The following is a 72,089-nucleotide window of genomic DNA, read 5'->3' as shown; positions in this document are numbered from 1 at the left end:
GATGCCGACCTCTATGTTACATAGACTCGGATGAAGGGAAAACACAAATATCAGTTTCATTTACAACTTTACTGATACCGGGGAAGTTTTTACTGATGAGAATCCGTTATTTCCTCTTGTGTGATCGGCATGAAATTTACTTTTGTATCAATTTTGAGCTCATTTTCTAAAATATATGGAAAAATGAAGGGTGGCATAAATAAAACACATACATTGTAGCTGCCCACCTAGCACCGTCTACTGCCAACTTGCTGCTGACAGCGTCAGTAGGCAATCTGCGTCCTCCTGACTCAGTTTGAAAATTACGTTTGGCAAATAGCAGCTGCGCATTAAATCCGCCAATTCAATGAGGAATCGACCGAATTCGAAAGCTAAGCCTCATGTACCAACTTGGAGGGCTCCACATGTCAATGTCTCTTATCCATGAATCATGCCAGTGTGGGTTACACATGAATGGTAGAAAATGACACATGAGGGAATTGACGTGTGGTCCCAACTTACAAGGTCACCAGCCTGACTTTTTGGCTGCAGCAAATGCGTGGTGGGACACACCCGAGTAAACGGTCGTGATCTCTGGTGCAACGTTGGCATGTGTGCCAACGACTATGATTCTATTACTCATGGTGGGTGGATCCCAAGGAGCTCTTTTCGTTTAAACTTGCACAGGAGATAACGAAGAGAACAAACACCATAAAAGCCGGGGGAGAGAGAGATTGATAATCAGATCTCTCGATTGTCTGTTGGCCCGACCTGATGGATGGGCTAAACGTGACGATAAGGGTTCCGTCGCTTTCAATGTCTCAAATAACAAAGTATACATGATATGTAGGAAAATGATATTTACAGACACCATCATTTTTATATATCCCATTTTCCTTTAATTTTAAGGAAAAAGTGAAATATAGATTAAATTATTCATTTTTCGCTTTTCTTGTCTAAACGATCTTGACCTTCCATATATAAGGGATATTGATTAGATGTTTAAAATTGTCATATTAGTGTGATGTTTTCATGTTAGCCCATGGAATGTGGGTTGGAACCAATAAACAATCTACATCAATGGATGAGATAGTCTAAATGTCCTAATGCAACCAGGCGCATTATAAGTACTCTAAGAGTATTAGAACATTTCTTTTATATATATAGAGGAAATGGTATTGTGAGGTCCACTCAAGGGAAGCTCCCATGAGGGTTGAGCTGTGTGGACCCCACCACATTGACGCTTTGTATTTGGTGGGTCTCCTCTATATTATGTGATATCTCCAAAATCGTATCCAGAACACAAGTGGACCACATCATTTGAAATGTGTTAAATCATGCCTAAAACATCTAAAAGCACTTGATGGGCCCACTTGAGTCCTGGATATGGTTGAAACTTGGTGCAACTCCTTATCCGGGTGGGATACACATGATGGATGGGTTGGATGTTGAACCACATCTTATTGAGTCCTATAAATAATCAAGAAGGTTTCAATGGGTGGGTATCCACTCTCAGTTGTTATATATGGTGTGCCCCATGTAAGTGATGGATTGACCTGATTTTTATAACCGTGACCCACCATAGAAGAGGGCATCTGATTGATGGGGTGGATGTCCAAAATAGATCATGGTGGGCCCAAATATATCGAACTGATGGGAAGCTTCCCATGAGATCTGGATCGAGAATATATACAGAGAGAGAGAGAGAGAGAGAGAGAGAGAGTCGTGCTCACCTGCTCACCTATGCACGTGCACACCTTTGCACACGTGTCATGAGTGTCTAATCCGAACGGTCCATGTCATGCAGAATCCCATGAAACCTTGGGGTACAAATTTTCACCCTAATCTAAAATTCTAGTGGGCCATAGGAAACAGAAATGCAAATCAAGGAAGAAAACTGTTTTCATTTTCCATGGCCTACCAAAGTTTTGAATCAAAGTAAAAATTGGGTCCAGAGGTTTCATGAGGTGCCGCTTCACGTGGACCGTTCAGATTTTGGAATCACATCACGTATGATGAGTTCTCAAAAACGCTTGCAAGTTCCATGCGAACTAGTGCAACTAAGCATTCGTGTGTGTATATATATATATATATATATATATATATATATATATATATATATATATATATATACACGTACTTTATATATATATACGTACTTTACCAAATGCTAATCTCACTAGTCCAGCCCTACTCCCTAATGACAACCACACATCAGGCCTGCTTCATCATAGATATGAAGTAGCCCAAAAACAGGCTGTCCAGACAACCTGAACCAAGAAATGTGAGCATTGACAGCAACCTTTTCCCAACTTGCTCTCTCCTTTTTTCCTCAAACCAGTGGTCAGGATGATCTGACGAACGTACGTACCATGGGGAACCCCTCTTCATGCCTTGCTCAATCTACACTCGTGCCTGCGAATCTACTCACATGTGTGAAGGACCACTAGTATCAGCAATGGCATTTTATTAGAATAAGTGGACATGAAATTTCAAAAAAGAAAAGAAGAGAAAATGAAATATGAGTGCTCCATCTTGCAAAAAGGACTTGGGGAATATTCAACCATTGTAGCACCATTCTTTAAAATCATTATGGGATCCAATTAATGGTGGAGAAAAGTGGTTAGTTGATTCCCCAATTTCCCGGGCATCTAGAAGATTGGAAGGCTGAGGATTGAGATGGCTTCTGTATCACTCATGGCCACACATTCATCGCAGGCGTCACAAGGTAAATTGACTCTTTTTTTTTTCTGTTTTTTGGCATACTGAAAAGTTTGTGTTTGGATGCACTGTTGAATTGCAATTACTGTAGTTTTTGAGGCGTATTTCATCGTTCTGATTACTAGGGAACATCATTAAGATATTGTCATCTCTTCTTGATTGAACTGATTGTTCACGTTCATCCAAACGCAGCTAGAATGTGAAATTGCTCTACAAATGTAGAGGATGCAAGAATTGGGGCGCCGCGGGGAGTAGATCCCGATGGGGCCCATGGTGATGATTGTTCCTTACATCCACGCCGTCCATCTATTTTAACAGCTCATTTTAGGACATCCCAAAAATGAAACTGATCCAAAACTTAGGTGGATCAGACCGTAAGAACCAGTGGTGATTGACTACCCACCATTTAAAAACTTCTTGAGTGCTATTGAAATGTTTATGTGCCATCCAACTTGTTGATAATGTTAGTAAGGCCTGGATGAAAGGACCAAATAAATATCAGCTTTATCTAAAACTTTTGTGACCCATAAGAAATTTTTATTAGTCGATAACCATTGATCTGCCTAAGATGTGGACCTACTTCATTTTTAAAACCAAGACCTAAAATAATCTGTCAAAACGGATAGACGGTGCGGATTTAAGGCGCATACATCATAGTGGGCCCGAGAGTCAAGCCAACCAAGCTGCGCCCCAAGAATTGAATCCTACACGGAGGTAGCTAATCCCACTCAATTGATTTCCCAAATCTGAGCCTTGTAGGATACCTCAATGTGGAATGTAGCCAAGTTGACTTGACTCAGCTGAGTTCCAAGTCATGTTACCTACTTTATAAGTACGGACCATACTGTATCATTTGATGAAATTAGAAGTTTTGTCCTTTAACACCCTACCCTTTTGGCTCAAACAAAATACAACATTCCCTCGTGCACTTTTCCAAATAACACCTCCTGATTTTCATTTATATTCGGGTAAAAACCTGTCCTTGGTTAACATTCGTGGGCAAAACATGACAAAATCGCATGTCAGTGACATTGTAATTGACCGCCTGTCATTGGAAAAGACCTTTTCTCCCGTTGTTTGAAAGAGGGTAGGAATGGCGTTTGGCTTTTTGGGAGAAGAAAATGGGGTTAGGTTGGGAGGGGATTAGGTGCAGCCCTAACACAGCACAGCCCTTGGCATGAGACCGACCTTGATGCATGTGTAGTATATTCATGCCAAGCTTCCATTTTTCCTGATCAGTTTAGGATCTCAGCTGGACCCTATAAATGTTTTGAATCAACGTCATTTTTTTATCTCCATCCACACATATATGACCTAATCAACAGGTTGGATGGCAAATAAACATTACTCGGCCAGCTCTAAGAAGCTTTTAATGGTGGGCTTTCAATCACTAGTGTTTCCCATGGTGTGATCCACCTGAGATTTGGGTTCGCTTCATTTTTAAGCTCATGCCTTAAAATGATTAGGAAAAACGGATGGATGGCGTAGATATACTACACATACATCAAGGGGGGACCCCATGGTCACAGTCACACTATGTTGGATGAGGCCCGATCTACCTAATCCGCTCCAGTTAGGTTTGGAGTGATGGGGATTTTGCATAGGAGTAATATTGTCATTTTCAAAAATATTTTATTAGCCTGACCATGTTCAATTTTTCCATCCAAAAATTAAATGGCAAAGCCATTTTTGTCCTTAACTACATTTAAAAACAAAGGTGTTAGTTGAGAAACAAGAGAGTATTATTTATTTTTGGGCCAAAAGGATGGTGTTATATGTCACAATCCCGTGAATTTATTCTGACATATTTCCTATAGATTCATACGTTTGGAAACAGGAAACCAGAAGAATAAGTGCACCATTTAGCCGGCAAGGGACCCATGTTTACATGATGGTGTTGGGCTATGGCTTAAACAAGACGTGGTCCACTAATTGGATGGTATGGATCCATTGCCACTCTTGATGTAGTTGTTGTGCCTAGATATGATATGGGCCTGACTCTTGATCCCAGCCAATTCAAAACTTTGATTTTTCTTGCCTAGGCCCAGCCCATTGTCTGTCTTAATGAGGATCGTACCATATTCTCCGTATCATGCCATGTCATTTGTAGTGTACTGGCGTGCATGTACTTCAAACCAAACCGTCCAAACATCAGGACGCTGGGTGGGACCCAACCCAGACGATGGCTTTCGTGAAACCGTGGGTCTATCCCAGTACACCATTGGTGAATTTCATAAACCTTCACCGTCCTTCGCAGACATTCATTGGCAAATGTGCTCGATGATCCAAAATGGCCACAGACTCAACCTGAGTTGTATGATACGTGGCCACATCCTTCCAAAGTACACACGGGTTTTCAATTTCAACAAGTGGGGTCCACCTTTCCATCATCTAGACCATCGGTTAGTCGAGTCCCACCGTGGATGGAACGTGCCTCAACAAGCTCCAAGGTTGCAAGATCACAGTAACCAATACTTGGATATTTTTTCATTTGAAGACCACAAGACCAACATTCCTACCTTTTTTCCATTAAAGATCCGTAGCTTTTTCGGCTGTAGTTCTCTCTAACTAGTCTCTTTGTTGGCTACAGATCGAATGGTTAATAATGATCGATTAAGGGGATTTTGAGGAATAGTCCATCCACAGTGCAGCCTAACAGACCAAATGTCCGGATTACCCAAACATGGACCCCACTTACTAGAGCTAGAAATCCCTGTACTTCTGCAAAGATACAGGCAGGTAACACTGTCCAATGCCCATCTGGATTTGATGGTTCAACCAAGTTAAACAGTAGCCCAAAAATACACTAATTGTACTGTAAATACAATTTCGCAGCCTCGAAAGTAAGGCTGTAACTGATGGTCATTTATCTCCATTTACTCCCAATTCCCCATTTACCTTCATTTACTCTCTGGACAGTTCCTTAGGTGTGGTGGGATGTGTCGATTCTGTTATCCAATGATAATTTTCATGGCTATCATTGGTAGATAGGATTTCAAACATGAAGTGTATGTTTGGAGGTTAAGCAGAATTTTTTAATTAATCAGACAATGATCTCCTCATCTCTTATGCTAGAGAATTCCATCCTTGGATATAAATAATAATAATTATCCATGACTTTAATTAGGGTGTGTTTGGCTGCACCAAAAATCATGATAATTTGTGCAAGCAATCACACCATTGACATTCAGAAATAATCTATCAGTAAAAAAATACCATTTCGAGACAAACCACCTTCCAGCACCTTACCGTCGTGCCAACATGCCCCACGTGTATGGGACGTGTGGGGATGCAAGATGTCCATCCCAAGATCTTCTATCTGCATTTGTTGTATGTTTTGTCGTATGTTAAAAAACATGACAAGCACATTCATAGGAACGATGGTAAATAGATAAAATTTCAACACTGAAGCAATGGGTGTGAGTGGGGTCCTTACTCTTGCTCCGGTGGTAGAATCCAGGAGTTTCAACAGCCGGTCAAGGGTTCGAGTGCCCACAGGTGGTGAAATCCCACTAAGGCGTGAGTGTGTGAGGGTGTGTGCACGTTTAAAAAAAAAAAAAAAAAAAAAAAAAACACCATCGGTCATTCTTCTCACTGCCCTTTTGTTCTCATGTGTGGACCCACTTGATAAACGAACCAACTGGGTTTTGGATTGAAAAACATTCACAGGAACCAACCCAAAGACTTGGATACCGCACAACAGGTCACAAATAGTCACTTGTAGTGCGTTTGTATTTTGCCATTCCAGGAGAAAAGATATTTAATGGCCCACCCAATCAAGCGGCCGAGGCTCTTGTTCATCGATTGGTGAGCAGAGGGCAAGAGATAGACAGGTGCCTTAAAGTCCGGATCCTACCCAAATAAAAACAAGTATCATGGGTCCGTGAAATTGGGCTTTTACAACTTGTACGTGATCTGACCACATACATAATTCATGTACGTGTTCTGATCAACATGTATGGGTGTGATGTCATTTTATTGAAAAGGTGCTGATCCAGTGCCCCTAGAGGCCATGTATACTTCGCTTACCTCCATCCCATTTGCTACCCAAATGGCATATACGGACAAGATCAGAACCATTCATTCTGTAGGCCCAATAGTAAATTTCGGGTGGCCCAAAAATTATATAGGTTTGATTACCCAATAGCCTTTTAAATGGTCGTCCAAAAAATGTACATTATTAGACAAATGTCAACAATGGTTGACGTCCACATGGAAAAGTTCATTCCATAGATGGCCAGGATGGTCCAATCAAGTTAAGTTTAGGTTAGTGGTCAATCAATGTCGGCCCCCATCGGATGTATGGTTGGATAATAAAATATAGGTGTCATGTTTACAGTAACACTAAATAGATGTACAAAAGATGAGGGAGGGCCTTAATGTCATGGTTGGACTATGGATGGGACTCGACATGTCCCCCAAGTTCCACGGTCGGGTAGCTTATTTCTTCCATTTGACGTGATACGTTACATTCTTTGAAGGGAATGACTGCAGGGGCTCATCTCTCTGTTAAATTTCTTCATTGCCCCCTCTTTTCTTCTATGTAAGAAATAACTCCTCGTCTTCTTTTCTTCTTCTTTTTTTGTTATAAAGAACTCTATATTTTTCCAATGTTTATGCAAAATACCCCTATTGCAAGACGACAAGTGACAAATATCCCTGGGGTTTTTTAATTTTCATGATGCTATTGCAGAATTTTGATTAAACGATCATCCAGATGGTTTTAAAATCTGCGTAGTTTTTTAATTTTCTTAATTGTATGATGAAGTTATTCCAATTTTAACTGAGGTTGTAACTTCAATTCAGGTAAATCTGAATCTGATTGACCCAACCTGAGTAATAGTCGAGTTGCGCCAGGTTGTCAAGGTCCTTGGGTGGGGTTTGTGTTGGAAAATAATAAGCCAGTTTCAAATCAGGTTCAATTCATGTTAGGTATGTAATTTGGGTTTAGCAAATTTGGTCTAGTTAGGTTGGGTTACGAACAATCACATGTGTTTGAGTCAGGTTGGGTCAATTTTGGTCAGGATGAGTCAAGTACAAAAGAAATCAGGTTGGGTTTAGGTTGGACACCTTGGGTATGAATTTAGGCCGGTTGCGATTTACTGTAGGACGAGTCATAGAAACATTGCTAGCATGGTGGACCAAAAGAAGGCCAAAAGGAAATCGCCCATAACCTTTTATCCAGGTATCATTACAAGACACACAACATATCAATCTTTATTGTAACGGGACATATGGGTTGAATCGACTCACAAAGTGGGTTGCATCAGTCCGTTTCACAAGAAAATATGTGCTTTCTGGTCAAAAAAGAAATTTTAGAAAAAAAAAATACTCTTTTTAATAATTCTGATTTTTGTAGTATTTTCTTATTTTTAGATTTTTCATCTTTTTAAAAATTACTTGTAATTATGCTAAGCCTCTTTTAACAAAAATTTATTTAGAATGTTTATTTCTAGAAATTATGCTTTATAAGCGTTTTGCTAGAATTAATAGGACTTTTATTAAGGTTAGAATTTTGCTATTTTTGGTAATTATGAATTTTGATTTTTTTTTTCTTTATTAATTGTGTAATTGAGAAAAAATTGACATAGACATTATTCAATAAAATTATATAAGTTTTATCTCTTTTTTTCCTGTCGATTTAAGAAATTATCTTATAGATTCAAGGTTTTAATCAATTGAGGAAGAAGTTGATCTTTCCCATCACCTCATCACACTCTTTCTTATATTAGTTTGTCAATTACTGTCTTAAAAGGTTGGATCATATTAGGTTTGACCCTCAATCTAACTCAATCCACCTGAGGTACATCCTTAATTTTAACCAAAAAAAAAAAATTTTAAAGTAAAGACAATTCACTTTATATTTCTAAATTTGAGGAATTTTACTCAAGGAATTGAATTCTAATAAATTGTGCCTCCAATAATAGATACTCTTGGCATTGCTTTTAAGAGGAGAAAGTACATTATTATCCTCCACTTTTTCTTTACAACAAATTGAAAAATCAAAAGTTGCAAGCCCCACATGACATGTATCTCACATCCAACCTATCCAACATATGCCACCAACATTAGTATTAGATGAACCATAAGTATGGTAAATCCAATTGCAAAGTGGGTCAGTTCATAAAATAATAATAATAATGTGCACCATTCAAGAGTACCCTACACTCTTGCTATCACTAGTGTAGTGCATACGTTTAATAATTTGGTATGCTTACAAGTTGAAGAATGTATGCATACCATGTGGGCCCCACAAGTATTGAGTTACACTACTTTTTAAGTAAATAAAAATTAAATGAGATTTTTTATAATTTCATCCCTCGAAAAGTACCTCCATGTAATTTCTAATCGTTGAGGCACTATTTGGTAATATATAAATTTCTTGATTTTTTGTGGTGAAAATCCTTAAATTTAAAATTATTTAATAACTTATAATAAATGTTTTAAAACATTTTTAGTGAGATTTTCTCAATATCGTGAGAAAAACTTCAAAAATTTGAAAATCTCCAAAGAAATTCTAGAGCTGAGAAATTGCGGAGTACAAGAACGGTCACTATGATCACCACCGTCCATTTTAAACTAAACAATGAAGAAAAGACAATTTTACCCCTCACTTAAGAAAAATAACCATAACCTTCTCAACTCCCGAAATATCTTTGAGTCAAGCGCCAACAGTTGGGACAGAGACATGTGCCCCTTACAACATGTGGACTAATGCATGCTAACAATATATCAACTTCAATAGCATCGAAGCCTGCTCGATGACATCGAACTTGTGATTGACAAACTATTGAATTTACAGATTTAAGATATCTATTCAACAATCTCCACCATGTCTTCAATCATCAAATGTGTAGTTTCTTGTCCTCTTCTCTATCTTTGTCTTGCATCATAATTCCATCATCGCTTCTCGTGCACACTCTGTCCTCCTTTTACGTCGTCGTCTGCAAGACCACCTTGGTAAGCATATCCATCGGATTCACACTGGTTTAAATCTTTTCCTGAGTCATGCATCCTTCCTCAAACACCTGTTGGATAAAATAGTGATGAATATCATTGTGTTTATACTTTAATGATAAAATAGAGTTTTTAGCCAAATTAATAGTGCTCTCACTATCACAATTAACCAGCACGATCTCCTACTGAAGCCCCAATTGATTTATCATGCCTCTCAAACAAACACCTTCTTTGAAAGCCTTTGTCACCGCCATATACTCATCTTCAGTTGTGGAAAGAGCTACCACAAACTGAAGCTTCGACATCCAACTGATTGTTCTACCCGCTAGTACAAACGAGTAACCTGAAGTCGACTAACTTGAATCAACATGCCCAACTAATTTGACCCATGTCTTTTCAAAAGTTAAGACGTAATGCTTTGTACCTTGAATATATCGAAGTAGTCATTTCATCGCTTCCTAATGTTGCTTGCCGGGGTTTGACATGTTTCTACTCATAACACCAACTTCTTGTAAAATTCTGATTTTATACAGACCATGATGTACATTAAACTGCCCTTAACATTCAAATAAGGCACACAAGACATATCCTACTTTTCTTCATTTAATTACGACATTGTTCTGAGGAAAGATTGAAGTGAGCCGGGTAGGGAACGTTAACCAACTTTGCCTTGTCAAGATGTTCTGCTTGAGATAATCAAAGCCTGCTCATCTTCATGTCTCTATAAATATCTATGCCGAGAACCCTCTTTACAGCCCCCAGATCTTTCATCTCGAATGTCCCTAATAATTGTTTCTTCAGTACATCGATTTCTGACATATTGTGACTAGCAATCAATATGTCATCAATATACAATATTAGGATGATGAACTTGTCATCACTCAGTGTCTTGTAATAGACACAGTGATCGTATTTACGCCTAATAAATTTCTGACTCAACATGAAAGAATCAAATTTTTAATACAACTGCCTAGGTGATTATTTCAGGCCGTATAATGACTTATTTAACCTGCAAACATTATTCTTTGCCCCTTGTACTTCGTAACCCTCTAGTTGTTTCATGTAGATTTGCACTTTCAATTTCCTATGCAGGAATGCAGTCTTCACGTCCATCTATTCTAGCTTGAGATTGTATCGGGTAACTAGCGCAAACATGAATCTAATAGATACTTGTTTTATAACCGGCACGAATATCTCTGTGAAGTTAATTCCTTCTCTTTGAGCGTAACCATTCGCCACCAATCTTGTTTTGTATTTATCATGTTTCTTCTTAAAGATTCACTTGCACTCGATCGTTTTTCGTCCCACTAGAAGCTCCACCATCTCTCATGTGTTGTTCTTATACAAAGAGTCCATCTCATCGTCCATTATCGCCTTCCACTTTTCTTCATAAGGCTCATCAAGAGCCTCCTAAATAGTAGACGGATCCCCTCATGTATAATGAGGGCATATGCGATATTTGAGTCATTCTTGTATCTCGCCGATAACATGCGATCCCGCGGTGGATTTATTCTCACAAATGGCTGATATACTTGCTTATGTACCTCTGTTTGCACATTTGTCTTAACCTGAGTGTCACATGTGTCAACCTGATCGTCCACGACCAACCTTTCATGTTCTTTTTGCTTCTCTTGATCATTCTCACATAATAGGGAGCCTTCGTTGAATCTGACGTCCCTATTAATGATGATCTTCTATGTAACCTGATCATACAGCTTGTAGCCCTTCACACTACCACCATATCCAACAAAGATATGCTTTTAGCTCTTTAGTCTAACTTATCTCTCTCAATTGATGGTAAATGAGAATAAGCATCCAACTAAATATACACAAATCTGAGTAGTCAACCTTATAACCACTACATTCTTCCTCTAAAATCTTACAATCAATCACCGTAGAAGGGGGTCTATTCACCAAATAGCAAGTCATGTTAACGACCTCAGTCCAAAAGTTCTTGCCCTACTCAGCATAACTAATCATGCATCGGGCCCTCTCTAAGAGAATCTAATTCATCCGTTCAGCCACACCATTTTGCTCCGGCATGTGACGCACTGTGTTGTGCTTTATGATCCCTTAATTCTTACAAAATTGATTAAATTCAATGGAAGTAAATTCACCACTATTATCAGTCCTTAAAACTTTCACCCTTAGCTCTGTCTGGTTTTTCATCATGGCTTTCCATTATTTGAAATTGGTGAAAATATCAAATTTATTTTTCACGAAATAAACCCAAAACTTTCGAGAGTAGTCATCAATGAATGTGACAAACGATGAGGACCCTTCAACAGAAACAAGGGGCGACGGCCCCCATATGTCAGAATGCACATAATCAAGAACTCATTTACATACATATTTTTCATATTTAAAAGATAACATAAATTGTTTACTATATATACAATGCTCACATATATTTAAATCAATACTTTTTAAACTTGAAATTAAGCATAGGTCAGCTCGCTCGCTCATATGTTCTAGATGTGCATGCCACATATGTGTAGACGTGGAATCCGCTACCACAGCTGTAGCCCCACCTGTTGAAGTGTTTTCGATCAACGTGTAAAGATTATACTGCCTCTATGCTTTTAGAACCACGAGTGCCCCCTTAGAAATCTTAAGAATACCATTGAAAACGATGAATTTGCACCCAATCACCTTGAGTGCATCAAGAGATATTAAACTTTTCTTTATATCAAGGACGTGCCTCACCTCAGTTTAGGTACACTTCATTCCATCAAACATCTTAATGCGGATAGTACCAACACCAACAACATTACAGGCATTGTCATTGCTCATAAATACCTGGCCACCATGGTACTCCCTATAGCTGGCGAACCAACTCCGACGAAGAGTCATGTGATATGAAGCCCCAGTGTCCAAAATTCACCCATCCCCATGATTATCATGTAAGTGTCCGATCATAGACACAGATAACACATTACCTCCGCTCGTTCCTTCATCAGATGTGGTAATGTTGGCATCCCTGGAGGAAGCCTCTAACTTCTCTTTCTTTACTTTAGGATTTGTACAATCCTTTTTATCATGTGACCTGACATCCCATAAATCAGCACTTTAACTTACCTTTGCCATTGCCCTTGGATTTGGATCTTGATCAAGAAGATCCTATGTCTCGCTTAGAATTACAACCCCCTGTAAATAATGCATCGGTAGAAGCCCTCATGCTACCATTTTTCTTTCTCACGACCTTTCTCTGTAGGGCTGAGATAACGGTATCAACACTAAGGGTTATATTAACAATGCATAAGGTGTCTTTAAAATACTCATACGAAGCTAGGAGTGAATTCAACAAGATACACGCCTGATCTTCATCATTGATCACTACCTCCACATCCAGCAATTTGCAAATCATCTTATTAAAATTGTTAATATGGGCTTCAACATCTCCTCCCTCAGCCATCTTAAAGTTGAATAACTATAACTTCAAGTGTAGGCGATTTAAAAGGGACTTCTTCGCATAGATGTCTTCTAACTTCGTCCAGTTTTCTCCCTCATGACATTGTAAAGAACGTCATCTGTTAAGCACAATTAGATAGAGGTTTTGGCTTTCTTATCCAGTTTCTTCCATTCATCATCTTTCGTAGTTTCAGGTTGCTTCTCAACAACGTCATCTAATCCTTGTTGAACTAATAGGCTAATCATCTTGACCTTCCATAATTCAAAATTATTTTTTTCGGAGTACTTCTTAACATCGAACTTAGGATTGATAGTCATTGATACTCACTTTCAGATTCAAGCCTGCGCCGCAATGATAGTTCTGATATCACTTGTTAGGAGACCGCAGAAGCACACAGAGATGAATCAAAATCCAATCGCACTAAGCAAGCACAACGCAAAACACCTGGCTTTAACAACGGCACAAACCAACAGTAAGCACTTTAAAAGTAGAAAATGATAAGAGAAAAGAGATTACCCGATCCGAACAACCTCGAATCAATCCCCAAACTATACCCTTGAAACCCTTAGAATGAATTTGAAAGCCCTAGAAACCTCCCAATCCCGATTACACCCAAATATATAGTCTTTAAAAGAATCACAATCAAAATAGGAAACATATCCCGCAAATTCGCAAATCCGTACATACGTTCGATGACACCTTCGATGGGACTCTGATGTCATTGAACTTAACATTCAATAGCATCGAACCCACTTTGATGTCATCGAAATAACATCAGAATTATCCAGAGACAAAACACGGAATTCTGAAAATTCTCGATTGCATAGAACCATCTTCGATGGCATCGAACTTGACCTTCGATGTCATCGTAATGACACCCAATATGTCCAGCAACTAACTGAAGAAAATTCAAAAAATATCAATGGCATCAAAGCCTGCTAGATGACATCAAAACCTGTCATCGACTATTAAATTTACATATTTAACACATCTTGTATATCAGCAACAAAAATTTCTCATCAAAACCATATTTCTCTCATTCCAATAGAAACATTCCAAGTCTTTATTAAATCGCACTCTCGCTCTGTTCGTTCATCTCAAAAGATGAAACAATTCATGATGATAAAAGGAATATATAATTTTTATTGTTTCAATTTTATGACATTATTACTCCTTAATTCAAAATAATCCAAAGATAGATATACTTATTTACAGTGTTTCTCATCTCTGACAGTGTTAGCAGGAGCCTCAGGTACACCATTTTATCACGAGCTTATCCACTAAAACTTGGCATTTCCACATCGATTCTTTTAATCAGCATGTGAAGACAGAAACATATATGGCTATTAACCAATTAGATGTCTTCACAGCTCCTTATATGTCGCACCCACATGTCTGACACACATGACATGTTGGAAGCAGACTACTGTGAGTGTCCACTTCAAGTACACCATGGAGTCCATATCTTAAACTAACAATCGAGTGGGGCACCACCCAATAGAACAAAATCATGCCAAAAACCGTTGGATTTGCTTCGTGTGGCCCACCTAAGTGTTCAATTTGCCTGTCTTTTGCTCCATGGCCTAACATAAAACATTGCACCACACATGTGAGGTGTATTTGATGCACAGATAACAGTAGACTCATATTGCTAGATTTAGATATACACTACTATTAAAAGGCCAAATAACATCTCTGTTTTGAAACTTTTGTAGATCAATAATACATATCCGGGCTCAAGTCTTCAAGCTATTCACTTACTTGTAAATAGTCAATAATTCACATTCATTCATTTGCGTATTTACCTGCTTATTCTCATGCTTAAAAAAACTCTGCCTATGTGGGGCCATCAAGACGTGTATGAATTTGACGCAGGGATGAACATGATGAGGTCGATCACTGTCTTCCTCAAGGATAACTACTCCGAATCCATGGAGCTTCCCTGGACTCCCCGCAGAGACTTCTCGAATCCACAAGGAAAAAAACAAGAAAATAGAAAATAAATTCTATAAAATTTGTAATTTGATTGATGAATGAAATAAATGAGTTCACAACACTTTAAATAGAGATACTAAGCAATAGGAGAAATTTCATAATCAAACTACAACTAAAACTCCTAGAATTGGTAACTTGTTATAAATAGTAAATTTTCTATTTATAGTAATTGTCCTACATGGCTTAACCACTTTATTCTCCTAATTTTTCTAAACATTTTTCATGTTGGACACAACTCCTAAAGCCCAATGGATGAAGAGTTATAATCAAACTAAAATTTACTAAAAACATTAAAAATAAAAATAAACATGGAATTTGACCGTTATGATTGAAACTCACAAATTCGGCATGGGAAATTAGGCAAAGCCGGGTTGGTTGACTAAAGTAGCTCATCCTACCCCAAAATCATATATGGCACGTCAAGTAACTCATTCTAGTTTGCGAGATGTCTATTTTAAGGTTCTGACGGTCTTGATGACTTATGCTTCTGATCGGGCCTTCTCTGATCCATCTTGGAAATGAAAGTGTCCGCGACCCACACTACATCAGATTCCAACACTAGCTTTAAGTGGACCCCACTAATATAATGGGACGCCTCAAAAATAAGTCTCATCCCATATTTATGTGAGTGACACTAAAAAACAATGAACAGCCACCCGGGAACTTCATTATGGTTGGATTTGGATGATTTTTGGGGCAACCAGCTTTCATCATAGACAACCCAATTGAATAGGCTGGATGTTATGGATACACACCTTGGTCCAAAAGTTCATCATGGGGCAGCCCTTCTGGACAAATTGACCCTCACTGATGCTTATATATGCTATCTAAACCTTCAAGGTAATTCCACCAAGATGAATGGAAAACACAAATAACAACCTGTGGACTCAAAGGGCTTCGATGTGATGTAGAGCGAGTCGTCGACAGTTTCATGTCCAAGATGGATTAGAAAAGGCTCGGTCGACGACAGAAGTGATCCAGACCGTCAAAACTTAAAACGGACATATCTCGCAAACTGGAATGAGCCATTGGATGTACTAATATGATTTTGGGGTAGGGCGAGCTACTTTAGCCACCCAACTTAGCATGCCGGTTTGCCCACACTGAATTTGCAAAATACTATTAGATCAATGGTCAAAATCATGTTTTAATTTCATTTTTACTATTCATATTAAGTTCTAATTTGAGTATAACTCTTTATCCATTGGGCTTTAGAAGTTGTGTCGAATAATTACGAGAAGAGCATGGTGAAGCCAAATAGTACACTTACTATTTTTGGCCGAAAACCATGTGCACTGGTAGGAATTATGACCGTCTATAAATAGTAAATTTACTATTTATAGTAGGTAAGTAAATTACATGAGTTTTAGTTGTAGTTTGATTCCAAAACTTCTTCCATGGCTTAATATCTCTATTTAAAGGTGTGTGATATCATTTTTCATCATCAATAAAATTATTTCAAATTTCTTAAAATTAATTTTATTTTCTTCTCATTGTGGATTCGAGGTATCTCCGTGAAGAGTCCAACCTCTTGCCCTTCCCTACGTCAGAATGGTGGCCGTTCAATCCCCCACTGTTTCGTCCTAGCATCTGCTGGTGAAACTGACGGATGAACTGGATGTCACATAGATACCACGGTGTGCCCCCATACATGGACTATCTGCACGAGGGGGTTACGGAAAATTGCTGTACATAGACAGGCCGTGTATTTGGTAGGGGAGCTATTATCTTTCTCTTCTAGGAGCTGCAGAATCTTCTGCAAAAAGTGTTTAAAGGATGCTGATCGTGTGGTGGACCTGCTACTGTATATGTACGTGTGACCAGACATGGCAGAACTTGCGCACGTGCCACTGTAAGAGATGGGCCCGATCGAGTATTGACCAGACCTAACAACTTACAAAGATCCTTTGCCTGGCCCATCTCTAACAGTCGGATCGGACGAGACCCAATCAAATCCAACCATATTGAATTACAACACAACTCATGTCAGCGTATAAAAGACCCCTAGCTTTTAAGCCGTAATTTTTTGTTATTCCCATTAGTATAGCCCATTTGAATTGACGCAAGGATGAATGTAATGAGGTCGATCGCCAACTTCCTCAAGTATAACTATAAATTCAGGAAGCTCCTTTGAACTCCTCACAGAGACTTCTCAAATTCATCAGGAAAAATAAGCAAATAAAAATAAATACATAAAATAGAAATAATATTTTAAAAAATTTATAAATTGATTGATAATTGAAATAAAGAAGCCTTTTAAATAGGGCTACTAAGCCTTAGAATAAGTTTCGGAATTAAACTACAACTAAAACTCTTAGAAATCGTGACTTACTATAAATAATAAACTTATTATTTATATACGGAAACTTATTATTTATATTGCCGGTGGTTTTCAGGCAAAACTAGTAAGTGTCCTATTTGGCTTTACCATACTATTCTCTGCAACTCCTAGAGCAAAATGGAAGAAGATTTATAACCAAACTAAAACTTACTATAAATAGTAAAAACAAAATTAAAAGAAGTATAACCTTCGACACGATGGTATTTCGCAAATTCGGCATGAGCAACCTAGTGTAGCGGGTTGTGTGGCTAAAGTAGGTCGTCCTACCCTAAAATCTTATATGGCACGTCTGATTGCTTATTCCGGTTCATGAGATACTTCTGTTTTAAGTTCTAATAGTCCAGATCACCTCCATCTCCGATCGGGTCGATCTTAACCATAAAACTGTCCGCGACCTACATCATGAATCCGCCTGATTTTTTTAATCCACATGTACAGCACGGTAGGCCCCAGCAAGCTGCGTAAAACAGGTGTTTATACAATTCTGGTCCCTTTAGGTCCAACTCTCTCTCTCTCTCTCTCCCTCTCTCTCTAAAATTGAAAAGTTAGGAGTTGCCACGTGTCACCAGTTCAAAAATTGTGGGAGAGGGTATCTTTAAGGAGATATGTAGGCGATCCAACTCGAGCAGAGCACCACACGATTCCTTCATCATCGTTCCATCATCCAATAAGAAGCATAACCCGAGGATGAGAAAAATGCAACATTCTTCAAGAACAAGGCCATCCATGTTCATGCACACGTGGCATATTTGTACATCATCCAAACCTTTGGAATCGTGGGCCACACATCAGTTTGATTGAACTATCATCGCGTCGTTAATGGACGTTTGTTCTTTGAATTTGATCGGTTGATATGTTTTTCATTTCAACCGTCTATTTGATGGCCATCAATCTGACTGCTAGCTACCACCATCCGTTCTTAGTGGATTTTAGGTTAATTGAACTGGATCGGGTCCAACCAAATATCAGACCTCAAGTGCATTCCTGGAGTCCCAGTTCAGAGGAAGCGGATTGTGTACTGAGTAAACTCTGTAGGGCCCACCATAATTTATGTATTTCATCCACTCCGTCCATCCATTTTACCAGTTAATTTCATGTTTTGAGACCAAAATTGAAGCATATCCAAATCTCAATTGGACCACACTACAGGAAATAGTGTGAATTGAACGTCTGCCACTAAAAATTTCTTGGGGGCCACAGAAGTTTTAGATCAAGTTGATGTTTTTGTTTTCTCTTCATCCATGTCTTTGTGATCTTATGAACAGGTTGGATGATAAATAAACATCACTGTGGGCCCTAGCAAGGTTTAAACGGTGAAAACCATTATTCCCACTGTTTCCTGTGGTGTGGTCCATTTGAGCTTTGGATATGCTTCGATTTTGGGTTCAACCCTTAATATGATCTTTAAAAACGGATGGACGTTGTGGATAAACCGTATACATTCACGGTGGGCCCAACTGAATTTACTCAGCACGATAAAAGCGTAGGATTAATCTGGGACAAGCCTAGCCCGCTTTCACTATTAATGTGTGTACGAAGGGAGAAATATGTGGGTTGCAAATGGGTCAGTTTCGCTCAGACGGGAGTATTAGACCCAATATTTTTAATAATCGGGTCTGGATTTGGGACCCGATCCATTATTAGTGTATGTGTCGGGTTAGACATTTTAAATTCCAAACAAGCTGGTTTTGGGTCGGGTCTGGGTGGGGTTTGAGTCAGGTCCCTGCTGAGAGGATATTTATTTGTGGGTGCAGTTTTTTTTTTTTTTTTGGGTCCCATGAAATAGGAATTTAAGCCTATTCCTGATTTTGGTTGCCCCATACTCCATGTCGGATTCAACGCATTACAGTTATGTGGAGGAAAATGCAAGTTTAGCACAGTGAATTTAATAGGGAGGTCAAGAACCAGCTAAAATTGAGATTAGACTTAATGTGGATTATGCAGAATCCGCTGCCGTAATGGATGCCAAGTTGGATTACTCTAATTTCCAATGCCTAAATATGAGAAATGCTCCAGTGCTAACACGGCATTATAAGATATAGTGCTCCTAATTGTATTTCAATTGGACAGCTCAATTAATTAATCCGAACAGTCCATTTGTTAAAGTCCCTTGATATATATTGATAGGCTGTTCTCTAATACTTGTACTTTTAGATTAAGTGATAATTTAACATGGTATCAGAGAAAAAGGTTGTATGTTTGAACCCTGGAGAAGCAAATATGCATCCGTAATATATTCTGCTAGCTATGGTCCAATCTGTCCTTGATTTGACCTTAATTTTTATATCTATCCCTTTTCCAAGCAATGAATGGAATGGTCCTGATTGCCTAACAAAAGCAGCAATCTATGATGATCTCTAACAAATAGATGGATCAAATTGTTGATTAGATAGAATCTATCTTGACTCCGCCATATCAAAGGCCAATGATCAAATGGTTAATATTTGGCAAGTCACTTTGATTCTTTCATGATAGGCCATGAAATATGTGTTTGACCTAATGAACAGTCTAGATCAATCGATTAGACTGTCTAACTAGATCAATGAGTTTGGATCTACTTTAATCAAATTCATTGAGAGTTACCCAGGTCGATTTGGAATTTCGACTGAGATTAAACCCAATGACTCCAATTTCACATCCAAACCTGTTTATTTGTTGGTTAGGACAACCTGACCCATTTGCACCTTTTAGAAAAGAGGTGAGTAGAATTTTGTTTATAGGGGTTAGTTGTTAGCATTTTGACGGAATGGACGGCTCTCATCATAGCTAGCGAGGCCTGGTTCCCACCAAGCACCCATGTCAGAGATAAGGACCATTCACTGAGCATGCTCCGCTGTCAACATGTCTTTTTAACTGAAGAGAAAAACTACACCATTACATCTCCTCGGACGAATGGTGGCAAAGGACCCATCAGTTTGCTCGGACCAAGTGTGACAAGGGACTTAGGTGGTCCTTGCTGGGATATGGCCTAGCACCTCCATTTCTGCTGGGGTCTTAGTCGACCCTGGTGGCCCATGGATTGGGCCTCAAGAATTTTTAGACCCAGCAAGAAGTGGGCCGGACCTGGACTTTAGACCACATTGTTAGTCAGCTCACGTATCGCCCACTCACTTAACTCCAATATCTGTTGGGGTGTGGCTGCCTAGTGGGGCTAACCCCAGTCAAACTCAGTTCTTAACTTGCATGCTGGGCTAGGTGTGGACTCAGGTTAGCTAATTGGTCCTGCATGAAGATGCCCGAGCCCATCCCAACCTGATATTTCTTGGGCCTGTGATCCACTTCGGTCCAAATTCTGAACTGGTTGGACCGGTCCTAATTAAAAGTTAGATCCGAACCACTCAAACCCCTTAAGTCGCTTGATATAAGCCCTTGTCTGTAGCGACATTTCTACAAGTAGAGGCAGTACCCAATTATTTTTTTTACACACACTCAACCCTACCCCCACACACTCATGCACTCACACCCCCACACACAGCCATCACACTCTTGCGCACTAGAACCACAAGGGGTGCTCGAACCCATGACCTCATGTTGAAAGTCCGGGCAGTACCCAGTCTGCTCACTCCTTTCCCCTTTCCATTTGGATGCAGATTGGGCACAACGATCAAAGACTAGGCTTATGCAAAGCATGTGTGAAAGTTGTTCTCTCAAGTACATACTGGAGGGCTCCTTTGACAGGCCTATTGTTCAATCAAATTTCACAAGTTTTGCTTGTACTGATGTCGGTGCAGGAATGGACAGTAATCAATCCTATCAATGTGGATTAGGACTACCCCTACCTAAACTGAGCTTAACATGGCAGGATTTGATTGGATGGCACACCACTTTCAAAGATTTGCCCCATCAAATATGGACCCATCTTTGATAGCAGCTCACCGTTCCACGAAATCCTGCACATAGAGGGAGCTCGGTCTGGGCACTCAATCTCCGTTTTCACTGCATTCCTTGGTATGAAGTGTGGTGTATGCAACTTCTAATTAATTTTTTTTTTTTTTTAAATTTACTTAATAATTGATCATAAACCAAACTTACTTTTCTCAAATAAGTTACTTATCTACTGCTGTAAGTAGAAAAAAGTAAATAGAAAAGATTTTGCCAATCCAACCATAGTTTTCCCGTCCAAAAAAATTAACAGCACAGGGGTTGTCTACTAGGAAAGGTGTTGTTTGGTAAAACGTAAAAAGGTGTATTCATCTTTGGGCCAAAAGGCAAGGGTGCTGTATGTCAAAAGGCTCTGAAATTTTTGTATGGGCCCCACTAGCCATTGCACAAAGCAAGGTGTGAGACCACAATAAGGCTAGAATCCTCCCAGTTTCTGCATGGAGGAGAATCTTCAATCAACAGAATCGCAGCGGCTGATAATTTTCATAAAAGCACGGAGAATGCTCCAAGCCGCTGAGCTAAAGAGAGGCCGCAGGTAAAAGAATTACACGATCTGAATGGGAATTACTGGCAAATTTGTAATCAAAATCCTTGGAATACAACAAAAACAGTAAGCATGTATATACATTTTAATTTCCTATCAAAACATCTGCTACTCAAATCTCCAACTTTATGAAATGAAATGCCAACTGCAATGCTAGAGCCATAAACATTAATTGATACATTGTACTTATCAGATCTATCATGTTAAAGATTTTATGGTTACAAAGGAATCGGACAGATCAATGCCTGTAAAACTGTTAATAACAGATGGCATCTTTGCCAACTGGCCTGAAAGACACTCTGCTCTTCTTGTCTGATCCAAAGTCAAACTTCGGAATTGAAGAAGCATCAGCGACACCGGTGCTGGCAGTTGGGGCAAAGGAGAAAACAGGGCCCCGGGCAGCAGCAGTCGAGGATCCAAACTTGAATGATGGAACTGCATTTTCTTCTTCAGGCGGTGGCACTCTGCTAGTAAAAAATGGCCCGATGGTCGGTGTTGGTGGTTCACTAGGTGCCGTAAAAGCCCCCGAAACGGGAAAGGTAAACCCAGAGTAATTATCGGTTGAAATGGCATGTTTTCCATTGGGCTTGGTGATAGAGATCGAAGTCAAAGCTGGTTTGCTCCCAGAAGAAAGAGGCTGTTGCATCTGAAGGGCAATAGGCCCAGCAGCACCACCTAACCCTGAAATGCCCTGCTCGCCAGTTTGATTATGAAGAGGCCACAGCCGGTTCTTTCTACTGTTTTTACTCTCAAGTGGTTCAGCACAAACCTTCATCTAAAAAAAAAAAGTCAACACTTAATATACTTGTTTTGTGTTTCAAATTGATGCAATTACATATCAAACAGATTACCAGCCATAACTTGCAATATTGTGAGCAATGTTGAAAACATGAAACTTGACTTGAAACCCAATCATTTTGACTTTTGAGTTGGAGAATAATAAAGTCCTTTTATTTAAAATGTTGGATTGCAGAAATCTCAGTTGAGTTTTTGAGCTACAACACTAATTTTTACAAGTATTCATCTGGATTTAGATCTCAATGAGTCTCTTAACGAGTTGATTTTGTATAGTACCCAATCCATTTTTGCTGCTGGTCAGTGCTTCCACTGCGAGATCTTTGAAAAGAACTACCAAAATTTCCCAACAACCTTGACATGGCAAGAAACAACCAAAAAAATAGTTGGGAGGGGTAAGGGTGGGGGGGGAATGAACTACTACAGTTATTCTACCTTGCCTGTTAATTTCAAAATTGCATGCTTGGCGTAGCTATTACATAATTGCATCAGACAACTTGAGCACAATCAAACATTAGCCGCCTTGCTGGGTCCTGCACTGCCTCTTGCATAGGCTGACTCATACCAGGGAACACCAACACGTCAACTCAGCTGCGTCAGAGTAACTGGGACAAGATTTCAAAGCACGACTGCCAGTGCAGATTGTGTTGTAAGAGCATTGTACTTTCATGGCAACAGGAATAAAAATCAGGTTGGAGTAAAACCAAATTTATCAAATACAAACACAAGGAAAGAGAATGAATGCATGCAGATATGCATGATACCCTCAAGCCCACACATACCAACATATATGCACGTGAGGTCTCCCTCCCATATCCCGGTGAACTTGAGTCTGGGTAACAGTATACATGCCTTAGGCAACGAAGTGTAATGCGGTTGTTCCCATAACATATTTTGTGAAGTTGAGTGATTTATCACATTAACATGAGTACGAATGTATTTATTAACATTAACATAGTTCCTATACTTGATCAAGAAAATATGGGCGATGCCAGAGATAAATCTGCTGAGTGAACAATTCATGTTCCATTGAAAGTATCAAATGCTGCATCCATGTTCATGCAACATTCATTCAAGGCCAAACAAAGCACAAGCAGTGTATACATAAGCAGGTGCATCAAAAGTATGGTGTGCCGTAAAGGCCGTTACATAAAGGTAACAGTGGCAACCATTACACCTTACGGGGTCATAACGGCAGTAACAGCCGTTATGGAAAAAATGACCTGTAATTGCCATTAATAGCACATTACATCTGCTATAAAGACCATAATAGCCCCGTAATGGTCTATCATGGGACATATACAGGTTTTTCATACTTTTTAATCAACATTAAGGGGGCATATACAGGTTTTTCGGGGGGGTTTTTTCAATACATAAAAAAATAAAAAAGAGAGACCGTAACGGCCGAAACAGCCGTTATGCCCCATATCATAAAGGTAACAGTGGTAGCCGTTACGGCCACCGTTACTGTTACAGAACACGATTCAAAACACATGTGATATATGGGAAAGGAATCATACCTCTTGCGTCTTGGAAAACATATTAGAAGCCAAAACACTTGCGTTCATTGAATGCACAGCTTCATCAGCCTTTTTATTTTCAACTTGGTTATGAAAGAGATCTTTCCCTCTCTCTCCATATCTTTGAGAAGACGGGTCCCGGACAAGTAAACTACTACTCTGAGAATCAGGACCAACATCAAATCGGCCCAGCTGCCCATTTGACATGTCAGCAGTAATTTCAGGAGAGGGTCTGTTCCTTTCAACAGCCAGCTTTATCTCAGCTGCTTTTTCTTTTGGGGACGGAACAGTTCTATCAAGGTGTTCCAATATTCTCCTAGCCATCTCACTAGACTGGGGGTGAACGGTTGAAGAACCAACATATCTGATTGTCTTGTTATCCACGTGATGGAACTTTTCCAAACTACTTTTTGATGTTCCAGGTTCCATCTCCTGAGCAGAAGACAAGAAGCCCATAAAAGCGTTAGAACTTGATGGCTGCAAAAGACTAGAACTGCCAGGACGAGATGAAGATGCTCCTTTAGAAATAGTACTCTCCATAGTCTTCTGACGTAGCCTACGAATTGGCCCAACTGTTCCGAAGCCATCATCCGAAATAGAATTCCTCTTCGTTACCTTGTACACATTCAGCAAATGAGAAACGATGTTGTCAGATATTCCCAGAAACATTTTAGAAATTCTAAGAAACATCTAGGAAAAAATCAGGGTTAACATTTAGTACAAGCAAGAAAGTCAAGAAGGGATTTTAGAGCAGCACTACTCAAGAAATCAGCATTCACCAAATCAAAGGGCTCGTTTGAATTTTCAATTCGGTGGTAAATACCCTGTAAATGGGTAATAATTATTTCATCTGGTATTTACAGCACTATTCCCGGTGCTTGGTTTGACCGGCTGCTCTTTAGACGCAAAAACTGAGAAGAGCACAAAATATTTGTGGGTCCCACCGTGATGCATATTGCTTATCCACACCGTTCATCCATTATGCCAGCTGAATTTATGGCATGAGCCAAAAAATGAGGCATATCCAAAGTTCAAGTGGACCACGCCATGGGAAAAAGGAAATCGAACACTTACCGTAAAAAACCTCTTAGGGCAACTGTTTCTTTTGGTCTGGGCCACTTGAGTGTTGGATCTGCCTCATTTTTTGGATCATGCCTCAAAATATTGTGGTAAAACGGGTGGACGGAATCGATATATAATACACATTACATGGGGTTCCACAAATTTAAACCAACTCTTTTGAACTGGTTTCCTAGGCAGAAATTCGTTTGATTTTCAAACAAGGTGAAATGGTGATAATTACCCATTTACAGGGGTAATTACACAAGCTTTCAGAAATCAAACAAGCCCTAAATGTTTTTGAGGGAGTGAAATGAAGAAAATGCCGTCTTTTTTTATTATTATTATTATGAATGCCCTCATTTATTTATTTTCTTCTAGAAAGTGAAGTTGACCATTATGGCACCCATGTCATGCGGATATGACATCCAACCCATACAAATAGTTGCAATCCACCATGATGATTAGACAAACCAAAAATCAGGCTGATCCAATCATCAGGCACAGGGCCACACACAAGCTTGAAGGGTTTTGAGTGGTGTACATTGATTTTTATGGTGTGGCCCACCTGATAATTCAATTGTCCTTATTTTTTACCATCTGATCATCATGGCAGGTTTCAACTGTTGGATGGGTTGGATGTCATACACACAATGTGGCCCACAAAATACCTGATTTCACCGCTTTCTAGAGGAACAAAATAGTTGAGGACATTTCAGAAATTACTCCGCAGAAAGCACTTTGGGAGTTTTCAATTACTCTATGCATTGTTTGGCAAACTCACTGCAAGTAAAAATCCATATAAGAACCAACAAAAGAAAATACATAAACCCAAATCACAACTCAAGTTCCATTCATAATTTCGAATTGGGGTGAACAATGGTTTGTTGGTAGTTATTACAATAAACAAACAAACAAACACACATTCACGCAGAAGCACACGCGCACATGCACAATATAGTATTTATCAACCATACATAAAAAACAAAGTGCAAATATTAGATAACGCTTGATTGAAATCAACTTATTGATGCGGACATCAGTGGTGCACCCTTTAGAGTGTGTACCAGAGGAGGAGGCATCGCCGACAGAGTACCAGAACGGAGGAGTTGATGCGGATGGACGCCGGGTCCATCGGACCCATTTTCTGATGCACTATGAGTACAAGAGCAGCATGACCGCGCCCTGACCGCAAGGTGTCTTTTGTTTTTTTCCTTGTTTTTAGGGGCTTTAGAGCACTTTCTATTTTTTTTTTCGTAGCTTATATATACACTATGAGAAACCCTATTTTATTATTGAATGAATGAGAATTCATATGATTTCTTCCTCTTTTACCAAAGCGATTCGGGTTTCGGGCCCTTGGGTGTTGAGAATTCTACCCCGATTTCAGATTTTCCTTCTTTTTAGATCTTTGAGGTGCATAAAAAGGTAAGAATCAGCCATCTTCTGTTATGTAATGCCCTAGAATCCGTACTCTCTTTCATCTCGAACTCATCTCTTCTTCATCTCTTTCGTTCTTCTCTGGATATTCTCTTTTGGTTTGAATGGAAAAGTGGGACGACTAGTCGGGAGAATCGGATCCAAACTTGACTGTGGACTGGCTTATGCTAGATCTGGGATATCCTCATATCCCTAGGTCCTCTCTTTTTTTACTGTTTACGTGATTTTGTGTTAAGAGGCATAATCTTGATGGAATGATTTCATCTCTGTGTTGAGATTCGCTTAATCCCCTTGTTAAATTCAAATAGAGAATGGCCGATACTCAACTTGAGAATAGAGGATTGAATCTGTAGCGTTTAGGATTTTGTTGTCTATAAAATCATATATCCCTAGATTCTTCCTGGTTGTGCATACATTGGTCCATCTTCATCTAAGAAAAGAAAGGATCGATGCATCTACTGAAGCTTCATCTTCAAAGGCTTCATCGATATCTTTGCTTCGACTCCTGTCTTCAAGAAGATAAGTTTTCATCTAGTAAATTACTTTTACTTCAGGTTGATCGAGATTGCCCAGAAAATCTCATCAGGTTGAGGAATGATAAGCCCATTAAAATCACTTGAAGTTAGTTGTGATATCCTGTGAAAATCACAAACTGTAAGAGGTTGTTGAGGTTAGCCTATGAAAACCTTAAATATAGTGGAAAACCAAAATTACATGGAAAAGTAAGTTTTGGAGTGGAGTAGGGGTATGTTAACACATAACCACTATAACTATGTTTGTCTTGTAGGTATTGATAATCTTTTCCTTGTATTTATTATCTTGAAATACTAAAATCAATGAAGTTATGAAATAATGTCATACCTAAGATATTAGGTGAAGGTTGTCCTACGACTCCCACCGTTACCTATATGGATATAGGGGCGTAACGGCTCATAACGGTACAATTTTTATTTTTATTTTTTACCAAAAAAATATGAAAAAATATGGATTAAATCCGGAATATTCTAAGTATTCCAAATATACATTCATTTATAAATTGGAACATGTTTATGGTGGTGTAACAGTCCACTCTTTGGTGAGAATTGTATCCAACTGTCTGATGAATTTATGAACCAGACAACCTGAATTTGACTGCAAAACTCATATATTTAATTTTCTAACTATCTACTATCAATGATAGATATATTAGAATGAATGTAATATCAAAATATCTTATGTGCAGGTGTTTGCAATTATTTTTCATAATTTATTCTATATTAAGTTATTAACGATTTAACATACTTGAGGAAGAGTGAGGTCTCTACTCTAGAGTCTATGACTCTATACTAGAGTGAGTCCAGAGACTCCAGACTTGCATAAATTACAATGTTCATTCTATTTTAAAGTCTTCATTCTTCAACACGTTAGAGACTTCCCCTCCTATCCTGTTCATGTGGTTGTGACTGTGATTCCTGTCCTGTGGCCTATCATCCTCAAGTCAAGAATATTAAAATAAAATAAAATTAGTAGTGTTTGATATACTCCCCTGCAACTTGATTAAAGATTACTTGATTGGTTGTCAGGAGAGCCATTTTAAATACAAGTTCGGCAGTGTCAAGTGTGTGCTTGCAATGCCAATAATACCGCTACAAATACTTACCTTAATACAAATATATACTTACAATTACCGTAATAAAATTCACAAGTCACCACCAAAATGAAAATCTGCTTTTTTTGTGGTTACTCGACCTCCACATTATCATCATCATCATCGCCGTCATCAGGCTGAGGCTGTCCAATAGGTGGAGGTGCTGAATATCCATAATATCCAGTGCCAAAAGGAAATACTAGATCAATGAAACTAGAGGATGACTGATCCTAACTAGGTAATGACTCCGACCCCAAGTAAGGATATCCACCAGTGCCCGCCGAATAGCCATACTGGTGCCCGTACTCAGGCTGTTGAGAATCTGGAGATTGAGAGTGTGTCTGTGATGAGTAACTTAGATTTAGATTTGGACATCTATGACTATAATCATATGGATATGGATTAGGAAGACTACTCCAACATGAATGTGATGAAACAGGCTCCGTATAACTATAATCATAATCCAATAGGCCATAAGAATATCCATCATAATAACCAGGACCATAAGCCTGCTGATGCTCTGGACCCAGTGCACCACTAAACCTACCATCCTGTTGGCTGTATCATGACTCAGTACATAAGTTGATACTCCTATACATTTGGATGAAGAAGTAAATGAGCCTATACTTTTGAATGAAGAAGTAAATGAGCCTAGGAGACCCTCTGTTGATCCAATCTTGTTTAGGAAAAAATCAACTAAACAAAAGAAGATAAAACAAATGTGGAGTAGAACTTCCGTTGAGAAGCTAGGTAGGGCAGTAGTAAAGTTATTTATACATGCCAACATACCTCCTAACGCAGCCAATTCTCCGTATTAGCAGGTGGTACTTGATGATGCAGCAGAAGCAGGTGAATGAATTAAAGCTCTCACAGCTAGGGATATTAGGGGGAAATGGACAAATCAGATTATGCGGATGTGAGAGCATACGTGGCTACCTTTAAACCTATATAGCAGGCCAGAGGATGCACGATCATGTGCGATGGTTAGACTGGCCCAACCAGATGCAACATGATCAACTTCATGGTGTACTGCCACTTGGGAATATATATACCACAAGTCAATTGATGCCTCAGCCGTAACAAAAAATTCTAATTATATTACTGGACTAATAGATAAAGTTGTGGATAAGATTGGAGACGAGAATGTAGTGCAAATTGTGACAAGTAATGAAGCATCATATAAGTTTGCAGGACACAAGCTGATGAAAAAAAGACCACATATTTTTTGGTCACCATGTGTTGCCCATTGTATTGATCTTATATTGGAAGATATTGAGAAGAAAAAGAATGTTAAGAAAATAGTCGAAAGGGCAAGAAAAGTGACGACGTTTATTTACAACCATAATCAAGTAGTCACAATAATAAGGAAGTTCATGAAAGGACGAGAGTTGTTGAGGCCTGCGGCGACTGAATTCGCAACAAACTTTATAGCATTAAAGAGTTTATACCAGCATAAGGGAGAATTGAGTGAGATGTTCACTTCTCAAGATTGGCTCAATACAAAACATAGGCAAAAGACATCAGGGACACCAGTTGAAGTTGCGAACACCATACGTGACAATAAATATTAGAAGTGGGTCAAGTCGATCCTAAAGGTGATAGAGCCATTAATGAGGGTATTTCGTATTATTGAAACCGACGAAGCACCTACCATGGGCTTCTTATACGATGTCATAGATTAGGCAAAGTTGGCAATTCAACGTGATTGTAGAAGCTGGGAGTCTTATTGGAGGATGATCGACAAGAGATGGACAAGACAACTCTATCACGATCTTCATGCAGCAGGTTACTACCTAAATCCTAAGTACAGATATGTCCAATCATTTGTTGCGGATAATGAAGTTCGTATTGGGCTAAAGAATGTCATAAAAAGATTAGAACCTGACTTAGATATGCAAATAATGGCATTGAATGAATTAGATACATTTGGAAATCATCTGGGTAGCTTTGGATATACTCTTGCACAACATACAGTATCTAAGTTGCAATCGACCGAATGGTGGATGAATTTCAGAGAGTACGAAGGCTCTCCAAAAAATTGTAGTAAAAGTTTTGAGTTAGACAACATCTTCTTCTAGCTACGAAAGGAATTGGAGTTGTTTTGCACTTATTCATTCAAAGAATAGGAATAGATTGCAGACTACGACGTTGGATAGACTTGTCTTCATGCACTACAATATGAAGCTAAGAATGCGACGACATCATAGGAGCATTACAGCCGCCGATGACACAGACTACTATCCAATAAACTTGGACAATATTTATGATGAGGACAACCTGTGTCTACCTTAGCTGGAAACAAGGGAAAAGCAAATTAAAGAGGATAGTGAAGAATTGAAAATTGATAACCCACTAATACGCACAACGCAACAAGAGAGTCATGCAGCTGTGTTGAACCCAGAAAAAGCGACAGCTTTTATGCCAAGTACGGCTCAAGATCAACAGAAGAATACGAGCAGTGGTAGCGTGACCGTGTCGGATGATGGTGATGATGACGCCCCTGCCCCTGGTGTTGGCACTTCTGGTGTTGCTCAGCACACTATAAGTCGTCTACAGATCGCAATGTCAATGAACATCGACAAGGTAGTACACGAGATCAGACTTATGCGTGTACTGAATCACGATACAGCAAGCAAGAGGGTAGGTCTAGTGGTGCATTGGGTCCGGGAGGTCCGGAACATCAGCAAGCTCATGGTCTTGGTTATTATGATGGATATTCTTATGGCCAATTAGATTATGATTATAATTATACTGAGCCCACTCCAATACATTCATATTGGAGTACTCCCGATCCATATCCATATGATTATAGTTATAGATATCCAAATCCAAATCCAAGTTACTTATCACAGACACTCTCAATCTCGAGATTCTCAACAGCTTGAGTACGAGCACCAGTATGGCTATTCGACGGGCACATGTGGATATCCTTACTCGGGGTTGGAGACGTTGCCTAGTCAAGATCAGTCATCCTCTGGTTTCGTTGATCTAGTATTTCCTTCTGGCACTAGATATTATGGATATGCAACACCTCCACCTATTGGATAGCCTCAGGCTGATGATGACGATGACGATGATGAGGAGGTCTAGCAATCACAAAAAAAAACAGATTTTCATTTTGGTGATGACTTGTGAATTTTATTACAGTAATTGTAAGTAAATATTTGTATTAAGGTAAGTATTTGCAGCAATATTATTGGCATTGCAAGCACACACTTGACACTGCCGAACTTGTATTTAAAATAGCTCCCCTAACAACAAATCAAGTAATCCTTAATCAAGTTGCAGGGGAGTAAATCAGACACTACTACTTTTTTTAAAATATTCTTGACTTGAGGATAAGAGGTCAGAGGACAGGAATCACAGTCACAGCCATATGAACAAGATAGGAGGAGAAGTCTCTAACATGTTGAAGAATAAAGACTTTAAAATAGAATGAACTTTGTAATTTATGCAAGTCTAGAGTCTCTAGACTAACTCTAGTACAGAGTTATAAACTCTAGAGTAGAGACCTCACTCCTCCTCAGGTATGTTAAATTGTTAATAACTTAATATAGAATAAATTATGAAAAATAATTGCAAGCACCTACACATGTAAGATATTTTGACATTATATTCATTCTAATATACCTATCATTAATAGTAGATAGTTAGAAAATTAAATATATGAGTTTTGCAATCAAATCCAGGTTGTATGGTTCATAAATTCATTAGACAGTCCGATACAACTTCTCACCAAAGAGTGGACTGTTACACCACCATAAACATGTTCCAATTTATAAATGAATGCATATTTGGAATACTTAGAATATTCCGGATTTAATCCATATTTTTTTATATTGTTTTAGCAACAAAAAAAAAAAATTTTGCACTGTTACAGGCCGTTACGCCCCCGTATCCGTATCGGTAATGGTGGGCACTGTTACGCCCACTGATACCGATACACGATACCTTGATCAAGATATGACTGGACCAACAGTGCAGACTGTAGAGCCGCACCTTTTGTCAGGCCTTTCATCAAAAAAGTAGATTCAAATGCATTGGCAGCTAAATATTGGTTTAGAAGGAACAGCAGCCAGATGACGGGCTAGAGATAGTTTTAGAAAGGTTTTATAATGCCAAGATAGTCTATGACTCTTCCAGAACCTCTCATTAATGGAACATTTCTAGAAAAATCGTTACGTTACACGGATTGTGCATAATAAATTATACAAAGCACATGATTGTAAAAAGTGCATGATTTGATGAATTAAAAGATGTTTTTCTTCCTTGTTTCTTCAAAGTATCTGTACATTAATTGTTATAATGGAATGGAATGAGCGACATCCTAGAGACCTCGTTTGGAGGACACCTAGGTAAGCCTCCCTTTGCTTTTTGCCCAAGAATAGTATTTATGGAAATAATTTGGCAAATCCTGGTTGCTCGTGACAAACACAGAAACATGATTACTTGCCTTTTGAGCCCCTTTTGGAGTCACGAACGTCGAATGCTGTTAAAGTGGAAGAGTAAGTGTTTGGAAAGGGTGCTCATGTTATGCAGATGGCAATTTTTCCTACCCTATTCCGGATATTGAGAAGAATTAATAAAATCTGGGTATTTAGACCATAAGCAAATCCCCCTCTATAGACTCTTCCACTCTTCTACGGACATTTTCACCTGCAGCAGGAATTTGGTGTGGTTACAGTTTCCACTGAGACGTGCAAACTAGGCAGAGTGGTGTTTGAGAGGACTTACCTACATTTCAGCTCTCCTAGACAATATATGTATGCATGTATCATGTAACATTTACATAATGTTTTCATTAAAATATAATAATAATATAAAAGAAGAAAAGCATATTGTATGTATCTATGAGTAGGGGAGTCAATGGGTTGGTTTCAGGCCGGGTACAAGGGTACCCACACCCACTAATGGATCATGCGCCCCTACCTCTACCCGTACGCATACCCATGTCAGGCCTGCAATGGCACCCATACCTGTACCCTTTAGGGTGTTGGGGTGCCCATTAGGGTATCGGGTACCCATTTATGATTTAATACTTTTAAAATGGAACACATACACAAACAATTAACTCAAAAGGATTAAATTTTATTACAAAAAAAAAAAAATGATGAAGACATCGTGCACACGCACGCCCGCACACCACCACCCCTACGCACGTACGTAGAAGGTCCCCACCATCGATCTGGCTCGATGACAACGTCTAGGGAGGGCCTCCTAACTAGAAGACAAGTTTTTGTTCAGAAAAGTGGGCCCGATAGTCAAGAAAAGCCCATCATGGGATCTCATGATTGTGGCCCACTCGTCGGATTGATTTCATATTTTAGGATTTGCTTATTGTTATTATTTAGAACATTGTGAACACTTTAGATTTCTCTGTTTGGTTTTTATTTTAGTTTACTTTATCGCCAAGTAATAGGTTGCACACATGGTGCGAGTTTTGGGGTATAGGATTTGCACACATGGTGCGAGTTTTGGGGTATAGGATTTTCCCTATAAATAGGCACCCCTTGTAGTTCTTTTGATTCATTGAAGTTAATAAAAAATTCATACTTTATTTTTCTGCTCTCTTCGTGAGTTGTGGAAGAATTCAAAAGTGGGTGCGAAGCCCTCCCTTTTCGAAGGGCTAACTATTGTGGTGCGAAGCCACATCGATCCCAATTCACCCCCCATCTTCCATCATCTTTTTTTTCCATCTTCCCCCACCATTCATACTTCGAATTTGTCCTTTTGTTGCATCAGATTTTTTCATTACAGCAGGTTTACAGATTTCGGCCCGCAGGCGAGCTGAAACTTCGACGGAGCACCACGCACAAACCGTACATCGGATCGAGCTGAGATTTGTGGGTTTTGGAGTCCATCCCTGGCTGACCAAGGCCAAGGTGGCCTTTTTCTGAATAGTGGACCTCACACACGTGCGGCCGGGATCACACGCACGTCCATCTGGGCCATTATTGTTGTCCACACGCGGGATCATCTTTTGGCTCAGGTTTTTATCCTCTCATAGCCGTTTTTCATGAATCCTAACCCTAGATTACATGATCCCTAATTGATTTACACATTTTTATCACCTTAGGGTTCCTTGAATTGAAATTAGGGAATCCCTTGGATTAGGGACTGATTTTTATGCATGAGTAGTTGATTTTATTTCCCTTTGACATCGTTTGGTTTATAATTTTTATTGGTCCAGTCCTAGCCTGTGTCGGCTTGAATCCGCATAGATTCCCCTTTTTAATTGTTTGTTTGGATTTTCATGTGGGACATGGAATTTGTGTGATTGTTTCTGAATTGGTAGGATCTAAGCTTGAAATCTTGCATATCATATTTAATTTTCCATGTCCTGCATCAAAAACCCTGATTGGTCTTTAAAAAAGCATAAAATATTGCATGATAGCATGCTACTTTGAACTGAATAACTAAAAAACAATCCTTCTTCAAGTTGTTTTTAATCCATTGCATAATTAAAAGCTAAAAACTATCACAATTAAATTGCATACTTGATGTAAAGTGATTAAAATATGAGCCATCCAAATTGTGCGCCTCAGATTAGATGTAGAATGAACCAAACATTAAGTTTGTTTGATTATCCATCTATCAGATTGTTGAATAATTTTCTGATGGTTAAAAGTGAAAAATATCATATTGTCCGATTTCAACAAACAAGTGTCTATGTTAGACGTTATGATTGTTCGACCGAATGTGATTTTGGGAACTTATCAACAATTATTTCCATAATTTAGTTAGTTTAATAGATATATTGTTTGCCATGTGTACAATTTCTGAGAGCCTGCATATCAATTGTCATACATACCCTTTTTTTTGTAACCGGGTGAGAACGATCCTCTACAGCCTTGATCTTCAGGAGATATCAGCCGTGAATCATGCTCTGATCTAATGGTCCTCATTCCACAACGAGACTTTTGATTTGGTATATAAATTCTACACAGGTCCTAGATGCTGGCAATTATACCACAGGCCATTTTACACCTCCAACAGGCCACGTCTATGTCAAAATAGATAGTTGATAGGTTTGATCTAGAAGGTTCACTATTTTTATAATAGAATATAAATATACTATTTATTCATAATAATCGGGTTAGGGTGGGATTCGGGCAGTGATTGCAGTATCAATAGTATCGGCCAATACTCGATATTAGACAGTGCCAATACGAAACTGGGTTGTAATTGGAAAACCTCCCAATATCAGTCAATATATCGCAATATATTGACAACATATCGATACATGCAATATTCTGAAAATGTCGTGTCTGCAAGTTCCTCGATATCATATCGTCGATACGTATCGCACGCATTGATGATATCGCAATTGAGTAGGCCCCCCTTCGAAAAATTTGAAAAGTTCGCCGAATATCCACACACACAAAAATTGCTGTTCTCTATATTTTTTTTTATTTTTTTTTATTTTTTTTTGTTGGGATTACGTTGTTAAGAGGATTTTGACCAATCCTTTTCATTTATTTGAAGAGAAAAGGGGATTTGGATGCAGAAATTAAGATAGCATGTGGTACCAAAAACCCATTCGGTGAGTTTTAGCTAATTTAAACTGCTTCCTCTTGTTTAAATTACTTGAAATCTGCATAATGAAGTTAGTAATCCATGATTTTGCATATTTTATACAATCAATAGTGGATATTGACCTCCAATTTTCAAATTTGGGAAAAAATCAAAAGTTTTCCAATTTCACCCATTTAACTTGTACGAGTGCAGAAAAATCATGTGACAGTGCTTGGAGGCTAATCTACAATTGACAAAACTTTTTGAAATTTCTGGAAAAAAAAAAAAGTTAATTAAAATATTTATAAATAAATAAAAATAAAAAATTTGTGCTGACCAGATGTTATTTTTACCTTATATTTATGAATTTATGAGTGTATGATAATCTCAACATCAACCACACTCATTTATTTTCAAAAATAAATTTAATTAATAAATTTGATTTTAAAATTTTAAAGAAAATAACTTTAAATATATTTTTTCAATAAACGCATTGGACATTGTAGGACGAATTTGGCTTTCGAATGTATTGGTTGTGTTTTCACAAATGTCTTCTATAATTTAAATTATATGAACTGATTTTAAATATAGTTGCATCACTTCTGCTAGACAACGCATAGTTTAGGACCCTATATAAAGGAAACTTATCATGTGCACCTATCTTGTATGCTCTTTTGTGTTCCAAGTGTGTATTAATGTCTTTTTTAACAACCCCCAAGTTTCATTGAAAAATTCGACCAATGTTTCCCAAAAATGGAGATACATTATGCAATACATGCGATATTTCCCATGTGATGCCCGATATGTTTCCGTATTTCCAAGGGTGTGATGCATGTATTGATATTGATACTAATACTGATACTGAAACATTGGATTCAGGTATGGGTTGGGGTATACCCACACCCAACCCATTTATTAATTGGGCTATAAAAATTAAAAATTATAAAAATTAAAAATTACAAATAAAAATTAAAAATTTAAATAAATAAATAAATAACCAAACCCACACCCACACCGGTTGAACTACAGCATACCCAAGTCATGTTGGGCTAGGCTCGGGTGCCCATTGGGTGCACCTAGCCCATTGACACCAGTGTTCGAAATATCGGAATCACGCAATGTATCGCACCCTTGGGATACAGATACGTATCGTTTATCGCATGGGATATATCATTTGTATCACATAATTTATCGCACTTTTTGGGAAACATTGGGAAAATGGTAGAATTTTTCAATGAAACTCCAGGGATTATTAAAAAAGACCTTAACACACACTTTTAAATCATAAAATCTCAAAAAAGAAGTGCACATAATAGGTTTCCTTTGTATAGGGTCTAAGCTATGCGCTGTCCTATTGAACTAAGACAACTATATTCAGTATCCGCCCCCTCCATCTGTTTTTCCATATCATTTTATGACATTATCCAAAAATTGAAGCAGATCCAGTAATTAGGTAGTCCATACCATAGGTAACAATGGTGATTGACCATTAGTGGGCCACAAAAGTTTTGGATCAAGTTGATAATTGTTTTTTCTCTTCATTCAAATTTAATGGTATGGTGTTCAACTAACAATGTTTCCTTGAGTATAGTCCACCTAATAATTGGATCTTCTTAATTATTGGGATCATTTTGTAAAATGATCTGAAAAAACGGATGGATGGAGTGGACACAAAATACACACGTCAAGTTGGGCCACGAATGGTTGTATGGTCTTGGGTGAGGCAAGGTCTCACTTAATCCGCTCCATGCACCTCGTATAGTACTGAGTAAACTCTATTGGGCCCACCATGAATGTGCATGGTTTATCCATGCTGTCCATCCGTTTTTCCAACTCATTTTAGGGGTTGAGCAAAAATTTGAAACATATCCAAAGCTCATCCAACCTGTTCATAAGATCACAAAGATATGGATGAAGGAAAAGAACAAATATCAGCCTAATCCAAAACTTCTTTGGCCCCCAAGGATTTTTTAACGGTAGATGTTCAATTCACACTATTTTTTGTGGTGTGGTCCACTTGAGCTTTGGATATGCTTCATTTTTTGGGCTAAAACCATAAAATTATATGGTAAAATGGATGGACAAAGTGGATAAAATACATGAATTACAGTGGGCCCCACAAAGTTTATGTAGTGCACTACTCACTACGCTATCCGCTTCCCACCACACTACGAAGACAGGCAGTGATGCTCTTGTAAATCGAGTTGGACAAACAGTTCAAAGTTACATGGCCCCACAATAATGTATTTATTATATCTACATGGTTCATGCATTTGGAGAGATCATTTTAAATCATGAGCCCAAAAATGAGCCATATTCAAAGCTCGAGTGGACCACACCACAAATAGTAGTGGGGCTGATTCTCACCGTTAAAACATTCGTAGGGCCCACCATAATGTTTATTTTCCATCCAATCTGTTCATTAGGTCACACAGACCTGGATGAAGAGGAAAAACAAATATCATATTGATCCAAAACTCCTGTGACCCCAAAAGGGTTTCAATGCTAAAGGTTCAATGTCCCACTGCCGTTACCAGTGTGGTCCACTTGATCTTTGGATCTGTCTTATTTTTCGAATCAAGTATTACGACGAGCTCGCCAAATGGACGAACAGTTTGGATATAACACATACCTCATGATGGGACCCACAGAACTTGGTGATGTCAACACACCAGTCAACTAGATGGTGTGCGGTACACCAGCCAACTCGATTTCCATAAAAAGGACTCAGACGCCCTTTTTTTCCAAGCAAAGAGGCCGGAACCCTAAAATCTCTCCCAAAATCTCACATATCTTCGGATTTCGGCGAGGATTTCTCCGGATTTCAGCAAAGATTTCTTCAAATTTTGCGTAAATACTCGGATTTCTCTAGATTTCGACAAACGACGCTTTGATTCGAATGGCCCACCAAAGGGAAGCTTCCTATCATGGCGATCTCTTGCACAGGTATCGAAATCCACCTGTTGAAAGCTTCTCTATATATTTTTTTTAATTTTTCCGATTTTTTTTTGGATAATGACGTTGTCTCGAACAATACTTGGTGGTTTGTTTTTTTTTTTTACTTGGTATCTTTCAAAGGTTTTGTGTCGCCGGACCGCAATACCGATAAAATCGGCCGATAGTATCGATATTACGAACACTGATTGACACCCCTATCTATGAGTCAATTCTAATATGTTTATTGAGTTCTTTGAATGACACATTAAATTTACAGGGATGGATTTTGTACTTATACAGGTCATGATTTAGAGGGAAAGCAGCTGCTGAAGCTGAAAAAGAGTTTACCAATGAGCAGAAACTATTGGGTGTACCAATTCTAAACGGGACTATTGGGTGTACCAATTCTAAACGGGACGTGACAATATTTCACCCTAAAAAAGGAAAATGGAAAAATGGAAAGAAAATACATATAGTCCCATGTTCTACTTTGATGGACTGTAATAACCTCCTTTGTGAACCAAAGTTCAAAGGGATCATTTGGTTGCAAGCAAAGATTCTGTCCAGACAGGCTGACCCGGTTTTTCCTAGTTTGGCAACCCAGTTTTTGCCCAGGAACAAAGGAAAAGTTGGATAACCTGTTGATAACTGTTAACATTTTCTTCAGATAGCTCGTTCCAACAAAAAGGGCATAGAAGTTGTGTCCTGTTTCGGTGTCTGCTGGAACAAGAGATTCTGAGCACATGCACCACATGCTGCATGTGCCATAGTCATCTTCAAATGCCCCACATGTGCCCATGTGCCAATGTGCACATGCCACTTGTGCTACCTTTGCGAAAATACATCTTCAAGTTCCCCAGATGTGCCACGTGTTAACATCCATTTTATCTTTCTTGATCTAGGTGTTTGACAAACAAGGCCCCAGACAGACTGTCCAGGATAGCCTATCTGGGACAAGTATTGCTGCATCTAAACAGGCCCCAAAGATAAAGGGAATCTTGCTCAGCACGGAGTCATTAAAAGAAGAATAAACCTCAATCTTTTACATGTTTTATTTCAATGAGGATCTGAAGTATGAAATGGTACCTGGCTACCGCCAAAAACAGGAGTGTATGGTTGCCTCCGGCGCATTGATGATAGGTTGACCGACCGTTCCCCACCACTCTGGAACTGACAGCACGAGGTTCAAAGTGATTATCATCCCAGTTACAGAGATTCTACAAGATTTGACTAACATCAAACATATAATAAGGAAAAAAAAAAAAAAAGGATACTTGCAAAAACCTTAGAAATGGATCTTGAATGAACTGCCCCATGATAAGGTGTTCGAGGAAAGTTATGAATCTCAGTCCTGCCTCTTTGAGTTTGAGGGGTAAGAAAGCCAGGTGCATCCTGTACCATAGCACCTGGCCAGCATGTGGGCGACTTCAGTACAGGTGACGGAATGGATGCTGATGCAAAATCATCGCTACACGGTGGAAATCTTTTGTCCTTTAGTGTTGGACTCTGAGAGTTGAGGCTTAATGCTGATGTTCTGGCCCCCATGAAAGCTTTTGCAATTTCTACTGGTGAACTACCAACTTCATCATACATCTATAAAATAAAGGAAAAAATTAGCAGAATGCCTCTGCCTAGAGAAACATGCATGACATCAACCGGTAGTTTCATGACAGAAAAGACCCATCACATACGTTTCAAAAATTAAATGACCCACAACCCAGGTACAAATGGATCCCAGGTTATCAATTTGTAGAAGTGGAAACATGGCTTTGTTGAATGTGCACCCGAGAATCTTTGGCCCCTTTTTTCAGCTGAATGTGGACCATTGCATCTCTCTTCATGACAGCCTATTTGCAAGTAACCAGTTGGAACACTAGGGTTGCCACATGGACTAGACATTATGGGCATGGTCCTCAGAGGGTCCCACCAGATCAATAATTTGGATTATGAATCATGGGCCACTTTAAATAAAATGGAAACCCAAGGAGGCTATGCATATCATCAGTTTAATGTTCCTTATAATTCCTTGCATGTTTATTCCAATGAAAGATGAAAAGTGTGTACAAGAGTTTGCAGAAAGAAGATTTAATAAGCATGAGTGGTGAGTCAAAATGCTTCTGTACAGTGCGTTAGTGTTTGCTTACATTTGATTGGACAGGAGGCTTTGGGATCCTCCCAATCACTTGATTCTCCAGTTTGCATGCCTGCCTTACTTCAACTGATTTTCTTAATTCTTCCTTTGCAGCTTCAGCTACTGCAACCATATTTGGATTTCTGTTCCCAGGCATATCAACATCAGAAACTTCAGAAGTCCTTGAACGTAAAATCCCCATCAGGCGGTCGAATTCATCTCTGCATTAGATGAATCAAGCTTTCAAATAAGGTCATCTTTCCATATTTGCATTGAAGCAGTGGTGTTGCATTAAAGAAAGAACATAATGTCAGCAGAAATGACATATTCAATATCAGTAATGGTGGTGATGACCGTTACCGATACGGTTATCGGCCGTAACGGCCTATATGGGGGTGTAACGACCGTTACAACCCTGTAACAGTTGAAAATTTTCTTTTACCCGAAAAATTCTGAAAAAAAAAAAAAAAAAAAGAAATCTAGAAAATCTAAAATAATGTAAATATTCCAAATATGTGTTCGTTTTTTGTTTTAAACATGTTTATGGTAGTGTAACAATCCACTCTTTGGTGAGTGTTGTATCGGGATGTCTAGTGAATTTGTGAACATGATTATATGTCTCTAATGTTTACACATCACAATCAAGCATTAAAACTAGAAATCATTTAAATAAAAAAATAAAAAATAAAAAAGCATAAATACAACTTTTTCAATTTTTTGAAAAAAAAATAAAATAACCCTCGGAGCTTTTATTCACTCAAATCACTTCAACCTACGGTTTTAATCTTAAAACTGTGGTAAGAGTGGTCGAAATCTATTGTAAAATGATGTAAGAAATTTTTTGGAATGAGAAAAGTGATTTAGAGAGAGAGAGAGAGAGAGAGAGAGAGAGAGAGAGAGAAATGAATTTAAATGAAAAAAAAGGGGTTGTTTTTGGACCATTACGGGGGTAACGGTCATTATGCCCCGTAACGGCCTTTACAACCGTAACAGCCGATACAGTCCCAAAAAGCCAACTGCCTCGTTTCACCCCCGTAGCACATAACGGTCATGGCCAATACCTATATGCATCAGTATCGTAACAGATACAGAACACCTTGCTATTAAATAAGATCTTTAAGATGACAGCAGCAGCAAGTATGACTTCAGAAGCACGTCATAGTCTAGGCATAGGTTAAGTGATTTACATAATTGCAAGCTGCTAGATGTTTACAATATCAAATAAGTATCCTTTCTGAAGGAGAAGATTTTCTCCTCTGTTATGTGTGTGTGTACATATATGAGAAATAATCCATGGTTCCTAAAGCATCGCAAGTTGTACTGCTCTAATCTGATAATGACACTTGGACCAAGTTATTCAAAATCAGTTACGTAACAGTTGTTACGTAACGATAACGGTCGTTACCGTTACGTGTTATGGAGTCAAAACGGCCAGAATGGCTGTTACAAAAAAAAAAAAAAAACTGTAAAGGCCCTGTAACGGTCCCATAACAGTCCATAAAGGTCCCGTAACGGCCCTATAATGGACCGTAACGGCCCCATAACAGTTTTTTTCAAAAAATAAAAATAAAAAAGGTCGTAATGGCCATTACAGCCTATATCATAATGGTAATGGTGGTGGCCGTTACGGCCATTACTAGCTTCGCCATAGAATTCATGGGCTACCATGAAATAATCACATGATCAAATGAAGAATCTATCAATAAGTTGCCCTCCTCTATAGCCATTTATGTTCATAGCTATGGATGTAATACTAGGATTAACTTTCAACTTCCATTTTATAGCCGGTTGAAATGGTTAGAAAAATCTTATCAGCATCTCTCTCTCTCTCTCTCTCTCTCTCTCTCTCTCTCTCTCTCTCTCTCTCTCTCTCTCTCTCTCTCTCTCTGCATTACACATTATGGGGTCGTAAAGGCAATAACAACAATTACAGAAGAAAAAAAGACTTGTCATGCCCCAGAAAGGTCCATTATGGGGCCGATACAAGTTTTTTGGATTTTTTCCATAAAAAAACTGTAACGGTTGTTACAATCCATATCGTCAAAGTAACGGTGGTAGTCGTTACAGCCACCATTACTGTTACGGAATACCTTGCTTGAGATCCTTCTAAATCTTATTGCTTTGATCAGCAGTGAAGAACGTCTGATCAAAAGTCTATTGCAGTCACCAATTTGAGATTCTAAACCCATCTCCATCAAGGTATTCCATATCAGTAACAATGGCAGTAACGGTCACCACCATTACCAATAAGGGTATCGGAAAATTTTCTTTTGCCCGAAAAATTCTGAAAAAAAAAAATCTAGAGAATCAAGAATAATGTAAATATTTCAAATATGTATTCAATTTTTGTTTTGAACATGTTTATGGTAGTGTAACGGTCCACTCTTTGGTGAGAGTGTTGTATCGGGCTAGCTAGTGAATTGTTTAATATGATTATGTCTCTAATGTTTACACATCACAATCAAGCATTAGAACTAGAAATCAGAAAAATGCATAAAAACTGTTTTTTCAATTTTTTGAAAAAAATGCCCTCGGAGATTCCATTTGCTCAAATCACTTTAATCCACAGTATTAATCTTAAAAACTATAGTAAGAGTGGTCGAAATTTGTTGTAAAATGATATAGGAGAGTTTTTGAAATGAGAAAAGTGAAAAAGAGGAAAAAAATGAATTTTTTTTTTTTAAAAAAAAAAAAGTGATCGTTTTTCGACCGTTACAGGAGTAACGGTCGTTATGCCCTGTAACGGCCACCATAACGGCCGATACAATCTCAAAAAACTAATTGCCCTTTTTCACCCCCATATCGCATAATAGTCATGTCCGTTACCTGTACGTATCAGCCTTTACGGGCGTATCGTAACGGATACAAAACACCTTGATCTTCATGCTCTCATCTTCATGAAACCAGTTGGGTTCTATGTTGTCATTGATGGTGTGAAGACGTTGTTCGTCTTCCTCGTGCTATGTATAGATCTGATAGATCCAAAGGCCAGTTGAGCCACCAGGTTGATGATTTAATCGTTACACCATTGAAGACTCCCTATTTGTTGTTGTTCCGATCTGAAATGTTCTAGATCTAAAGAAATCGTCTATACATGTGTGGGCCATTGATTGCTAGTACGTGTGGGCATTTGATCCGTGTGTGGGCCATTGATCACTAGTATGTGTGGAGATGTGTGGAGTGTGGACATCTAATCATTGTTTATCAGTGTGGACCATTACTTGTGGACCACTGATCACTAGTGGGTTATCTTCATCTTCTCCATATGATCGTGCATGTGATCATGTTGCTCATCATTCATTGCTTCAGTTTGGATCAAATCTTCATTCGTAGTATATCTCTTCCAACCCATTGCACTTTGTGTTTATCTTTAGATTTATTGAGATTGTTCCCCAATATATTATTGCTCATTGTGATTCATCTCTAATTGAATATGACATCTCCAACAGAAACAAAAACGGATCTCCAACAAATTTCTTCTGTGAAATTACGTGGGGTGAGTAATTTCCTTCCATGAGCCCATTCAATTAAAATCCTCGTTGCTTCTAAAAGAAAGTTGACGTACCTCGCTAACAATGGACCATCTGAAGATTCAGAATCTGTCCAAATGGAAGAAGGACGATCATCAAGTGATGAAAATACCGTCATGTGGTGATAGCACAAAGGAAATTGGGCAAATTCTCCAAGAGCTCTACTCCAATGAAAATAACATACAATGTTTGTACACCATTTTAAGGAATTTCAAAACATAAAACAAGATGATAGCTTCAAAAATCATTGTGCCAAATTTCAGGGGTTAGTTGATGAATGGAAACTCCACCATCCATTTACTCGGCATATTACACAACAACACTATCAGAGGTAGGAAATATGTGTTGCCCTCTTTCTTGCCATGTTTCAGCCCTAACTCAAACTGATTAAAGCCCACTTTTGGCTAGTGAGAAGACTCCCACTTTATCAAATGCGTTTGCACGCATGATTCGCATGCCAAATCCATCTAATTTTGCAACGATAGCACAACACCCAAGCAACAACAAAATACTAATTTCCGGTGTGGGCAACAATAGCAAAGGTGGGCAACTAGACCACCATGGCGTGGGCGCCGTTCTAGCAGTAGAAGACGAGGATGATCCTCTTTTAGTGACAATTCTAGGTCGCCCTCTGGGCAACAGCACTATTGCACTTACTACAAGAAAAACAACCACAAGGTGGACCAGTGCTACAATCTAATTCAACAAAATGGGGGGCCTTCTCCTCACCAAGGATACTCAGCTACTTACCCTGACGGGGGATCTTCCAATGTCAATGGTCCCTCTCAGCTAAGTCTATACAGTTGATGGTTCGAGTAGAATTAGAAAAGTTGTAGAGCATAAATATGGATGCAGAATCAGGCGTCAATCCATCTACTTTCCTCGCCAATCTAGGTAATGCCTTGATCACATCCTCTAATACATCACCCAGGGTCATTAACTATGGGGCCACAGACCATATGACAGGTACCCAACCTCTTTTCTCTTCTCTTGATGAGTCACTTGTTCACCCATTTCACTTGTTGATAGTTCATTATCTAATGTTTTAGAAAAAGGAAAAATACATCTTAGTAAAAACATTACACTTCCATCTATCTTGTTTGCACCTAAGTTTCCTTTCAGTCTTCTTTCAGTTAGCCAAATTCCAAAACAGATGATTTTCTCCATAACCTTCTTCCCGTCTCACTGTGTATTTCAAGACCCCAGTGCGAAGGCGACGTTTTTTTTTTTTTTTTTTTGGGGGGGGGGGGGGGGAATGAATTTCGAGTTATTTACTACTTCGAGCCAGGCAGACATAGATGTGCTCTTTCCAGTACCAAAAATAATATTCTCCAACTGCATGCTCAGTTTGGACACCTGTCTCCCAAGTCTTGTTGTAAACTTGTTCCATTGTTACTTTTTACATCTCAAATAAATTGTGAAAAACTTCCAAGTTGGCAAAACAAACTACATCCAGCTACATTCCTAAAATTGATAATTGTGAACCTGTGTTATTTGCATGAGTTTATTCAAACGTGTAGGGTCCCTTTCGGATTCCAAGTTTAAATAAATTCAGATATTTTGTATCATTTATTGATAACTACTCTCGTATGACTTGGGTGTATAAGCTTCATGATAGATTCGAAGTGTTAGACTGTTTTAAATTATTTCATGTTGAAGTTCGAACAAAGTTTCAAAGAGAAATTCTATGTCTTCATTCAGATAATGCACTTGAATATTTAACTAACCATTTCCAAACTTACCTATCTTTTATTGGTATCTTATATCAAACTTCATGCCCATATATACTACAACAAATGGTGTAGTAAAATAGAAAAATAAGCATTTGCTAGAAATGGCTAGATCTCTCATGCTACATATGAATGTTCCTAAATATCTTTATAGCTATGCAATTTTGATGGCCTATTATCTTATCAACAGTCAACCCTCATCTATTCTTCGTGGCCATATGCCATTTTCTATTCTTTTCCCAACAAACAAACATTTCCCCTACCTCTTTAAGTGTTTGGGTGTATTGCTTTCGTTCATAGGTTAGGCACCCAGTTAGATAAAATGATCCCTGGAGATCTTAAATGCATTTTTCTTGGATATTCTAGAGCTCAAAAGGGTTATCTTTGTCTTGATCCTCTTACAAGTTGAGTCTATGTAAGTGTCATGTGAGCTTCTTTGAAGTGCATTTTTATTTGACAAAAAGGGATGCCATGGACTTGACTAATCAACCTCTTACAACCCAACCTCACCCACATTTTGACCCTCAAGATGAGATCTTGCCAAATGAGGTGACGCCCCATCCTACTCTTGGCGCGGATAATGTAACTAGAAATTCAAGCAAACATCAATCAATGCCTACTAAGGTCTTTGGAACACCATCGGTCATTCTTAATCTCGACTTACCCGTTCTACTTCGAAAACGTACAAGATCATGTGCCCATTGCACCCAACATCTACTCTCATTTTGTTTCGTATCATCGCTTATCCCCATCCTTTAAATCCTTTGCTATAGCCCTGTCTGGTCATGTGGTCCTAACTTCGTACCAAGATGCCTTGGCTTACCCTGGTTGACGAAAAGCCATGGAAGACAAATTTGAAGCAATGCATCATACTAGTACCTAGACGTCAATCCTATTGCCTCCTGGCAAACACAATCAAATGCCAGTGGGTATTCCTAGCGAACACATAGTCAGATGCCAGTGGGTATTTACAATTAAATACAAACCAAATGGCTCCATTGAAAGAGAGAAAGCATGACTTGTGGCTAAGGGCTACATACAAACTACTGGACTCAACTATGAATAGACATTCTCACCTGTAGCCAAACTAAATATTGTTTGAGTGTTGCTCTCTATTGCAACTCCCTCTATCAGTTTGACGTAGAATGCGATCTTACATGAAAATTATCTAAAGAAGTTTACATGGAGCAACCTCATGGGTTGGTTGCTAGGGGGAGAAGGGGAGCGTCTATAAACTTTCGAAAGCAATATATGGGCTCAAGCAATCACCATGTGCATGGTTCAAAAAATTAAGCAACATGCTTCTCCTCTTCAACTTTGGTCGGTGCCAAGTGAGCCACTCAATTTGTGTAAAGTGAAATCAAAAGAATTGTGATCCTAATCGTGTACATTGATAAGATAATATTCACAGGCAGCAATGCGGTGGAAATTATTGAAGTTAAACGTCACATTCAACAACAATTCCAAACCAAAGATCCCAACTACTTGAGATACTTTCTTGGGATTGAGGTGGTGCACTCTGCATCTAGAATTACTCTCAACCAAAGAAAGTATGTTCTCGTCCTCCTAGAAAAGACCAATATGATGGGATGCAAACCTTGCAATACTCCACTGGGGCCAAATTGTAAAATTGATTGATGATCAGGGGGAATTGTATGAAGATCCTAAAAGGTATCATCGGCTAGTTGAGAAACTCATCTATCCCACGTTCAAACCGTCAAACATATCCTTTGTAGTAAGAGTCGTTAACCTATTTATGCATTAGCCCTCGACTCGACACTAGTAAGTCATGGTTCATATATTACGATACTTGAAGGGCTCACCTAGACAAGGGTTGATGTATAGGTCCAATGGTCATCTTTGGGTAGAAGGATACGCCGATGCTGATTGGGCCGTATCCGTGACATAGAGATGATCTACCTCTGGGTATTGCACGTTCATTAGAGGAAATCTACTTACGTTGAGCAAGAAGCATAATATGGTAGGTAGATCTAGTGCTAAAGCATAATACAAGGCCATGGGCAACACAATTTACGAGATGATTTGGGTGAGATCACTTCTCCAGGAATTTGGTCTCTTTAATGAGCCGCTCACGGTCCTTCAGTGTGGCAATAGCAACTCACATCACCAACAACCCAGTTTTCCATGAAACAACCAAACATATAGAAGTGGATTATCACCTTACTTGAGAGAAGATCGTGGCCAAAGAAATTGTTACAAGACACGTCCAGTCAAAATCTAAATTGGCAAACATCTTCATTCAAGAGCGCCTAGGGCTATGGGCATACATATTTGTAACAAGCTAGGCATACAAAACATATATGCTCCGGCTTGAGGGGGAGTGTAGAAAATGTAGTTTTGGACCTATTATAGTGTGTTTCTGGTCTTGAGCCATAGCCGCAAAATTTTTGAACACATTCAATATAATAAACTCTAATGACTACAACTACTGACACAGACTATCCATCGATGTCATTGTTGATCGTCCACAGTTGGGGAGGTTTACAAAAAGCATGTTCAAATGGACAGGTTGATTCCATGACATACACTCACCAAATGGGCCCCACACAATAAATGATTGTAGAACAAGCTTATTCTACAATATTGCACAGTGCCAACTCCCCAAAAATGATAAGGGAAAAAGTGGATCATCCACCTTGCCAGACTGAGCAGTAGGAAACACCATAGAAAACAATTGCCAATTGTGAGCCACCTTTTAAAATCAAGCATACTCAACCATCATGAGGGCCACGCTATAGAAAGAAATGCAGGAGCACCCAAACACCTCCACTAAAGCACAGTGGCCCACGTGATGATTAGATGGTTGCATGCCATGCCATACACACACCACAGCAAGCCCCACACAAGAAAATTGTTGTAGAACAATCCTATGCTAAGTATGTTGAAGGACCGGACCCCAGCTTACGACCAAAGATGGCATCAAACCTATTCAACTCTTCAATGCTAATACGAATGCCCAACATTTCCGATTTGGAGACATTAATTTTCAAACTCGACACAAATTCGAAACAAACAAGGACTCTGCACACAAAAAAAAAAAAAAGGACTTTGCACAAAATGTCAACTGAAACCACATCTGCCTCACAAAACAAGAGAGTGTTACCTACATAATGAATGTGGCTTATTTGAGGCCCATCGGCAAATGCTTTAAACCCACTTAATAATCCATTTTCCTCCCCTTTACGAAGCATCAAACTAAGAGCTACTCCTATCACAACAAACAAGGGGACAATGGATCCCCTTGTCAAAGACCTCTTGATGCCCTGAAGAACACTTTCGTCGATCCATTCATCAAAATAGAGAAATGAGCCAATTGCAAGCATTCCTTGATCCATCCTCTTCACTTCTCTCCACATCCCAAAATCCTAATCCACATGGTCATAAGCCTTCTCAATATTTAGCTTAGACACTAAACCCCTCTTCCCCTCCTTAAGTCTCAAATCAATGCATTCATGTTCAATAAGCACACTGTCCAAAATCTCACCCCACAATAAACACACCCTTTGATACAGGACAATTAACCACTTGCTCTAAAAGCTCGAACTGTTAGAACATGCCGAATTAATCCCTTTTATCTCATAGCCCAGGCCCCAAATCCATGGGTTATGTCCTCGGCCGAACCCTCATGGGCCCTAAATCCATGGGTTCCGCCTCCTCGTGGACCCCAAATCCATGGGCTCCACCTCACACAGGCCCCAAATCCATGGGTTATGTGAGTCACCCACCACGAGTGTGCCCCTGCATCCCACAAGCCACCCCACTCGAGCCCGGTGTGAAAATGCCCACACATCACCCTGATTATCAGAAATAACCTTCGATAAAACTTTTTTGAACCTGGTAACAATGATCTTGGCTAGAATTTTATAAAGACCCCCTAAAAGGTTGATCAATCAAAAATCCTTAAGATGATCTGCTCCCTCCACCTTACGAATTAAAGCAATGAAAATAGCCTCGAGCTCTCTAGATAAGTAGCTCTGCTAAGAGCATTCGACGATGTAGTCCAAAACACCCATCTTAACCGCATGTCTGAATTTCTGAAAGAATAATAACAAGAAGCAATCTGAACCCGAGACCTTCTCCCCACACAAAGAAAATAAAACTTCTTTTACCTACCTCATCCTTTGAAATTGGATTTTCAAGAAACGAAGGATCTTTACTTGAAAACTTATTGTTCTAATAAGTTTTCACGTGAAGATCGAAAAAATCGAGAGAAAGTTGGCAAGTTGGAAATGTAGTTACTCATCTCTGGGTAGCAGATTAACCCTTCTCAAGGCGACTCTCTTTCTAATATGCCAATCTACTTTATGTCTCTCTTCAAATGCCCCAAATTAGTCTTAAGGTGGCTTGAAAGATTGAGAAGAGATTTCGTTTGGAAAGGAGCTTCAGATGCTAGAAAATTTCTTATCCTCAAACAGGAGGAGGTTTGCAAGCCTATTATAAAAAATGGGGCCAGACTTCGTGATTTGGGTGATATGAACATAGCTCTCCTTTTCTTCTTTTCTTCTCTTTTTTTTTTCTTTTTTTTTTTTTTTTTTTTGGAAGGATATGAACATAGCTCTCATTGGAAAATGGGTTTGAAGGTTCAATACGAAAGTGGGTAGACTATGGAGAGAGATCATAGCTTACAAGTATGGTATGCAAGTAGGTGAATGATTTGTGAAGAGATCATCTTTATATAGAGCTAGTATGTGGAAGGCAATTGCTTCGACAGAATATTTGGTTCATAGAGGAATTCCTTTCGTGCTAGGGAATGGTCTCCATACACAATTTAGGGTGGATATATGGTGTGGTGACAGGGTGCTTCAAGATCTTTTCCCGAGAGTAGCTTCCCTCACTCCTAACTGATTCATTTATGTGGCAGATTGTTTCAATTGGTATAGAGGTGTTGTTGTTTGGAATCTTTGCCAAATAAATATGACGGATGAAGAAATTGTTGAGTTCTCCAATTTTCTTGTGCTTTTGGAAAAGTCATGTCAGTCTTCTCTTCTAGGGGATTTGATGGTTTGGTCGGCACATAGATTGGGGAGGTTCTCTATTCGGTTGTATTTTATATTGATAAGTGAGTCAAATGGTAGCAATTTTGCCACCATTGGTTTATGGAACCCCTACTAGAGTGGCAGCCTTCGTTTGGTTGGTCAAAAGACGGTTCTCACCATTGATAATTTTCAGAGAAGAGCGCTAATTTGCACCACGTGTATGGAAGATACAGAATCAATAGATCACTTGTTCATCCATTGATCCTTTGCACAAAGTGTCGGAGCATTTCTTCGGTTTGGTTAAGACTGATTGGGTAATGCCAAAATCAGTGGAAGAGTTCCTTTGGGCTTGGCCTGGGGGAGGAGTTGGAAAAGTTGAAAAGGCTAAGTGGAAGCTGATTCTAATGGTCGTGTTTTGGGTTATTTTGGGAGGTCGAAATGGGCAGCGTTTTTGGAATGAGAGCATTGATGTAGAGGTTGGTATCAGCAAAATCAAGTTTCTTGTTATGGGTTGGGCTGGATCTGTAAATGCAAATTTGGCTTCTAGTTTTTCTGCTCTCTTATGATTTTGTTGTTTCTTTTGTATTATTTTCTCGCTTTCTATGGGTTTTTCAATAAAATGTTGTTATCTCTCAAAAAAAATCCTATCCTACAATATTCCATAGGAACCGACCTCCTAAAAAGAAAGAAAAATTTTGAAAAAAATCCTAAAAGAAACCTCGAATTTTTATCCGAAATGAAGAAGAAATCACTAAGAGATATTAAGGGGCAAGAACATACCTCTATCAAGCTCAAAAAGAGACTCAATCAATTAGAAACAACTGAATTTTTTAGCTCCACAGTCGCACTGATGTAAAAGGGGTATTTTTTTTAACTTCACTTGGGTTCCAACACTCTTGAAAATACAGCAAATAAACCTTTTTGTAAGGCCAATTGATCAACCAAAATCTCCTCTTCAATGGCTTTGTGGATCGAGGGAATAAAAAATTCGAATTTGGGGACCGTAAGGTTGCTTGCCGTCAAGTATTAGGGCCCTCTTTCGAAACCCATATGTTTTAACTTTTAAGATATTATTTAGAATGTGAGTTTTGCACATTTACAATAGTCATAAGTCCTCAAACATACACGTGGAGGCACTTTTATTGATGGTTAAGGTTGACTGACATGGGTACATGTACAACTATTCTCCATCCACAACAAGACCCACTATTTGGATGGTCTAGATAGCTCAACATGATTGCCATGTGTGAGAAGGATGGGCCCCACCACCTTTTTCCATCAACAAATGAAACAACAAGATAACAATTTCCTTTTCTGTTATAATTAGAAGCCTGAGTATGGTGTGGCAGATGCCACATAGCTCATAGCGTATGCTAAGCCCCTATAATGTACGCTACAAGGGAAAGGCATTGTTTTCACATGCTTCGTAGCATGTAGGCTATGCTAAACTACATTGCATACCCTACACACTACAGAGTGACGCTATTTAAAACATTGGCCAACACGCACGAACACACAATATCCATGCCTATATGGAAATAACTATCTACCCACAAGTACTGACAGAAAATTACAAATGGAAGAATTTCATGAAACAAAACCTGCATAATCATCAGATGAAAAAATGCTAAGAAAAAATTTACAGCCCTAACTTACCTAGAAAACGTCTTTTGTTTCAGCAGCTGTTCAATTGGAGCAAGCCCACTATCATCAACTGATTTGTCTCCTGCAGGTTCATCATTGTCACGGCCACTTTTTGATCTGTCTTCATCGCTGGAACCTCCTAGTTCCTTTTCTGCATCACTGGAACCTCCTAGTTCCTTTTCGGTGTCGCTGGAACCTCCTAGTTCCTTTCCTGTGTTGCTGGAACCTCCTAGTTCCATTGATTCAGATATTTGATTCTGTGAAATGACGATCGTGATAGGCAAAGATTAAAAAGCTAAGATATGCAACAAAAGAATGTTTCATAAAAAGGGAAGCATTCCAGAAGTCAAACAGTTTGAAACTTGACCTATGAGCATGAAACTTCTCAAGTTCCAAATCTCATTTTTCTTCAAATATACCAAGAGCAGGACATTGAAGGCTATCAAGAAAGTAAGTTTTTCATACCACATGCCAAACACATAAGATATAATAGCTAAACAGTTCTTTCGTGGCAGTATATGACAGTTAAAAATTAGAAGTCACAAAGCAGAACAAGCATCAATTCATTCATCACAATGGTATCATCTCAAAACAAAAATTAGATGGTTTTCTTTTTCTTTTTTTCTTTCTTTTTTCTTTGTTTTTTTTTTTTTTTTTTTTTTTTTTGGGACTGGCTTCAGTGCCTGAGACATTAGTAGAAAGAAAAACCAAATAACAAACTTACAGTAGGTTTTACATGAACATGGGAAGAGTAGACATAAGCAACAGAGAAATAACAATTAAAACTGGCACTACAGGCTTATCATAGGAATTTAATGAAGATATGGAGGAGAAAATAACGACAAACAAAATAATGTAAACCAACCTCAAAATCTAAGAAAAGGTCACCGTGAATAAAAGATTCACTTGGACTGTTTCTCCATTCAAGGCAGACTGTTGCAATATTCTCTTCTACCTCCGTTTGAAAGTGCATGTTTCATTAAGACAATTCGACCGCATTGGAACCCACCCACGGACTGTGCGATGTGCGCAATTTGAATCAAGTGCAAAAGATGTTTAACTTGGTAAGCTGCACACAGCAGTTAGATTACTCCCTTTATAATAGTTTTCCATGTTCCGAATATTTGTGAAAACAGGATTATCTTATCCAAAGAGCTGGGACAAGGCTATAATAGTAATTATGATGATAATGATTAGTTTATGTTTATCTCTTGAAAGTCTCACATTATTTCAAGCATTGACGAGGTTTAGTCCCACACAAAGACTTGGATGTTATCTTCCATACAAGTTAAGCTGAGATGAAAATGCACCCTAAAAGTTTCAACAGAAATCAAGAAATATTTTTCTATAAAAGGACCATTGATACAACGAGTCCCAAAGCAAGAGGTATAGTAACACTGCATTCAATTACAACTTGCAGTGGTACCCATGTTGACCGAACAAAACAACCCTGTTGCTGGTGCATCAGCTTTTATATAGTTATCGTGTCTAACAAAGTGCATAATACCCAGCTCGACACATTTCCATGTGCAAGTAACAGAGTTATCAAGAAACACCATGCCGGACATGATGGATCATGTTTAGACTTTCATGATTATGATTTAAAACAGACTAATTTATCCTTTTACTTCTCCTTTGTACCATTTATTTAAAATATATGTATATGTATATATTTATTGGATATAACATCCATGTTCTTGTTCATACCAAACACGAACAGAAATTAGATAATGAATTACTCCATATTATCATTTAAGCATGTGCTCAGTCTGCCAGTCCATATCATGCATACATGTCCAACCTACACAGGTAACCAAAAGTTAGCTCATGTTGTTGCTCGGCTTAGACTTCAGGGGACATTTGGGCACTTGAGCAATGAGCATTTTATCCTTCAATTTATCATGTGGAATTTGTTTACTACCAGTTGAAGAAGGGAAGCATTCACCTCAGAAATATGCTAAGTGGGGAAAAAGAAGAAGAAGAAGAAGAAGAAGAAGAAAGAAATAAAATAGCTAAACATACAAATACAAATAAGTATTGGTCCAAAAACTGCAAGAGAAGGCATGTTGAATTTTGAATATTGATGCAACAACTGTGAAGGCATTGGCATTTCAATCTACATGGAAGAAACTGATTAAATGAGTCCATAGGTAGAAAACCAAATTGAGCAACAAAACCATCAAAATCATTATCTTCAAAGAAGAAATGGATGGTATGATAATAACAAGTCCCAATCACTGCAGATTACCACCATTTACTTGACAAGGATCACATAAAAGATCATATGTAACAAAAACAGCAGAAAACTTACATCAGAACTGCCGTTAGGTAACTCATAACTGGCCTCTCGCACCATCTCTATTCATCATGCACAAACCACACACACACACACACAAAAAAAAAAAAGTTAATTACAAGGCATGGCAAACTGTTAAGTCCTCTGTTCAACATGAATCTATTACAGATAAGTACTTCAAGGATACATGGGGATGGGAAAAGGTGTGTTTTTATAATTGATGAATCTTTGATGTCATATGCTATTACTGTCCTCCATTACAAAATATAAAGCCAATTTCAGCACTAATATAATACCTACCAAATGGAAAACACAAAGCAAGAGAAAACAAGAAAGTTGGAGATCAAGCTGTATTGATCCCCACTTTATGAAGCTAAAACAATGCTCTGTCGAGCATAATCCAAGGAAGAAATTATTAAGCCTCTCACAATTTCAGAAGCCCAATAGTATCGGACGGGAGGGCTCCTCCTCGAATGCTTCAGCATAACCCATATTTAAAAAAATAAATAAATAAATAAATCCATGGTAAACATAAATTAGAAAACAATAATATCCTAACAGAAATAAAACACTTCTTAATAGGACAATATCTTAATCAGATCAAGAGAGAATGAAGGGAAAACAAGTTGGAATAGGAAACTTCCAAACTTATGTGAGGGAAAATTGGGGGTCATATGGCACCCCTCGTGCAGGCTTGGATTCGTACAAGCTATACTTACGGTGGGGACTACTCCGGACCACATGGGCATGATCTACTCCAAACATTTTCTTATCCATGCTTGTAAACTCCAAGATTACACACTCCGTCTCTTCATCCAACAACCATGGCCCATGGATCCATAATGGTATGGAACTCGTGATGCAAGTTCTCACATAAACACCATCATCTTGATAAATCCACGTCCACCATGATGGACCTCAAGGTATTTATAACATATGTACTGATTCTCTCATCAAAACTATAAGTGTATATGGGCCGTCTCATGTAAACAATGATAATCATTTGAAATACGGAACCTTCCATCATAACCAATCCAAGGCAATATCCATAAGATAGAACGAATGAGAGAACGAGAGAAGAAAAGAACATAATAGGTTTTAAAAGCCTAGAAGGGTAATGTTGTCATTTTAAATTGCTGGTCGGAATATTTTCACCAATATTCATCCAAAAATTTAAAGGAAAATCACTTACCGCATTTAGCAATAAGTGATAAGTGGAGGGTAGTAGCTAGGGAAAAAAAACACGAATGTTCGATGAAAATTAAAATTAAATACTTAATTTTTTGTATCTACCAAATAGATGAGGGAACCTTGATGAGGACATCACATCACGTACACCTTAGGGCACATATCAGAGGAGGTGGCGGGCCCAAATCTCTCTATGGCTAGGCACGTATCCGTGTTGAATACCCCATAGTGCATGTACGAGCATCTAGAAGACCCCACACTGGGAAGATGCACATGGGTTGCTTTAAGGAGTGATTTGGACCATTGCATTTGAGGGACGCGACGATCGGACCGTTGGATCTCATGGGGTTACATGATCGGAGCATTGATCATGGACCCTTTTTGTCATCATAGGACATAAATGTTTTATATGTTTTTTTCTTAGGCTAGAGTTATTATGATTCAAAGACATAAAGCAGGGACTATTTTGTAATTTTCTAAAGTTCTTGAGACTATTGGGGGGGGGGGGTTGGTGTTTGAAGCTCCCTAATGGTGGATTTCTCTCAAAAAATCTTTGTTTCTTTTTCTTCATGTGATGTGAAGACTTGTTCCATGCAATTTAGAACAAAGATCAGTGCGATGCCCATCTTCAATCAGAGGAGTGCGAAGCTTCCAGTTAGCCACTTTTGAATATTCCTTCTTCGTTTGAGGAATTTCATTGAAATCTCTTTTGTTCTTCACCCAAACCATCCAAAACCTTTCCGAACTCTTTCATTTCTTCATTAGCCTCTCCATCAAAACCCCACAATTTCGGACCAAACCCAAGCCGACCGGACACCACATGTGTGACCGTACGGCCACACGTACGAGCCCCACAACTAGTTTGTATGGCCCACTTTTTCCTTCTCCCTTTGCATCTTTGATCCTTCCTTCCAAACCCCCATCATCACTTGTCCAAAACCCTAACCCTAACCCAAAATCCCAAATCCCCAAACCCTAGATCTTTAAATCCTTCAATTAACCTAAAATCCCTAATTCTCCTACATCCAAAACCCTAATCCTCATCTCATAATACCTAAATCCTTTAATCCCTTCATCCAATTTCCCAATTTAACCCTAATTTCACCATTTTCCCCACACTTCCCTAAGCCTAGCTTCGCCCACACCCAAATCTAGTAAACCCTAGGTAGTATTAGACATTCCCATTTACAATAGACCTAACCCTATACTATTTGGGTGTCTCTACATCCATTAGATTCTAGTTTTTCATGTTTAATGGTCTTGTAGTACGATGCGTGGCAACTCAGGCTTAAACTATGTATGCTTTCCTCTTAGAATCTTGATATTTGTGATGGTGTTAGCAAGATTTGTGGTTTTTTATTAATTAATTTGATTTTGTTGGTTGATCTCTCACATTATTTGAGTTCATGCATTGGTCCTACATCAAACCTCAGGAGAGCCGAATCCAACTATCATCCATGTACAATCCATCCATACTAGATCTGATCAACTTCTTTCCCTATTTTTCCTTTTTATTCCCTCTCATCATTCCTTAAGTCCCATAGGTTTGATCTTGTAGAATCAGACTCATTTTCTCATCGATCTAGTACACAATAAAATAATCTAGATTTAGTCTTAGACTATTTTCTATTGAATCCAAGATGGTGCCAAAGGGAGTGACAATGCCATATGCGAAAAGGACGAGACTCATAGAATGGCAGAGACGAGTAGAGCTTTTACACATTTTCATTAATCCATCTTTTGTCCCTTCTAGGCGATCGAAAAATAAAGAAATGGTTGATATATTCAATATAATTACATATTTACAAGTTGACTCATGCCATAAATAAACTCAGACACTCAAGAAATCTGTTGGACAAGCTGACTCACATCTCTTACAGCCTATACACCAAATCCAACATGGTTAGTGATAGAGTGAATAGATCTGTCATTTCTTAAACTCTCTTTTTTTATTCAAAATCATGGTGTAACATCTATTTTACAATTTTTAATAATTTTTAAATTTCATACTATTTGGTATATACAAAAAAAATTAAGCACTTAATTTTAATTTTCACTCAACGTCTATGGGTTTCTTTCAACTACCAGCCCTCAACTTATCACTTATCGCCAGTGTCGTCATGTGCAACCGCATATGTGCATAACTATATGCAAATCACATATGCGATCATGGCACATGCGATCGCATGTGCCATATGCAAAAGTATGCAATCGCATAAATTGGCACATTAAATTTTTTTATTTTATTTTTGCAAAAGCAAAAAAAAAAACAACTTTTTGCCCATAAAAAGGCTTCCAAACCTCTTCCATTTGCAATATTCTCACCCCAAAACTCTCTTACTACCTTCTCTTACATTTCTTAATTCCAAGTGCTCTCTCTCTCTCTCTCTCTCTCTCTCTCTCTCTCTCTCTCTCTCTCTCTCTACATTCCCTCTTTCTTGGAAGTTGGAAGATCAAGATTCAAGCACTTTCAAGTTTCAAGGAAGATAGCTTGTTGATTTTCTACAATAATAAATAAATAGCTTGTTGATTTTGTTGTTACTTCGTACTTGTTAACTATATTGTTGAATGTTGATGACTTGATGTTTAATTGATTTTATTTCTCTCAAACGTATTTTAAATATAAAAAATTAGTTATCTATTAACTTAGGAAAGTTCCCCTTAGTTTCTTTTTTTTTCCATTTTTTTAATTTTTTTCCTATTTTTTTATCTTTTTAATTTTTCAAAAAAAAAAAAAAAAATTTGTGGTCGCATATGTGATCGTGCGATCACATGTGCACATAAGCATATGCGATCGCACATGATCGCATATACGATTCGACAACATTGCTTATCGCTAAATGCGGTATATGATTTTCCCTTAAATTTTTAGATGAATGTTGACAAAAAATATTCCTACCAACAATTTAAAATGACAACATTGCCCTTTCAGGCTTTCAAAACCTATAACATTCTCTCATCCGTTCCATCTTATGGATATTGCCTTTTCATTGATGGTTTTAGATTGTGTGGATGGGCCATAATGGAAGGTTTTATATTTTTATCCGTTATCATTGTTTACATGAGATGGGCAATATACATTTATAATTTTGATGAAATGATCATTACACATATTATAAATACCTTGAGGTCCATCATAGTAGGCCCGGATTCACCGAGATGATGGTGTTTATGTAAGATCTCACATCACAAGTTCCATACCATCTATATGGATCCATGTGCCATGGTTGTCGAATGAAGAGATGACGTGTGTAACCTTAGAGTTTGTAAGAAGAGAATGGTCGAATGGGATCACTCTCACGTGGTCTAGAGTAGAGCCCACCATACGTACGGCACATATGAACCCAAGCTTGAGCAAGGGGTGCCATACAGCACCCCTTTCCCCCTCACACAAGTCACTTTGGAAGTTTCTTAGTCCAACTTATTTTCCCTTGATTCTCTCTCACTTCATCCAATTAGGATATTTACCTATTGAGAAGTGTCTTACTTATCTTTGAATAATATGGTTTCCTAATTCATGTTTGTCATGGATTTTTCCAAACATACAGGATCTATGTGCGGCCCACTTGAGTTAACGAAAATCCAACCCATCCTTATGCGTGTACTCATGTGTCATAGCGTCACCATGTGGGCCCACTTAAAACTATTTTGTGGGGCCACTTGGTACGTGATGTGTGAGTCATGTGGGCCATGTCTAGATCTGATGGAGGGTGGACCCCACACCCCTGGCCCCCTTTTGAAGGTGAGTCATGTAGGCCATGTCTAGTCATGTGGGCCCACTTAAACTATTTTGTGGGGCCACTTGTTTTGAACGTGCAAATGTCTTGCGCACGCCCTTGTTGGACATTGCTAAAGAAATGGATTGCGGCCCACTTTTGACCCACTTATTGCGATCTAAACTAAATTGTTGATCTTACATCTTGTAGTACTCATCGATACCTTCGTAATGAGTAGTCACACGACCCAAACGGACATCGGATGGGTAAGATCTAGCTGGAACAAGTTGGGTTATCCAGGTGCATCCGACCTACAATCCTAGGTGACTTCAACTGACTTGTGGCCCACTTTTCGCAAATCTAATAGTCCCCTTTGAGACACCTAAGCCAATAGAATTGTAGTTGCCGACATCACCTTCGAAACATGGGGTTGTTTTGCTTGATCGGAGTTCAAACCGCAAAGTTATTGGATGGATAAGATTGACTCTCCGTTGAGCAAGCAACGGCCTACATTGGGTGGGCCATATCTTATGATCCAATGATTTATTTGTGATGAAATTTTATCTGAGTGCTCTTTAGGACGTGCACATGGGATTGGACAAGTCAAATCAGCTTACAGATCTGTCCATAGAAATCCAGGACTGTCCATTGTTAAAAGTTGCCTAGAAACTGACTTTTTTATCATATATAAATTCGGATTGGGCCCAAACTTGATCCCTGGCCCAATGTGCACATCCTAGAATCATCCGTCAACTCATATTAGTCTATGGAGCGCTCGATCATGGAGATTCAACCAGATCAATCCATGGACCTACCTTGATTATCTTTGGCCAATTGATTCACGTTGCTTTGATGATCATGTGCATATGTGTTTTGATCCCTGATTGATCTACGATTGGTGACCACACGTGTGGCATATGTAGGGCTCGCCCACCCTTGGGTGATGGCGCGACACATCCAGCCCATGATAGTCGTATGGAACCCTCGTTTCTATAAGCCTACCCATGCAATCATGTAAGCAGCTTGTATTGTCAGATTTCCATCCAATCACCCATTTACAAGCTTGACCACGCTAGGCAAATCAATGGATTGATGGTCTGGCCCTGGACACTGCGTGATGTAGTCATTTGATCAACCTGTTTTTCTCTCTAGCAAGCCATGTATTATGACACAATAGCGGCAAATATGACAATCTGCTAATTTTTAGACTTTTGTGGTTTGTGTTTAACAAACAATTTTGTGTAAAAAGTGCTTATTTTCATATGTCAAGACTTTTTTCAAACAAATTTTTTAGTACTTGTAAGTACTAAAATTCAACACACTAAGATTTTAGCACTTAATTTAATTTCCAAGAGATGTGGGGCCTGGGCTATGAGAGAGGAATTAATTTGTCATGCTCTAAAAGTTCGAGCTTTTAGAGCAAGTGGTTAATTGTCCTGCATCATAAGTCCTATGGCTTTCTTGATGAACTCAAGTGTCAAATTTGCTATCTATTTATGTGACTATTTTTCCTTCGTACAAGCAATTGCATGCATTGACTATGTCATTTGCTAATGCTACCACAACATAAATATAAATGTGTTTCATATTGCTTCTGCGGAACTCAATATTTAAGATTTAATCACACAAATGTAAATGCAAGAAATTGTACTTGTGTGCTTTTCTTTTCCAATTGGGTAAACGCATGTACAAAGTTTTGTTGTTTTTGAAGGCGTAATTTTACTAAGAAACGGCCGAAGCCAAAAGAATTACAAATCAGACCAAGAAAGAGGAAACACAAAACTTTCATCTAATACGTTTGAAGTTACCACCCACTCCATTTTACATTTAATTTTACCCTATTGAACACCACCGAGACCTTCCCACCCTGATTCATAAAACAGCAACTATACCTTTTCCTCCCATATAAACCACAAACAGGCCAACATCGTCATCCTATAAATTACCTTGCCAACCTTACCCACACCACCTCCATGCAATGCTAAAATATATATATATATATATATATATATATATATATATATATATATATATATATATATATATATATATATATATATCCTTGTTACATCCAACATTACCCATGACACCACAAACAAATGCAAGAAGCTATCCCAAATTCCTTAGACAAATGGGCAATGGATACAGAGATGATCTACTGTCTCTTCATTTTGAAGGCACATTACACAAACAATCGAGAGCACCATCCCTCTTTTGTGAAAATTGTCAACTGAAAGCACCTTATTTCTTCCCGCAAGCCACACCAAAGCCGCAACCTTGGGTGAAACACCATAGCACCAAACCAAAGTTATAGGGCTATAGTGACCTCCTCTTGAAGACACTTAGTACTACACCATGCCGTCACTGAGAAACACTCGGCTTTCCCTTTGGTCCACACCAACTCATCCTTTGCTCCCAACAAGAGTTTTACACTGCACAATAACTCCAAAAGCCTAACCAAATCTTCCATCTCTTCATCGAACAAATTCCTATGATATGGGGGGTACCTAACTCACATCTTTTCTTGAAATGGAGAAACAACGAGCCATGTATACTCCATAAACTTCCCACCTCAACATTGCTATTGATTTCCATACCACTAAAACCCTATCGAAAGATGCATCCCTTGTCCAGCACCACCCTTCTTGAACCCATACTTCCTTTCTATCACCTCTCCATAGATTTCCTTTTTCCGCCCCAAACCTCCAAATCTATTTCCCTAAAAGAGCTTGGTTCATTTATTCTAGCTTCTAAAGCCCCGCTCCTCCTTCCTCAAATGGTTAACATACCTCTTCCAATTCTATTAGATGATACTAAAGTTTTTCTTCTATCTCTTGCCATAAAAAATCACACCCCAATTTGTCCAACCTATCCAATACTAATTTCAGATATCTAAAGAGGGACATGAAATAAATCAGAAGATTAGACATAGTCAATTTTATAAGCGTCAACCTTCCACCCATGGAAAGATATTTACCTTTCCATATCGAAAGCGTACCTTCAAATCTTTCAATTACTTTTCCTATGCAAAGTGGAAGCCCAAGGTCGGTAAATGGAAATGGACTTGCATAGAAACCGAATGCTTAATTACCTACTTCAATCCTACAACTGCCTCGCAACACATAATGATTTTCCTTAAATTATCCACATTACTTTTATATGCCTCACAAAAAAAGGATAGTGTCATCCACATACTGAATATGAGAAACTTGAAAATCCGACTTATCCACCCTAAAACATCGATAAGACATACTTCCACACACCTCAATCTTACATCTTACTCAAAGCCTCTGCTGCCGCCACAAACAAATGTGGAGACAAAGGATCCCCTTGCTGCAAGCCTCTAGTTCCTCTAAAATTGCCCTTTTGAGATCCATTTACCAAAACTGAAAATTTTGCCGATTTCACACACATCTATACCTAATTCCTCCATAATTGTCTACATCCTATTAGATCAAGCATGTAATCTAGAAAATCATACTCCATATGATCATATGCCTTTTATATATCAAGCTTGCAAACTACTTCCATTCTTCCCTTCCCTATAAGGTGCATTGATGCATTCGTGAGCAATCAAGGCATTGTCCGTAATCTTACCTTCCCACTATAAATGCCCCTAGAATTTTAGAATCACACCTACCATAACCTTTAGAAATCTAGAAACCAATATTTTTGTTAGAATTTTATAAGAGCACCTTCGTGAACCAATCAACTTGAAGTCTGCCAATTACTCAACTTCTTCCTTTTCGGGATTAGAGCAATGAAAGTAGCATCGACTTCTATTAAAATGTGCCCGCATTTGAAATTTTTGTCAGTGAAGCCTATGAAATAATTTTTTACTATCTCCCAAATTTTCTAAATAAGACTGATAGAAAATCCATCCACTCCAAGTGCCCTTTCACTTCCTAAATCTTCCACCACTACCTTAATTTCTTCTTCAGAGATGGTTTTTCCAAAAATTCAGCCTCCTTGAGATCAGGTTAAAAAAGTAAGTTGTCAAGTCTCGGCCTTTCCCAACTTCTTTAGAAAGATGATTCTTATAAAAGTTAACAATTGCAGCACACACACATTTGACTTATCCTCGCCAACTATTGCCACACTTGAGATCTTGTTAGTTCTAGTTCAGGTGCTTGCCATTGTGTGAAAATATTTTATATATTTGCCCCCTTCTTTGAGCCAGGCTTGCCTCAATCGTTGCTTTCATTTGATTTCTTCTTCCCTAAGCCTCACATTGTACAAAGTTAATAAAACTAATTCCAAATAGAAAAGTACCCTCCAAATGATTGAGAGCATTGCCTAATTACTCCATAAAATGCGACCCACCCCTATTGGGCCTAGATTGTCAAAGAAGCTCTCATCATTTTAATTTTATTTATTTTTTAAAGGTGAGCTCTCGTTTGAGCTTAAAAACTCCCAATGGGGAGGCTAACAACTTACCTTGTCCCTTTCCTTCTTCCTTCTATAAGTTCAGCCCACCCTCTTAAGTTCGTCAGTATCGACCTTTGCAAATTCATTTCAAAAACAGTGCCCAAGAGATAAGCCTACCTCTTATTTTCTCCACTGCTACTTTCAAGCTTCTATCTCTAAAAACCCTATTAATCCGCTCCTTCAAATAAACAAAAGGACAGCCAATTGAATTCAAGATTTCAAAGAATCCAACACCTAGGGAAATAAAGACCAACCACCCGAGCCCGCAAGAGTCTCCCAGTGACTTTGGCATACACCAAGCAACACAAAACAAACCAAAGAAACTAATCCACATTCCTAACTGCCCGGGAACTGATAAACGTTAGTTTTTTTTTTTTTTTAATTTGCTTACGCCGCAGTGGTCCACTGATGCCAATTTTTTAAATAGCTTACATCACATAATGTGTAGCTTACAGTACATAGCTAGAGCCTTCATGCTACATAGCTCATGAAAATAGCTTAAGCCACTTGTAACATTTACTACACGCTGATTTGCACACCTACATGCTACATAGCCTACATTACATGTAGCTTACAATACATGTTAATTTTCACTAAACATTAAAATTCATCAATGTTTTAATGATCTGTTACATTTAACTATTTTTAATAAACACTAGTAAACGCTTTCAATGACTTTAGTAAAAAAAAAAAAAGCATTCAATCAGTTTTATTGCTATTTCTTTATCTTTATACTTAATCTTTGCACTATTTTTCAATTATTTTAGGATGTGTTTGGTTGCACTAAATATCATGTTTCATGATCTTTGATGCAACCATGTGCAACCTTAATTAAAAATCAAGAAGTAGTGTGTAGCTTAGGAAACACACTACCGTAGCTTATGCCTCGCACTTCGAAGGGTTAATGCAACATAACACACTATTCGCCATATAAAACATTGACTAACACCATTATCTCTTACACATAACATAACACAACAGTTTGGAGCCCTTTTTTCCCATTGTGGATATAAACATTTGTTGACACTTTGACCCTTTCCAATCCCATAAAGTAAAACTTTCTTTTCAAGACCACCTCTTTGACTCTCTCCCATCCTCTAAAATAAACGCATGAGAGAAAGAAAGGAAGGAAGGAAGGAAGAAAAACAATTTCACTGAGAACACACCTAAAGACTCCCAAATCCAAACTCTCCCATTGCTCCCTCCATTAGCAGTAACCTAGAACCACACACCACCTAAACAACCTCCCAACTTAGAACAACAAATCTCCCGAACACCCTCCAAAGAGCTAGGAGCTGAGCTAGACTTGCTGTTTGTGATGGTGACCTTTGGGCCAAGGGCTGCCTACGAAAGAGGGACATTGACTCAGTTCAAGCCAGTGAGGAACACAAGGAGCCGAGGATGGTAACAATAAGTCTCGTAAATTCAATGTAATGCCATGTGGCAATGAGGCCAAGCAACTTGGATGAGATTTTTTTTTTTAATGAATACTTGGACAGGAGTTGATGTACATTACAACTTCATGGTCACCTTAGGTGTGGACTTCTTGAAAGAGGTGAAGGCAATTCCAATGCCCTTCTTTGGGTGGTGAGCATCAAGAGTGAAGACTTCCATGCATGATCCCTGTGGCGCGGAAGGGGAAGTTAAAAGATTGGGATGATCTCAGCCTTGCAACCAATCAAGGGTGACAAGGAGAATGAGACCACTCATGTGGCAAAAGAAAATAAGGGGAGCATGCCCAACCATACAAAGGAAAGGTTGGTCCATGACTCAATGGGTTAGCTCACGAAGGAAAGACAATGCAATGTGGTAGTTCAATGAATCGATACGGAAGATTATCAGCAAGAGGTTGACAAGGCGTCAACATGGATGGACACTGCACCAGGCAAACAATCCCATAAGGCTAGTCCATGGACTTAGCCAACTTTGGCTCTTCTTATAGATTAAGATGCTCATGAATAATGCATAAAGACTTTCATAGTAGGATACAAGTGTGTAGAGAATTGTAGAGAATTTAAAAGAATAGTATAAGTATGTAGAGTAGCATAAACATCTCTAGAAGTTTCCAGAGTTCTTTAATGGGGTATTGTATAGAGAGTTTAGTAAGTAGAGTCATCCAAAAGGCTTCAATATATATATATATATATATATATATATATATATATATATATAAGGGCACCAAAAACATTGCGTATCTCCCCATGTATGTAAAATCGGTCATCCAAGGGCCAACATATCAAGAAAAGGAAAAAACCAAAATCAATCAAAGAAACCCTAGTTTCGAAATTAGGCAGTGCAATGAAGAAGACAAGAAAGAGAAAGAGACGTACTCTGATCGGATTGAGGAGGGGGATGAGTTAGGGCTTTGGTAAAGAGAGAAGGGAGGAAGCGGGTGGCGCCGTTGGCGAGCTTCGACAGCCAGCCATCACGCCTCTCGCCGGTGGCGGGTGGAAGGGGAGGCCGGTCGTAGGGAGTCGCGGGCGGCCTCCGGTAGGGCCGCCTCCGGAACTTCCCGCCGGCGCCGGGTCCTCCGTCACCGTAGAGTGAGGCCGGTGCTGGTGCTGCTTCTTCTCTCTCCATTTCGCTTCCTCTTCCTTCCCGGAGAAAGCGATAGCGATCTCTGCCTCAGCCCCCTTTTGTAAATGACAAAGCGGCTTTTTAGATTTTACGGAGGCAGTTGGAATTTGGAGAACGCACGTTTTCTTCCTGCCTCTTTGTAGGGCCCACCATCTATTTGGGTCAGTGGGTCCCTCCTTCAGGATAATCCTAACCTTCTGATCAAGACTGCGGGCTTTAGAATGTAGACGAATGGTATTTTGTGTCCAGATGTGGATGGACCGTGCGACAAACATCCTAACCGTTGGATTTGGATTTCCGGCTTCCGGCCAATGAATGGGTGGTTAAGTAGAGGAATACGGATTCGGATTGCGTACTGAGTAACTCAGTACCCTAAGCGTACTGAGTAAACTCTGTGGGGCCCACCTTCATTCATGCATTTTATCCAACCGGTTCATGCATTTTAACACATAATTTTAGAACTTTAACCAAAAAATGAAGCCTATTACAAGATCAAATGGACCACACCAACGTAAACAGTGTGAATTGAACTTCTACCGTTGAAAAGTTCTTGGGGACCACAGAAGTTTTAGATCAAGTTGATATTTGTTTTTTTCCCTTCATCCATATCTGTTTGACCTTATGAACAGGTTGGATGAAAAATAAACATCACTGCCTGCCTTACAAAGGTTTCAACTGTGGAAATCAAACGGTGGAAATCAATATTTCCACTATTTCATGTGGTATGGTAAAATTGAGGTGTGGATATACTTAAATTTTGGTCCCAACGACTACAATGATCTTTAAAAACGTATGGACGGCGTGGATGAACCACATGCATTCACGGTGGGTCCAACATAGTTTACTCAGTACGATAAGAGCGTTACGCAATCCAATTTCGAGGAATACATCATGTGCGGGCCCGGCCCACACCGAGACAGGCTTCGGATGGATTCTAGACCCAAGAAGCCCTGGGCCTAGATTTATGGGGACGGGCTCATCAACTTGGCCCAGACTGACCTGGGTTCAAGGGCATTTTTGTCATATATCATAGATGGATCTTGCACCAATGTGGGTGGCCAGGCTCATCCACTGCAGGTTGTTTGTTTCAGCCCACCATTGACCCGGGCTCATCTTAGGGCTAGGATTTACTGTGCAGGCCAGGATTGAATAGACCTTGGGCTGAACCCAGGCTAGCCTACTGACAGCCCCGCGGTTCATGTTCAACAGAAAAATGTCCCAAAACTGGTGGTTAGAATCCAAAGATCGGGTGTTTTTTCGGGCATGGCCCATCCAAGGTGGGACACATCGGGACAATGGCATGGATTATGTGGGCCCACTTGTCACTGGAGCCTCCAGCATAGGTTAGCCACCTCTATACCCACAGTAAAGTACTTATTCTTATAGAATGTTGTTTGCTTAGGCTTACTACGTACCGAGTGGGGCCGTCGTTCCAAGTGCATTGATTCCCCACCATTGATTCAATTTGAAAAGGGTAAAATCAGCCAAGCAACTCATCCACTACACGTTTCACAAATATGAGCAGTGGGCCCCACTGTGGGTCAATCTTGGACTAAAAACCATACTGATCTGAGGATCCTGGCAGTCCAATTTGTACCATTAAACAGAAAGATAAAAGAGAAATTTGTAGAGGTCCAAATTCGACCGGAGAAATCAAACACTATTGGATGTCTAATCAAAGTGGTTTTTCAGCTTATGTTTCATCAAGAAAAGGGCCCACAATTTGGACGGTCAAAAATCCGCATGCATGCATGCTACACATCTGGCAGATGAGTAGTTGCACCCTATTCAGGTGTAGCTTGTCCTCCGGTACTTTCAAGCCATCATTAAATTGACATAATCTACTCTGATATTTTATTTTCCAGACAAAATCGAGCTAAGTTTTGGAAGTGGACCGGCATCAGGCCCAATAACTGATGGGCTGTGTAGGGGTCTGGGCTGGGCTGGGCTTGAATCAGAAATTAGGCCCAATAACTGATGGGCTGTATCGGGAAGCTGGACTGGGCTTGGAATCAAGAACCTATTTGTATCAGACCATAATTACAGGCAAACACTTTTTGACAATTACATAAATGCCATTGTCGGTGTACGATTTCCAGATCCCTTGCAAAGCATGAGAGCCATAATGAACAATCCCAGGCCAGCGACAACATGTCCTGAATAAGTTGGACCTTTGTCCTTTGGATGGTAGGTCATCTTTCCCTGATCCAAGCCGTTTGTAGCATGGTTCTCACCTTGGATTGAGGGTGTGAGAGTTTATTGTTGGATATCCTCTGTTCACTACGATGCCCATCAAATCAACGGTTTGGGGCCACTGGAAAACCACTCTAATACCACAATTAGAAGGCTCAACAGGTCCTTGCAGTGGTTTGGGATCTATTTTAGTAACCCATGTGTGATATGGGGATGTGGACTAGGTACTGAATGAGCTTCCATTACTCTTGATATGGTAGGATTTAATTGGTTAGTAAGCCGTTGTCAATACAAGCCAACCCAATGAATGCAGCTTGGCTGGTAATTCCATAATTAAAAGTGAACTACACCAAGGAAATAGTGATATTATTTTTTTTTCCTTTTTTTACACACACTCATATACTCACTCTAAAGTAGGATTTTACCACCATTGGTACTCGAACGCATAATCTCATATTGAGATTCTTATAAATCTACTATTTAGGCATGAGAATATTAAATACTTATTGTTGATGTAGAAATCTAGACATCTTCTTTATACTACTTGAAACCTGTAAAATAAGACAAAGATAGATACCCTAGCTGCTACAGGAGACCCTCCGATGCCAAAGCTAGGTAGCCAAGTTATGTCTAGTAGAACATAAGATTTTAGAGTGTAGAATTGTGTGTACATTTCATCATTAAGGGTGCTCCTATTTATAGTTAAAGAGAACGCGATGGCGCAAAGGGAGATCTCCCTATTTAGCAGGGACATATTGTAGAGCGATTTAAATCCCCGGTGTATCGCATAGATCTTTCGAGATCTTTGGCGGAGATCTCGAATAGACCCTTGTTGCAATCGTCTCCATAGATCCTCAACTAGGATCTCGGACGAGTAAGTTTTGTAAGATATAGGCAATCAATCCCAAGGCGGAACTAGTAGAAGCATGCAATGGGAGGCCGAGGTGGAGAATTATTCCGAAGAGGGGTTTAGCCAACCTAGGTTCTTCTATCAGGTCGTTATTGAGCTCCTTCTAGCGCCTAGTAGAATAGGCGGTCAATCAACCTACTTTTGGAAATTGTGTCACGAGATCGATGTTGATCTCCTTTCCTACTTGAATTAAGGATAAAGTTGAGCTCTTAGTTGTATTAGTTGTTGACCAACGTAGTGCACACGGATGTCCAACCTAATCTTATCGTTAATTTTTTCCCATAACATATTACATCCATTGTGTCCCCATATTCTCATCCTACTCATCTCATTCAACTCCCATAAATGTGGACCGTTGTTGTTAAATGTTCATTTTTTTTCTTTAGATGGATAGAATCGCCTGACAGGCAACATTAACCAACAGCCCATCTATGACCAGACACACTTATGAACAAAGTTGGCTTATCTAAAGGTGGTCTCACCTGTTACAATAATGAAACGATATTAAAATATATAAATAAAAAATAATAATAAATTGTACTTCCGTCGGAGTATTATCGAATACCTACTTCCACCCCTCCCCGAACCGATTATGGGACCTACGTGGCATCACTGACCATAAACCTCAAAACACGTTCAGCTTTCCTCCGGACGCGGATTGCGTCCTACACCCGCCCGCCTCTAGCCATGAACGGCCAGATCTGCGGGGGCCCGATTTATCTGTTTATCATGCCGTACATATCTTTTATTGGATCATTTTAAAGTCTTATCTCAAAATCAAGGAAGATCTAACGCTCAAGTGGACCACATAACAGATGACTCGTGCATTTAATGCAACCCCGCACGTACCTTGAAATGATATGAAAAAAAGGATAAACGGCGTGGATAAACAGATTCATCACGTAGATCTGCCAGTTCGTGGCTAGAGACGGCGGGGTTAGGACGCAATCCCCGCATCTTTCCTCCAGCCATCTGCGTTTGGGCGGCGAGCATTTGTAGAAACCATAATGCAAAGGCCTTACAAGTGTCATCGGGGCCGTTCATTAGGTAGGAACTACAGTGAATGCATCTTAATCCAAAATTCAGATAATTACATTTGTTAAGTGGGGCACACATGTATGTAAAATTTGAAAGGTAAATTATTCTTTCTTATCTAACCAATTTTCCTTCCGCAAGTGACCCATAGCCCGATTTTTGTTGGAAGTTGCATTCACTGTAGGGTCTGCGAGATGAACGGTCCAGATCCTGGACAGGGCTACCATCTTGACGAGTGCATTTTTCAGTTTTGCGTACCGTGAATGCAAGTAGGATTCTTTAGTTTCAGGCAATAACTCTTCACAACTGCCCATTAACAACTTCCGCGTGGGACCCACAGACTAAAAATATAAAAAGATAACTTTCACGTGGAGCTATGCATCCGAACTTTCACGTGACGCTTTTGTTTCCTTGCAAGTTGCAGATTTGCAGTGTATCGCTTGGACGTGGATTGCCTGCTGGCGCTGCCAATAACGAGGTGGCTACTGGACAGTGCTATGTGCGCCCACCACGATATATTCATTATATCCACGCCGTCCATCTAATTTTCCGGATCATTTTAGGGTATGATGCCAACAATTGGAAAGAGCCAAATCTCCACTGGACCACACCACAAGAAAACAATGATGATTGAATGCCCACCGTTAAAACTTCCTGGAGCCGTTTGTAATGTATATTGACCATCCAACCTATTGTTTAGGTCGCACAGGTCTGGATGAAGGGAAAACACAAATATCAGCTTCATCCAGAACTTTTGTGACCCCGAGAAGTTTTTAATGGGCGTTCAATCACCACTGTTTACTGCGGTGTGCTCCACGTGACATTTCGACGTACCTCAAATTTTTTGTCTCATGTCTTAAAATCATACGAAACAATTGAAAGATGGAATGGTTGAGACACCTACATCATGGTAGGGCTCACAGAGTACCGTCCAGTATAACTACTGACTGCTGACAGCGTCAGTAGGCAATCCGCATCCGTATTCGCTTG

The 72,089-nt window shown here is 39.0% G+C and overlaps 1 protein-coding gene across 3 annotated transcripts; it reads right to left on the bottom strand.

Moving 5' to 3' along the window:
* Positions 1-21,884: 21,884 nt before the first annotated feature.
* Positions 21,885-67,053, bottom strand: LOC131256549 (nuclear pore complex protein NUP1). 3 transcript variants are annotated; one of them, XM_058257419.1, is made up of 8 exons: positions 66,715-67,053; positions 55,068-55,114; positions 52,769-53,013; positions 40,869-41,076; positions 40,009-40,317; positions 39,811-39,894; positions 24,147-24,761; positions 21,885-22,600 (listed from the first exon to the last, which is right to left on the bottom strand). In XM_058257419.1, exons 1-8 carry the CDS (start codon positions 66,962-66,964, stop codon positions 22,088-22,090), a joined length of 2,271 nt encoding a protein of 756 aa, XP_058113402.1. In that variant the 5' UTR covers positions 66,965-67,053; the 3' UTR covers positions 21,885-22,087. The 3 variants fall into 3 exon arrangements, with proteins under 3 accessions (XP_058113402.1, XP_058113411.1, XP_058113394.1); XM_058257428.1 differs by having other exon boundaries at positions 21,885-22,606; positions 39,811-39,888; XM_058257411.1 differs by having other exon boundaries at positions 21,885-22,606; positions 66,715-67,052.
* Between the last annotated feature and the right edge of the window lie 5,036 nt (positions 67,054-72,089).

Source organism: Magnolia sinica, chromosome 1 (assembly GCF_029962835.1).
Source record: "Magnolia sinica isolate HGM2019 chromosome 1, MsV1, whole genome shotgun sequence".
Classification (NCBI taxonomy): Eukaryota; Viridiplantae; Streptophyta; class Magnoliopsida; order Magnoliales; family Magnoliaceae; genus Magnolia; species Magnolia sinica.
This window is presented reverse-complemented; position numbering and strand designations above follow the sequence as displayed.

What these genes read in the sequence shown, in the direction of transcription:
- LOC131256549 (XM_058257411.1), bottom strand. Translation starts at nt 66,964, where the DNA reads ATGGAGAGAGAAGAAGCAGCACCAGCACCGGCCTCACTCTACGGTGAC. An exon ending in CCCTCCTCAATCCGATCAGA is followed by an intron (nt 55,115 to 66,714) that starts GTACGTCTCTTT and finishes CATGATGAATAG; the next exon opens with AGATGGTGCGAGAGGCCAGT. An exon ending in TGTTTTCCAAGACGCAAGAG is followed by an intron (nt 22,607 to 24,146) that starts GTATGATTCCTT and finishes TTTTTTTTTTAG; the next exon opens with ATGAAGGTTTGTGCTGAACC.